This window comes from Mustela lutreola, chromosome 15, assembly GCF_030435805.1.
Source record: "Mustela lutreola isolate mMusLut2 chromosome 15, mMusLut2.pri, whole genome shotgun sequence".
Taxonomy (NCBI): Eukaryota; Metazoa; Chordata; class Mammalia; order Carnivora; family Mustelidae; genus Mustela; species Mustela lutreola.
In genome coordinates this window covers 47325643-47397731 of record NC_081304.1, presented here as the reverse complement: position 1 = coordinate 47397731, position 72089 = coordinate 47325643, and positions in this window count along the sequence as shown.

The window sequence follows — 72089 nt, the reverse complement described above, 5'->3', positions numbered from 1 at the left end:
ATAAACATCCTTTTCTATTATGTATGGCTCCTGCATTTTTGCCTTGAGATGTTTTCCATTCACCCTAGTACTTATCATTCATCCATCTGTACTTTCTATAGAATATCTTATTTTACCATTGAGCAGTTCAAGATAAAGGACTACTTTACTAGAAGGCAAATAAGACTCTTGAATTTTTTTTATATTGAAGAAAGTATTATTTGGTTCAAAACTATTAAAGGTACATGACATTGTAATGCAAGGAAAGAACCTTAGCTATAGCCCCAACTTTCTTTTTTCTTTTTTAAGATTTTATTTATTTATTTGACAGAGATATCACAAGGAGGCAGAGAGGCAGGCAGAGAGAGAGGGAGGAAGCAGGCTTCCTGCTGAGCAGAGAACCCGATGTGGTAGCCCCAACTTTCTATTGATGCTACTCAGTTATTAAATTATTTGATTTGAATATATATATGTATATATATATATATATATATATATATATATATGCTCTGACTCTGATCTCTCTCTATATAGAGAGCAAATATATAGATATAGATATATAGATATAGATATATAATCATGTATTTCAAGGCTATCATGGAAACTGACAGTTTAAATACATACATATGTGTGTGTGTGTGTGTGTGTGTGTGTGTGTGTATGTAAATCATGCATATTTTCTCAGTCTTTCTTCTCAGTCTTGGTTTCAGGCTCTTAAAAGTCCCTTTCGCAGAGCCTGGATTTTATAAGGTTGGTGAATTCCAGCTGATCTGTTCCTTTATATGAATCACACTTTGAGTGTCAAGTCTAAAATCTCTTTGTTTAGCCCCAGAGTCCACATATTTTTTATTAGAATTTTTCCTTTAAAGTTGTATTGTCTTACCTTTTGCCTTTATGTATATGATCTATTTGGAGTTCGTGTTTGTATAAATTATGGGTAGGATGAGTGCTTTTTAAACAGAGACCCTGGATCTAGACTTCATATTATATTAGAAAGCTGTAGTAACCAAGAAAGTTTGGTTTGGGCACAAAAACAGACACATAGACCAATAGAACAGAATAGAAGACCCAGAAATACACCTACAGCTACATGTTCTGTTAATCTTTGACAGAGGAGGAAAGAACGTCCAAGAGGAAAAAGACAGTCTCTTCAACAAATGGTATTGGGAAAACTGGACTGCTACAGGCAGAAGAATGAAACTGGACAATTTCCATACACCATACACAAAAATAAACTCAAAATGGATTAAAGACCAAAATGTGAGACCTGAGACCATAAAAATACTTTAAGAGAGCACAGGCAGTAACTTCTTTGACATCGGCTATAGGAGCTTCTTTCTAGATATGTCTTCTGAAGCAGGAAAAACAAAAACAAAAGTAGAGCATTGGGACATCATCGGATTGAAAAGCTTCTGCACGAGGAAGGAATTATCAAAACTAAAAGGCAACCTACTGAATGTGAGAAGATATTTGTAAATGACAAATTTGATAAAGGGTTAGCATTCCAACTCTATAAATAACTAATACAAGTCAACATCCCCCCCCCAAAAAAAATCCATGAAATGAATTTCTGTTGTTTTAAAGTTACCCAGTCTCTAGTCACTCGTCACAGCTGAATGAGTTGGACTGCTCATAAACCACAACACACACGGATAGTACTGCACTGTATGGACACACCAGAGATTCATCTGGCTCCTCTGAATGGCTATTATTTTTTCCCAACTTTTTGTTCCTGTAACAAGGAATGCTGAAATCAATATTCTTAGTACATCCATATATGCCCGAATGCTTCCCACACCCATTTACTGTCTACTGACTTTCCTTGTAGTTTATGCAAAGGTAAACTGTATTTAGTCATTAGGTGGTTAAGTTGATCAATCATTTTTCCTTTATGGATTCTGGACTTACTTTTTATTCCTAAGACCTTGTCCACTCCAACGTCATACACTGAAATGGATCCATCCACGTTTTCAGCCAGTACTTTCATGGTTTCAGTGTCACAGGGCAGGCCCACCGGAACCCCGTGGAATCTTCTCTGTCCATCCTGGAGATCGAGGAGCACTCCTGTCACTCTGGGAAGCTGGGGTAAGGCACAGGGGCTTTTGGCATCTCCAGGAAACTTTGACATTTTCCGCTGGCACAGGAGTCGCCAAGAGTTGGCCCCCTTCTCCTTGGCTGTCCCGGTCAGGCAAAGGCGGTTTCAGGAGACCTCTTGGATAAAAAAAAGCCCTCTTTCTGCAGTTGGAGTCCCGCGGTGCCAGGCACTGCCCGGATCCTGCTGGCTGTACTCCAAGCGGGGCTATCCTGGTCCATGACCCGTGCCTTCTGCCCTCCTCGCACTGAGAAGTGGGATCCCAGCCAACCTATGGGATCCAACCTGGGGCCTCCACCTGCGCGCCCTGGTGCACCTGTGAGCCTGGAGCAGCGCGCACACTTTTGCGCCTGTCCTGGCGTCGCCCTCATAGTGTTCCTACGGAGGAAGGCATGGGATTCCACTGCAGTCCAAGAAGCAGAGTTCCAGGAGGCCGGCAGCGCTAGCAGGATCTCCTAGCAGGGCCACGGTGTCTGCAGGTCTCCGATCCACTGAGGGTTGTACCAGTAGGTTTGCTGGAGAAGAGGCGGGCCTCGCATTTCCAGCGGGGGCGGGGGGGGGGTGTTGTGGGGCCACGCAGATGGGTGGACCAGCACAGGCTGATGTTGCCTGTCTGCCCACGGGAACCGACTGGACAGCTGCGGGCTTACAGGAGGGGGCGTTTTGGACCCAGAGATGGGGATCTGTCAGTAAGGAAAGGGCGCTGTAGGTTCTCAGTGGTTCCATGTGTATCACTGCGGTTGCATGTATCTGCCAAGGCTGACTCACTTCCTTCCCTGCGTTGCCAGATCTCAACAGGGGCAGGGACAGGTTTGGGGAGTAGTAGGAACGACCAAGAAAGGCGATAGGACGCAGCAACTCGTGCAGGGCCCCCTTCCCGGGGAGACATGGGCAATGGGGCCACGAGCAAGGGGGCGGGGGGCCAAGAGTTGGGGCACCCGCCGAGCATGAGGAAAGAGCAGGTTGGTAGACGTCTTGATGCCTTCTGGAGTCCAGGCTGACCAGCAGGATCTCAGGATTGCTTTTGGATCAATTTGAGGTTTCAGATATGAGAGCCCCCCCCCCCCCATTGATTGGAAAATCGGACTTAAAAAATGGCACCAAGATGCCATGGGAATAAACGGACTTGGTCGCTGGTGACAAAATGAGGGCTGGAACACTTTTGTGTCATGGAGGGTAGATCAGGTAGACAGACTGGAACCCCAAATGAAGAGGTTAATCTGTGTTGTTTGTCAGATGGGATAGGGATACGTGTCCTGAGATTCACAGCAATGATACTTTTTATAGAAACAAAGTATTAGGGACGCCTGGGTGGCTCAGTTGGTTGAGCAGCTGCCTTCGGCTCAGGTCATGATCCCAGCGTCTTGGGATCGAGTCCCACATCGGGCTCCTTGCTCCGCAGGGAGCCTGCTTCTCCCTCTGCCTCTGTCTGCCATTCTGTCTGCCTGTGCTTGCTCTCTCTCTCTCTCTGATAAATAAAATCTTTAAAAAAAAAAAAAAAAAAACAAAGTATTATAAGGACACAGGTGCTAAAATTTTTTTACATACATATAAATTATAATATAAATTTAACTATAGATTTGAGCTACTATAAAGAGTAAGTAATTCTAATTTTGTCATTGCTTTAACCATTATTGTAATAATATGGATAATTTTATTATTTATTTTTCTTTTTAAATTTAAATTCAATTATTTAACATATAGTATTTTATTAGTTTCAGAGGTAAAGTTCAGTGATTCATCCATCTTATATAATAACCAGTGTTCATTGCATCACATGCCTCCTCAATGCCCATCACACAGTTACCCCATCCTATCCCCATCCCCTTCAGCAGCTCTCAGTTTGCTTCCTCCGATTAAGTCTCCTAAGGGTTGTCTCCCTCTGATTTCATCTTGTTTCCTTCTCTTCCCCATGCTCCTCTGTTTTGTTCCTTAAATTCCACATATTAGAGAAATCATATGGTAATTGTCTTTCACTGATTGATTTATTTTGCTTAGCAAAATCCCTCTAGTTCCATTCACATCGTTGCAAATGGCAAGATTTTATTTTTTTAAATATCTGAGCAATAGTCCATTGTGTGTGTGTGTGTGTGTGTGTGTGTGTGTTTCTATCCCATATTTTCTTTATCCATTAAACTATCATTGGACATCTGGTTTCTTTCCATAGTTTGGCTATTGTGGACATTGCTGCTATAAACATTAGAAACATTGGGGTTCAGGTGCCCCTTTGGATCACTACATTTTTATCTTTGGGGTAAATACCCAGTAGTGCAATGGCTGGGTGGTAGGGTAGCTCTATTTTCAATTTTTTGAAGAACCTCCATATGGTTTACCAGAGTGACTGCTCCAGCTTGCATTCCCACCAACAGTGGAGGAAGATTCCCCTTTCTCCCCATCCTCTCCAACATCTGTCCTTTCCTGACTGGTTAATTGTAGCCCTTCTTACTGGTGTGAGGTGGTCAGCTCATTTGATTTTTATTTCCCCAATCCTGAGTGATGTATAGAAATTTTTTTATATGTCTGTTGGCCATCTGGATGTCATATTTGATGAAATGTTTGTTGGTGTCTTCTGCCCATTTTTTGATTGGATTATTCTTTGGGAGTTGAGTTAGATGTGTTCTTTATAAATTTTGGATGCTAGCCCTTTATCTGATTTTTCATTTGCACATATCTTCTCCCATTCTGTCCCATTGTCTTTTGGTTTTGTAAGTGGTTTCTTTTGTTGTGCAAAAGCTTTTTTATCTGGATAAAGTCCCAATGGTTCAGGTTTGCCTTTCCTTCCCTGTGTTTGGAGACGTGTCTAGCAAGAAGTTGCTGCAGCCGAGGTCACCGAGGTTGCTGCCTGTGTTCTGCTCCAGAATTTGGATGGATTCCTGTCTCCCATTTAGGGCTTTCATCCCTTTTGAGTCTATTTTTGTTTCTGCTGAAAGGAAATGGTCCAGTTTCATTCCTCTGCATGTGGCTGTCCAATTTTTCCAACACCATTTGTTAGAGAGACCATCTTTCTTTCCATTCAATAATCTTTCCTGCTTTATTGAAGATTAGTTGACCTATTTATTATTATTATTATTATTTAATATTTTTTTTTTATGTATTAGAGAGAGAGAGAACATGAGTCGTGGGAGGGAGAAGCATACTTCCCGCTGAGAAGGGAGCCCAACTCGGGGCACAATCTGGGATCATGCCTGAGCAGAAGGCAGATGCTTAACAGACTGGGCCACCCAGGTGCCCCACTGTTATATTTTTTGAATAGTTTCTTTATCCACAAAGGGTGTCCAATGGACCAAGGACCACAAAGGAAGGATGGGTTTTGTCCACGGATATTTCTGAATTGTACTCATGAGACCTACAGCACTCACACTGGCTGAGAAGAGCCCAGGCAGGGTACCCCTGGTGAAATTTTCAACTCCACTCTGGAGCCCAGACCTGGCCCAGCATGGGCCTGGAGGTGCCTGGGAGAGCCCATCCTTCACCTGACAGATATCCCTGGCCCAGAGTCCAGTGGACAAATTTTCCAAGGCTCTGTCTATGGCTGGGTTTGTATCTTTATGGCTGGTGTGGGCAGGTAAGCTCATCAATACACATGAGTAGTTAATGGATAAAGATACAGATGATTCTGGCTTTGTTATCTTGTGAAATCCATGTCAGCTTGCATTTAGCTGGTATAAACTATACTACTTTGGCTGGTTGTAAAATTTTGTATCTATTACCAGAGAAATACCTTCTTTTATTCATACACTTAAGACTTTTAGGAAAATATACCTATGTTATGTTGTATCTTGATTTTATACAGTAGTCTTCCATTAAAAATATTTGAAAATGATAGAATGGTAATTAGTGATGCCTGCATTGTGCCTACATTTCATCTAATTCCTCTCAACAACTAAAACAATGTCCTTGCTCTTAAGAGTGAGATGAGGCTTCAGATGTCATCAAAGAAACATACATATCGTTTTTAAGTTTTTAAGGATAATTTTACTATGACAGGTTACTTCTTTCTGTTAAAGAGATTAACAAGTTTTTGGTACTTATTTTTTTCCACAATATATAAGTCCAGTATACAAACACACACACACACACACACACACACACACACACACACCCCACACACAATAAAATAAAGTAAGAAATTTAAAAACAGTAATGGCATAGAAAATAAAAAAACGAGTTTAAAAGAGAAATCATTGAAAGCCAGATAAAATACCAGAATCTTGGTACTTGGCAAGAAAGTTCCAACTCAAATATGGTGTCCACAAATGGGGTTAAGCATAGAAAGCACAGGTGTTTAAGGAGATAAATTTCAAAAAAAAAATGCCATGCAGACTGATCATCTGAGTGATGATAAGGAACAGAAATGTGAGTGGAGTCCACATTTTCTTTTTTTTTAATTAAATTTATTTATTTTCAGCATAACAGTATTCATTATTTTTTCAACACACCCAGTGCTCCATGCAATCCGTGCCCTCTATAATACCCACCACCTGGTACCCCAACCTTCTACCCCCCCCACCACTTCAAACCCCTCAGATTGGTGTTCAGAGTCCATAGTCTCTCATGATTCACCTTCCCTTCCGATTTACCCCAACTCCCTTCTCCTCTCTAACACCCCTTGTCCTCCATGATATTTGTTATGCGCCACAAATAAGTGAAACCATATGATACTTGACTCTCTCTGCTTGACTTATTTCACTCAGCATAATCTCTTCCAGTCCTGTCCACGTTGCTACAAAAGTTGGGTATTCATCCTTTCTGATGGAGGCATAATACTCCATAGTGTATATGAACCACATTTTCCTTATCCATTCGTCCATTGAAGGGCATCTTGGTTCTTCCCATAGTTTGGTGACCATGGCCATTGCTGCTATAAACATTGGAGTACAGATGGTCCTTCTTTTCACTACATCTGTATCTTTGGGGTAAATACCCAGGAGTGCAATTGCAGGGTCATAGGGAAGTTCTATTTTTAATTTCTTGAGGAATCTCCACACTGTTCTTCAAAGAGGCTGCACCAACTTGCATTCCCACCAACAGTGTAAGAGGGTTCCCCTTTCTCCACATCCCCTCCAACACATGTTGTTTCCTGTCTTGCTAATTTTGGCCATTCTAACTGGTTTAAGGTGAGGAGTCCACATTTTCAATGTTATAGGCCTGAATGAAACTGCTACCCTCAGTGATAGAAACAGAGAATAGATAAATATGTGACTATAAGAAAAGAAAGTTTCATCTCACACTATTTGCCTCTACACTGTCACTTGATTTCCAAGTGAAAATACCTTATTGAAAGAATATTATAAGGTTGATCTTAACTAATTATACTTTTATGTAATTTCTACTCATATATTAATTATAATTGCCAGGAAACACCTGAAAATTACTCCCTGGCCAGCAGATAACTACATCTTAAATTCTAAGGAAAATAACCAAAATGACCTTCCAGAGTAGGTTTTGGCAGCAAGTAATTTATTTTTATAAGGTTTTCTTTTTATTATTATAATTAAATTGCCAAGGGGCACCTGGGTGGCTCAGCTGGTCAAGCCTTTGGCTCTTGGTTTAGCCTCAGGTCATGATCTTGGGGTCCTGGGATAGAGGCCAGCATGAGGTCCTGCACACAGCAGGGAGTCTGCTTGAGATTCTCTTTCCCTCTGTTCTTCCCCCTCCCACCACAGCACACACACAGGCGTGTGTTTGTGATTATGCTCTCTTTTCCTCTCTCATAAATAAGTAATGAATAAATAAATAAATACATACATACAGTTAAGTTGCCTGGATGAGTTCTTATTCCTGAATGTTTACAAACATATTTCCCTTCCAACTGATTGATGACTGACTAGAAATCCAAAGAGGTGAATTTTATCACAATTATTTAAATGTATGAATTTTAAACAGACATACTGAGCAATTTTAGAGCCTAATATATATACATATGTATTTAATAAAGCTAATCTGAACAGGTATAAAACAATACATTTAAACATAAGGAAAAATAATATAACTATGGCTTATAAGGTTTATACTTGTCTCTAAATATCTGCACACATGTTATTGATTTTTGATGATGTGTTAGGGTCATACTTTCCAGTCCATTTTTCTTATTTTGTTCCATAAGGGGTTATTGCAAGAGCTTCTCAAGTGGTCCTTCTGCTTCCAAAGATTCATCATACAATCCACATTGCAGATAAAGTATGTCTTCCTAAAACATCAGTACTTTGCTTCCATTGCCCTAAAGAAAACTATAGCATATAATGTATGGTCCACCTTGGTCTTACATTAATATGTTTCCCAATCATCAATTATTCTTTAAATTCTGTGCGTGAGCCACACAGTGTTTTGCTCACCGAGGACACACCTTGCTTACCTCTGTCTTGGGTCATGAGCTAAAACTGTTTTTCTTTGCTGAAACCTCCTCCTCTCTTCTTATTTAAAGAATTCTTATACTTCTTGATGCAACTCATTTTATACTTATCAGAATTATTTATAAGACATGCCAGCACTATAATAATTAATTCCTCTGATTCAGTCTTGAAATCAGTGTAACTAAGTATCACTTTAACTCTTCCATACACTCCTTTATGTTGTTCATAAGAAAAAAACCACGTGTATGTATTCATTAACACACACCAAATACACACACTTGTGTACAACATAAAGAGGTGTACTCAAACTCCTCTGTGAGTAATATGAAATTGTAGGATTTAAAGTACATGGAGTGATTATTTGTATATTTATCATCTATTATTTCTCTGCCCAAAGGCTTAGCATAGTATTCTTTTCCTCATAAGTTATAAATATAAACTTTTAATTGTGATTCTCTTTTGCAATATGAAATATAAAGCATCCCTTTGTATAAATAACTCTTCAAAAAGCATATATAAATTTAAATTGGTATTTCAAGAAAAAACAAATTTTAAAAAGTCGACAGATACATATTTAGAAATCATCCCATTAGACATCAGTTCCATAACCTCAAAGTTTTTAAAAATAGTCTTAGTAACCAGTTAAAAATGAAAAACACATTTTGTAAGAGGCAGTGTCAATATGGAAGATTAGTACTGTGATAGTAGGCGTTTGTAAACTGGAAACTTTAAAGGAAGATAGAAGGAGAGGGGAGGAGGTTACTTTGGAATGAGAGAGAATGTTTGAGTTAAAGCCCCAAGGGAGAAAAGCATTTGAAATTTTAAGAAATGATTCAAGAGGCTCACTTAGGTAGAACAGAGGTTTAATACAAGTTGCAGCAGGAAAAAACTTCAGAGAGAAGCCTTGATTTATTTTATGACAGGAGTATTGAATTACAAATATTATCTTTACAGGTATGAAAGTGCTGAATTTATTATACAAACATGCAAACAAGAAAGTAAAAGCACACTCTTGTTCCTATTTCCTTTCTGAAAAATAAGACTTTACAACCATTATGACTATTCAATAAATTTACCCTAGTTTATTTAATCATAAATATGAAGGAGAAATCATCATTGAAGAGAATCCTATCAAAGGCAAAATGGACATATCATTGACAAATATCAAAATCTCAAATGCTCTAAAGTAAAGAAGCCTGATTATTACTTTAAAAAAAGATTTTATTTATTTGACAGAGAAATATACACTGAACGAGAACAGAAGCAGGGGGAGTGGGAGAGAGAGAAGCAAGTTTCCCACCAAAGCAGGGCTCGATCCCAGGGCCCTGGTATCATGACCCTAGCTGAAGGCAGACACTTAATGACTGAGCTACCCAAGTGCCCAAGAAGCCTGATTATTATGATGTAGATATAGAAATATATGAAAACATAGGCTTTGAAGATATGAAAATAACTATTCAATACAAAGGCTGGTTTGGAGGAATGAAAATTAAACTAAAAGAAAAAATTTATGCATGCATCTTTGAGACTACCTTAATAGGAAAAGTACAGCATAATAGTACTGTTTTCAACAAAAATGGATTTTCAAAAAGAATGAAGCTCCTGCATTGTGGTTTACCACACCCAGAATGAAGGAGTATAAAAGTCCAAGCACAGGTGGTGATACTCATTCTCAAGAAAATCATTTCAACACCAAACCAAATCCTAAAGCCCTGACACCATGAGCTACTACTACGGCAATTACTATGGTGGCCTTGGCTATGGCCTTGGTGGCTTTAGTGGTCTGAGCTGTGATTATGGTTCCATCTGTGGCCTTGGAGGCTATGGTGGTTATGGCTGCAGTTACTTTTGTCCCACTTTCTATAGGACATACTGGTCTTCTGGGTTTTTCTAATATTTTTTATTACCCACTTATCACTTTTTAATAATTTTTAATGAATTAGTTATTTTGTTTCCTTGAAAATCAGCAGTGAAATTGTTGAGCAAACAATGAAGAAGATACTGCAATGAAGACTGATATCTTGAGTGGGTGGAGACATATGTTCCTGAATGGGATCTTCATCAGTCAAGCTGGACATTCTCAATCCTATGACATTACTGACATGTAACCTCTTTCTGTAATTATTCTGTGGTAATTTGGCAGCCTAGTCTCTAATGAACATTTTCCAAAAACATAAAAATGGGATCATTTATTTTCATTCTCTCCAACACAATTGATTTCCAAATTTTTCAGTATCTTAATGTTCATATGCAAATCATCCTGATATCGGAAAATTATTTCTAGAAAGTCGTATCTTTTGTGCCAGTACTCTGGGTGAAGCCACAGAATTTCCATAAATGACAGGAAATGTGTAAAAGTCTTCATTAATCTGGAAATACCATACTTCTCAATCTTCAATCTTTTTTGCAGAAGTTTTCTGTCCTGTCTACAGTCACACCTTGCTTAGTGTTTCCCCTAAGTATTTGTTAAAACCACTGCATTTAATAGAGTCTCCTTCTCTCTTCTCTGTTAAAGTTTTACAAATTGTGATGCAGTCTAATCTAAACCTTCCCTAGAATGGATTTTGCAGGACAACTCAGCCTACTCTAGCTTTGCTTTCTCAAAACAAACAAAAAACTTCTCAAGGAATTTTAACTTCCTCTAATTTAGCTTTGCACCTGCACATGCAACACATATACATGTGGAAATACACACACACACACACACACACACACACACATCCCTCTTGTGACTGTAATGAAAAATGAAAGCATCACTTTAACATACTGTGTAGTGATCGTTTCTTTCTTTTTTATCATCGTGTCTGAAAGTTTGGCAAATTAGCTTTCATATAATAAGGACTCAGTTAGTAGTGTGGTAAGAGTTAGAGTAGTTCAGTAGATGACTATGGCCTGAAATCCTTGAAAGAAACAAAGAAGAATACATTTCACAGGTGTAGGAAATATAAGAACACTCAGTAGAAAGGTGTGAGAATAAACTTAGAATGTAGATACAAATTTTAGAGCAACTGGATGATCTTTCTGATTAGAATAGACGTTTCATGGAAGCTAGTAATGGGAAGTAAGTTGGGTGTGTTGGAACAGGGTCTGAATATAAGCTAACACAATTTTGCCAATACAATTTGGAGGAAGTTAAAATGTTTCACAGAATAGGTGAATGAATGAAAGGTCAAATGTTTGTTGTTTTCTCTAAATAAATTCTGTCTTGTGCTTCAGAATTACATAATCATGCATGACAATTTTATAATTTGTATGCTAGTTCACTGAATTTTAAAAAGAAAGAAAACATGATATCTGGCACAAATTGAACCTTATAGCAGCCAAAGTAAGGAACTATCATTTGACAAACCCAAATTTTCAACCAGTGCCAGGAAGCAACTGCCTGATGCAATGGATTATGATTGTAACATTTATATATAGAAATATGTATAGTCACATTAGCTTTAAACATAAAGCTCATTTTTCCATATAAATACCAACTCTCTAATTCTTAAACATGGCAAATTCAGATGAAAACTTGGCTTCAGGGATGTTTGGAACTACCCTTAAATAATAAAGATATAGCCTAATGGTATTTTTTTTAAACTACAGATTTATTTTCAAAGAGAATGAAGTTCATGGGTTATGGTTTGCCTCATCTTTCACTGTGAATGTAAAAATGTACTAGTTTCTTTGCAATATTCTTTCCTGGAGCATTCATTTTACTATCAGATTGAATCTTCAATACATGACAGATGAATTATTATGGCAACTACTACAGCGTCCTTAGATTTAATCTTAGTGTCCTGTGTATGTCTCTGGTTCCAGCTATGGCTTTGGAGGCTGTGGCTTCTACCTTCTCTCTCTCAATGGAAGATTCTGTGCCTCGAGGCTCTACTTTTTTTTGGGAGGACCTCCTGAACTCCTAGGACCTCAGAAATTGCCCATGGCCATGGTTTGACTCAATGTCTCTGTTCTTCTGCCTGATAAGTGATATTGTCTTTATCTTCTTTGGCTCGTAGCTAGTTATTTGGGATCCAGGGTCAAAGAAAAATAGAGATGGACAGTGGTTAGAGACTTTACTCAGTATACTTCAGTAGGGGAATGAGACTTCACAAAACTGAGCTCAATTTCATTCTGTGCAGAGGTGACTGGGTGGTGCAGAGGGAGAATGAGAGAGGGAGTAGGGACGGTGAGTGAGCAGGGGCTTAAATAGTGTCAGAGTTGTGGAAAATTACCAAAAAGCAGGAAGAGGTGGTTAGGTAATGGGATTAAGCCATCTGGGTTTGCTCATTAGTGCTTTTCCAGAGAAGAAACAAACTTTTCATATTTTAGGACAGAAGGTAATTTTGCAAATTGGAGCAAGACACCCAGTGAAGGTAGGCCCTTACCCTCCCACAGGGACTGGAGGCAACAGAACTTTGGGAGTCTGTGTTTAGAAGAAATGGCTCCCAGATCTTTAAGACAGTCCTAGGTTGTAGAAGGTACATCTCAAAGGGGCAGAGGAGGGATTTACAGTTGCAATTTCTTTAAGTAAATGCTTCTAAGAAAAGTGAGGTTAGAGCCCCAGAGTCAGGTTTGGGCTGGAACAAACAGTAAATTTTCCTGGCATTTTGAGCCTCCTCAGGCAGTCATTTAAGGGGCAAGGCTGAGAGCTGTGGTTTTTGCAGCCAAGGCTGAGGTCAGTTTGCAAGAGAGCCAGAGGAGCCTCAATAAAGTTTGGTCAAGGAAAGAATCTGTCACGAGCAAGTCTAATGATGAAGAATGTGTGTTCTCAAATGAGTGCCAGTGCAGAGACTGTCTTAGCAGGAAATTAAGCCTCAGCCATCTTCATTCATTGTGCTGTCAGGAAAATGCATTGCTATGCCCACATTGCCAAAAGGCTCTTAAACACAGGTATCCAATGTGTAGCTTCTGCTCAGTAATAAATAAAAGTCTTTAGTTCATAAATCAAAAAGAAAAAAAAGTTTTATTTTTATTCCTTCTTCTAGGTGAAGTTCTTATGATACTGGGTTTTGAATACAATACCATTTTAAAACATTTTTATCAGCTTTATTTTCCTGCATTATATCATTTTTTATCACTCTTCAATGAATGTGCTAAGTCTAAAGATTAAGGTTAAAATACACTGGGAAAAAATATATTCTTATCTCACACGCCTATTCCTTGAACGCCTCAGTACTTTTTCCTTACTTCATTTTTTCCCCTTAAATAAATTTTCTTTTTTCCAGTGTCTACTGATCTCTTATACATCTCAAAACATAGGTCAATTTCTGATTCCTCAAATACCTCTATTTACTTTGTTATAAGTGGCACCTTCCTCTAGACGTGGGTATATTTTTATTTATACTTTTATCAATAAACATACACATGCTGCCATCTATTAAAATAAATTTTATACTCTACTTTTAATCTCCTCATTCAGAATGAAATGTGTTGAGACTGGATCACCTGTCAGTCATTTTTGTACTCTGTTCAATTTAGTAAACATATTACTTTCTTCTACAACATTCTAGAGACAATTGTAACCACTGGAACATGAAGACGAACAACCTAAAATCCAATTATTTTTTTTTCTTAACATATAATGTATTATTTGCCCCAGGGGTACAGGTCTGTGAATCATCAGGCTTACACACTAAAATCCATTTCTTTAAGGAGGATTAAATATTATGTCATTTTTGAGGAGAGAAAATACATAGCAGAACTATCAGTTTCAGCATATTAATTTTAAACTGAACATTGGCTAAAAACTTTTCAGAGAAGATGTGAGGCCTCGGTTAAGTATTGAATGATGTATTTTATCCTTGGCAAATAAGAAGATTGAAAAAAAAAAAAGAGATACGCTTATAGGCATGAGAAATGATGTCCAGGCATGAACAATGCAAATTACTGTATAAAGTTGTATTCTAAGGAGTCAGATGACCCTCAAGAAAGCTTATTAGAAAATGTCTTTAGCACAAATTAAGGGTGATATATAGGACTTCTTGTTTCAGCTCTGGCATGTAAAAAGCTTGGAAATCTTCACTATGGTCCTTACGGCCAGAGAAGTCTGGGCAAAACAAAAATCAATACATTCTTTTGGATATGTAAGAGAGCTAAGGTTACTAGGCAGACTGCCATCCCCAAACTAGAAAGACCCATACATTGAAAAATACAGAGCTTCAAAAATTTGCTTATATGGAGCAGAAGCTGCTTGAATCATAAACTGGTAGGGATATTCAATGCTCATTTTTTCCCCTAAGTTTTTAAAGGCTAAATAAAGGTGAGCATAGGAATGAGAACCTATCAGGGAAACAATGTGAGGCTGTTCCCATACTTCAGTGGGCTGATTTTCCCTGTGAACAACCAAAAAATATGTCCACTTGATTCTGGAAGTAAGAGGGGAAGATTAACTACTGTGAGATATGCCCAGAGTCTTTAGGATAAAAGACCTAATCTCTAGGAGAAAACACAATGCTCCCCTTCATCCCCCCCCAAAAAAAAATCCCAAAGAACAAAACAAAACAAACAAACAAACAAACAAACAAAAAAACCCGAAAAACCATATTCCCAGAGTGTAATTTTGAAACCATACCCGAGCTGAGGAAAGAGAAATTCTCACCGTCCAGCCCCTTCCAGTCTTCTTGTCTCACCTAACATGGGAGAGGTGTACTGACCACAGAAGACAGGGACGCGAGGAAATCCATGAATATTGCTCCAGCCAAGAGATAGAAAAAAGGTGGAAAAAGTTTGTGAAAAATTAATATTAGCGACCATCACTAACATGGACTTAGGAAGCTAGAGAGAGAGTCTGATAAGGAAGACTTACCATTCTATGTAAAATATAGCAAGATTTAGAGTTAGAGATCCCTAACCAAAGAATCTCAACAGGAAAGTATCATCAGGTACATGTCCCAAAGGGAAAGATATATATTGCATTTTCTACAAGACATCAGCCACCCCCTCTCCAACTCTGTGAATGAAAAACCCTCATCACCTGAGGGGAACTCTTGTTTTTCTCAATGGAAAATTGTTCAAAACAACCCCTCCCAACTGCCCCCTTCTCCATAAAATAATGTTCTTCTCCTTTATGTGCTGTACTTGCCATGTATGCTACTTGTCATAGCTTATTTGACCCAGATAGCAATGCTCTGTTATGCCCAAATAAACCCATTTTTGCTGGTAAAATAACTGGCAGTTTTATTTTAAGGTTAATGAACTGTATAACTGGAGAAAAACTTATGAAGTTCACATTGCCAAGATGCTCCCCCCAAAATAAAACCTGACACTCTCTCTCTCTCTCTCTCTCTCTCTCAATATATATATATATATATATATATATATATATATATATATCTCCAATATTTAATAAGAAGATTATAGAATGGTCCCTTTCCTCAGATCTTATCATCAAACCAATAGAGCTTCAATATAATAAATTCAAGTGAATTCAAACAAGAGGGACTATAAGACACAGACTGACTCTGAGGGGGTGATACATAGAGAAACCAAAGTTCAGAGAAAACAACAAAAACAAAGGGGACACTAGAGGAATTTGAAGACTTTGGCATTTCTTGTACAGTAAATATTTTAAAAAGCCAAAACCCTAACCAGTTTAACACAAATCCATACACTGAAATCCTCTTTCCTTCAATTCAGTTTTTATTAACCAATACATCATGTCCAACTTTCAAAAAAAATTGCAAGGCATGCTCAAGGCAAGAAAAATCAGATTCTGAAAGAAGCAATGATCTAAACCAGACCCAAAGATGGCATAGCTGTAATTAATAGACATGAAATTTAAAATAACAGTGGTTAATATGTGAAGAGCTCTAATGGTGAAATAAGTGCCTTAAAAAATTGTTACATTGAGGGAAGCAGAAAGATGGATATTTTAAGACAGTATCTAAAAAAAAAAAAATGCTAGAAATAGGAAAGGTAGCCTCAGAAATGAGGGGTTCATCAGTGGACTCACCACAACTCAGGAAGGAATCAATGAGCTTCAAGATAGATCAAAATAAACTGACAAAAATGAAGTGTAAACATGGAAAAAGAAAAACAGTAACACACCCAAGAACCTGTGGGGCAATATTAAAATGTGTATTATACATGTAACTGTAATGTCAAATGAGAAGAGAGAATAAAATGAAAAAAAAAAAGAAATATTTGAAGCAATAATGGCTGAAACGTGCAACATTATTAATATGCCAAATCATAGCTCTAGATTGTTCTAAGAATATCCACCCGAATAAAACAAAACAAAACAAAACAAAGCAATCTGTCAAACACCCATACCTAGACATATTACATTCAAACTAGAGAAAATCTAAGACAGGCAGAAGTTTCATAGGAGGAAAAGAACCTAAATTCTCAAGGAACAATGGTAAGTATTATGTGGATTTCTCATATAAAATTATGCATGCAAGAAGAGGGTAAGATGGAATACTAGTGTATTGTCAGAAAAGTCCACAATCTTGATTTCTACATCAGAAATCCACCTTTGAAGAAGGATAGTAAATTCTTTCTTTCTTTCTTTCTTTTTAAAATTTTATTTAGTTACTTGATGGGGAGAGAGAGAGAGAGATCACAAGCTGGCAGAGTAGCAGGTAGAAGGAGAGGGAGAAGCAAGCTCCCTGTTGAGCAAGGAGTCTGACATGGGGCTTGATCCTAGGACCCTGGGATCATGACCTAAGCTGAAGGCAGTTGCTTAACCAATTGAGTCACTAATTAAGGGAATCCATCACCAGCAACCTGCTCTGTAAAGAAATACTAAAAGAAATATTTTAAGCATGAAGATGATAAAGAAATTTGGATCTACATAAAGAAAATTGAGACATTTCCAAAAATAAAGTAAGCATTGCTAAGAGTCACTCAGAACCATCACAAAGTTTTTGAGGAATTAGGGTTTATGTGAGTCTCCTGTTTCAATTAACAAAACCCCAAGAACTTCCAATTTTTGTCAATTTCAGCTTTACCTAAAACACATCTTCCAATTTTGGGCTGAAATAGATAATGAAACGCCCATTAGATGAATACCCAATCACATATAGTCAGTTTAAAATCTGCCAGCAGCAATCATAATTCTTACAATACAAACTTATGTAACCTTGTGGGATTCTTTTGCCTTTATAAGCCTGCACTTTCCGCTTGCAAATTGGAGCACACTTTTGATTTCAGATGACTGTCTCCTGGTGTACAATCCTTATAGGCCCAAATAAACACTTTCAGTTGCTTTATAGCCTCATTGTCTTCTTGGAGACAGAATGGAATGGAGAAAGAATCAGACAGGATGAGGTAGAATCTTTTTTTATCCTTAACTGATCTAAGGTGTAACTGTGTACTTAAGGTAATAACAGTAACAATGTATTTATTAAAATAGCATAGGGATAAGTAAAGTGTTGTAAGAGGCAGGAGAGCAGAATTTGGAACACTCTGTTACCAGGTATCCACAGTACCTAGAAAGTGGTACTGCTATTTGAAAATGAACTTAGATTAGTTTAAATGGGTGCTGTAAACTCCAGGTTAAACACACACACACACACAAAGTATAATTGAAATGCTTTCTAAGAGAGGAGATAAAGTGTAGTCATATAAAATGCTCATTAATAGCAGAGAAAGAAGAAAAACAAGAGAAGAAACAAAGACCAAATGTCTACTGTATACAAATAAAAACTTTTAATGTGAATGATATAAATACGTCAGGGGATTAAAAACGTCATGGATTAAAAACAAACAAGTAAATAAAAATACCACCTAAGGCTCAACTACCATGTTACTTCCAAAGAAAAAAAACACTTTAAAGACACACTATAGTAAAGGGATGAAGAAAATATACCATGCAATCATGAATGGAAAGAAAACTAGGGTTTTTACTACAGGTAAAAATACTCCAGAAAAGGGAAAATGAACAAGAACAAAGAAGGCAAAATGATGCTAAACTGTATGCACTTGGCAGAAGAATTTAAAGATAAATGAGACAAACCTGATGAAACTTATGGAAGAAATAGACAAATTCAGGGGTGCCTGGGTGGCTCAATTGGTTCAACATCTGCCTCAGGTCATGATCTCGGGGTCCTGAGGTTGAGACCTGCATGGGGATCCCGGCTCAGCAGTGTCTGTTTCCCTCTCCCCTAGCTTGTGTTCTCTCTCTCTCTCAAATAAATAAATAAAATCTTTAAAAATAAATAGACAAATCCAGCCTTGTAGCTGAAGACTTAACATGTTTTGTCAGTAACTGATAGATTAATCAAGCAAAAAATCAAAAGAGATGACATGAAGATGACATGAAGAATGTCATATAGATGATATGATCAGTTCGACAGAATTCATATCTATAAAGTATTTCATTCAATAAGAGTAGAATACACATTCTTCGAAAGCTTGCTAGAAACATCCACGAGACAGACCACATTCAGGACCATCAAACACATTTTAACAAATTTAAAAGGAAATAGAAAACATACAAGTGTGTTCTTAGACCACAATGAAGTTAATTTAGAAATAAATAATGAAAACATAGTTAGAAAATCTCAAATGTTTCAAAAAATAAATAGCACACTCCTAAATGACATATGAATTAAAAATATGTCTCAAAGGAAATTGAAAGGATAATTGAAACTAAATGAAAAAAAAAATGAAACAGTGAAATATGTAGGATTCTGCAAAAACAGTACTTAGAGGGATATTTATAGCATTAAATGTCTACATCAGAAAAGAAACAAAGTGCTCTAAAATTTATAAACTTTCTTCTACCTTAAGAAACTAGGGGGAAAAAATGTTAAGCCAAAGGAAGAAAGGAAGCAAAAGAAAAATATAGAATAACACTAGAGAAGAGACCAATCAGCTTAAAAACAGAAAAATAGGGGAAATCAACAAATCCAAAAGCTAATTCTTTGAAAAGATGCAATACCTGATAGATTTCTATCATTTCTGGCCCTGGAAAAAAAGATGAGGGGCACATTACTCGTATTAGAAATTAAGTAGAGGTCAAGACGACTGATTTCATGGGCCTGAAAAAGATAATAAGAAATGTAATAAGAAATATTTCCACACCCATAATTTCATAACTTAGATAAAATGAACAAATACTTTTAAGATACAACCAAAACTCATTTGTGGATAAGTAGATCATCTAAAAAGGCCTATATCTATTAAATCAATTTTAAAACCAAAATAAAAACCTTCCAAAAGAGAAAGCACCTGGACCAGAACATTTCCAATTTCACTGGGACTTTACCAAACATTTAAGGAAAACCTATGACTTCTCCATGATCACTTTTAGAAATAGAGGCTGAGGGAACACTTACTAACTCATTCTATTAGGTCACTATGCTAATATCAAAATCAGATAAGGGCATTGGTAGAAAAGAAAATGAAAGAATAATGTCTCGGGGCACCCGGGTTGCTCAGTGGGTTAAAGCCTCTGCCTTCAGCTTGGGTCATGGCCCCAAGGTCCTGGGATCAAGCCCCGCATTGGGCTCTCTGCAGAGAGCCGGCTTCCTCCTCTCTCTCTGCCTGCCTCTCTGCCTACTGTGATCTTTGTCTGTCAAATAAATAAATAAAATCTTTTAAAAATAATAAAAAAAGAAGAATGTCTCTCATAAATTTTTTTTTGCAAAAATCTTCAATTATTAGTAAATCTCATCTAACAATCTATAAAAAGAATTATATTATGAGGTAAGATTCATTCTAAATATAGAAAGCTAGTTTAACATTTACAAATCAAGTAATGTAATATACCTTAAAAAAATCATATGATCATATCACTAGATGCAGGAAAAACCTTAAACACCCAACTCCCTATATTATGTTAAAAACTCTCCTCCAACTAAAAGAGAACTTCCTAGCTTGGTAAACAAACAAACAAAAAAAAAAAAACAAAGAACAACAACAACAACAAAATGAGCAAACAAACAAACCAGGCACCAAACAGGTAAGAAAAATCTATTGTTGGGACGCCTGGGTGGCTCAGTTGGTTAAGCAGCTGCCTTCGGCTCAGGTCATGATCCCAGGATCCTGGGATCAAGTCCCACATCAGGCTCCTTGCTCGGCAGGGAGCCTGCTTCTCCCTCTGCCTCTGCCTGCCTCTGTGTCTGCCTGTGCTCGCTCGCTCTCTCTCCCTCTGTCTCTGGCAAATAAATAAATAAAATCTTACAAAAAAAAGAAAAATCTATTGTTAATCATGAGAAACTAGATTCTTTACCCTATGATTGGGTTGTTTTATACAGGTTAACTCAGCTGTTTTCTCTTTGGGGATAAAATGTTTTCCCACACTGGGTTTGTATATACACATGTCTTTTTTCCATAGAAGTTAACTTAGAAAAAACTTTTGATATGCTTTCCTCTCCAAATTGCCTTTTTTTCAAATTAACTTCCTTCATTCTTGATTCTAAATGATAGACTCGTGTTACATTATTAAAGTACTTCTTTTTCCCGTAGGCTTAAGCAAGGAAACATTGTTAGACTTCTTCTAATATCTCAAAAAGACTTATTTCTCCGATTCTCCACCAACTCTCATCTCATTTTTGCACATTTCAAAGGAGTATGGAATAAGTTTAAAAATGGGATGGTGGTTTAGATGGGATAAGTTACTGCTAGGATGGCTCTCAGTCAAAAGAAAAGACAACTAACTAATCCATGTGCTGCTTAAATATCTTGTTAGGTCAATAACCTACTGAAGTATGAGCACCATCTTTGCTAAAATAAAAGGACTGAATAAGATCATTCACATCCCTCCGCTTCCTGGATACCTCTGTGGGCTTTCCCACACCTACAGTAAGAGTCAATGGCAAATAGTAAACATTTTAGGTTTTCTGACCAATTATTCTCTAGTGCAACTACTCAATTCTGTTGTAGTAGTAGTGAAACAGTCACAGACAATACATAAATAAAGACTGTGCTTGTTCAATAAAATTTTATTTACAATCACAAGTACTGGCAGGATTTGACCCCAGGGGCTGCAGTTTGCTGACCTCAGAACTGGAAGATAAAATAAAAACACTTTAATGGGCATATAAGGTTTTTTTAGAACCTTTTTAGAAGTGTGGACTTCTTTTTGCCTCATTTTACACCAATCCCCTCCTTGCTTTTTTTTTTTTTTAAGGGTTGTATATGCTACATACAAGGCCACTTAAAATTCCTTCAGAATAAGAGGTTATTTTCCCCCTTTTCCCAACCTATTAAGTTTTTATTTACATTTCTGAAAGATCTGATTATATATATATATATATATATATATATATATATATGCATTCATGTCTATAGAAAGTTTTCCAGTTTGACCCTTAGATAGGAATTGGATAGGTGACCAACCATCCTAGCTTACTCATGACTGAGAGTTTTCCTAGTACCTGCACATTAATACCCAAACTGACACAGTCCAGGAAAACCAGGCCAGTAGGCCACTCTGCCATTGTACCTTTGGATCTCTTAAATATTTAAATTTAATATTCGAGATTTTACAATTTTAGGTTTTACCACAACTATGATAATATCAAATTATAACACATATACTATTTTCTATATATTTTCTATGATAAGTTCTATAACAGTAAGTTATTATTTGTGTTTTATTATCCTTAAATACTGTATAGTTTCTAAATGTTGAGGGAAAATATGTATGTACATATATGACTATATATATATAGATAATACATACATATATAGCATTATAATGCAGTTAAGAGCAAGAGTGGAAAGCATGAAGGAAGGAGGGAGAAAGAAAGGAAGGGATATCTCATACAATTTCCATTTTAATAATCAAGTAAGATTTATAGTAAAAAATATAAAATTGTTTGACCTTGAAAAATGTAAAGAAAGACTCAGGTAGAACTACTAATTATTTCTTATTACTTTTTGTTATAAGGAATTAAAGTAATATTGACAGAACAATATGAAGATATGTTATTTCTTGCTATTTATTGGAACACAAATTATAAATATTAAATAGTGGTCTCATTGACTGCCTACTAAAATGCCTAGCTGAAAATCTTCACCTCTCAAATACTCTTGTGTTACCCAAAGATTAAAACATGATCAAGAAATAAATGCTAAAATGTAGCAGGAGAGTGTTTACAAAACTTGAATGGGAAAAAGTTTTAAAAATACATATTTGTTGGAGGAGGAGTCAAGATGGCGGAGAAGTAGCAGGCTGAGACTACTTCAGCTAGCCGGAGATCAGCTAGATAGCTTATCTAAAGATTGCAAACACCTGAAAATCCATCCTCAGATTGAAGAGAAGAAGAACAGCAATTCTGGAAACAGAAAAACAACCACTTTCTGAAAGGTAGGACCGGCGGAGAAGTGAATCCAAAGCAACGGGAAGATAGACCCCGGGGGAGGGGCCGGCTCCCGGCAAGCGGCGGAGCAACCGCGCACAAAATCAGGACTTTTAAAAGTCTGTTCGGCTGAGGGACATCGCTCCAGAGGCTACCCGGGGCAAAGCCCACACGGGGTCAGCGTGGCCTCAGGTCCCGCGGGGTCACAGAAGGACCGGGGGTGTCTGAGTGTCACAGAGCTTGCGGGTATTGGAACGTGAAAGCCGGCTACAGAGACAGAGCCGACAGTAAGCTCACAGCTCGGTGTTACCTTGAACCGGTCGCAGGCTCGGTGAACTCAGAGCGCGGCCGGAGGTCAGGCAGACGGGAGTTACTGGGTGCTCTTCTCTGAGGGCATACTGAGGAGGGGGCCCTGGGCTCTCAGCTCCTCTGGGCCGGAGACCAGGAGGCCGCCATTTGTATTCCCTTCCTCTGGAACACTACGGAAAGCGCTCAGGGAACAAAAGCTCCTAAAAGCAAACCCAAGCTGATTACTCACCCCGGCCCCTGGTAAGGGCGGTGCAACTCCCCGTGGGGCAAAGACACTTGAGAATCACTACAACAGGCCCCTCCCCCAGAAGATCAACAAGAAATCCAGCCAAGACCAAGTTCACCTACCAAGGAGTATGGTTTCAATACCAAGGAGAGCAGCAGAATTACAGAGGAGGAGAAAGCAAAGCACGGAACTCATGGCTTTTTCCCTGTGATTTTTTTTAGTCTTGCAGTTAATTTAATTTTTTTCTTTTTCATTTTTTGTTTTTTTTTCTAGCCTTCTGGTAAAATTTTTTTTAACTTTTACCTTTTTCTTTTTTAACGTTTTTTTAACTAGTTTATCTAATATATATATTTTTCTTTTTTATATTTTTCTTATTTGCTTTCTTTTTATTAATTCTTTTCTTTTTTTTCTTTTTTCTTTTATTTTTCTTTCTTCCTTTTTGAACCTCTTTTTATCCCCTTTCTCCCCCCTCACGATTTGGGATCTCTTCTAATTTGGTTAAAGCATATTTTCCTGAGGTTGTTGCAACCCTTTTAGTACTTTACTTGCTCCTTCATATACTCTTATCTGGACAAAAACACAAGGCGGAAAAACTCACCACAAAAAAAAGAACAAGAGGCAGTACCGAAGGCTAGGGACCTAATCAATACAGACATTGGTAATATGTCAGATCTAGAGTTCGGAATGACAATTCTCAAGGTTCTAGCCGGGCTCGAAAAAGGCATGGAAGATATTAGAGACTCCCTCTCGAGAGATATAAAAGCCCTTTCTGAAGAAATAAAAGAACTAAAATCTAACCAAGTTGAAATCAAAAAAGCTATTAATGAGGTGCAATCAAAAATGGAGGCTCTCACGGCTAGGATAAATGAGGCAGAAGAAAGAATTAGTGATATAGAAGACCAAATGACAGAGAATAAAGAAGCTGAGCAAAAGAGGGACAAACAGCTACTGGACCACAAGGGGAGAATTCGAGAGATAAGTGACACCATAAGACGAAACAACATTAGAATAATTGGGATTCCAGAAGAAGAAGAAAGAGAGAAGGGAGCAGAAGGTATACTGGAGAGAATTATTGGGGAGAATTTCCCCAATATGGCAAAGGGAATGAGCATCAAAATTCAGGAGGTTCAGAGAACGCCCCTCAAAATCAATAAGAATAGGCCCACATGCCGTCACCTAATAGTAAAATTTACAAGTTTCAGTGACAAAGAGAGAATCCTGAAAGCAGCCCGGGAAAAGAAGTCTGTAACATACAATGGTAAAAATATTAGATTGGCAGCTAACTTATCTGCAGAGACCTGGCAGGCCAGAAAGAGCTGGCATGATATTTTCAGAGCACTAAACGAGAAAAACATGCAGCCAAGAATACTATATCCAGCTAGGCTATCCTTGAAAATAGAAGGAGAGATTAAAAGCTTCCAGGACAAACAAAAACTGAAAGAATTTGCAAACACCAAACCAGCTCTACAGGAAATCTTGAAAGGGGTCCTCTAAGTAAAGAGAGAGCCTACAAGTGGTAGATCAGAAAGGAACAGAGACCATATACAGTAACAGTCACCTTACAGGCAATACAATGGCCCTAAATTCATATCTCTCAATAGTTACCCTGAATGTTAATGGCTAAATGCAAGCCTTTCTCAAGAAACAAGAAAGGTCTCAGGTACACAACCTAACCCTACACCTAAAGGAGCTGGAGAAAGAACAAGAAAGAAACCCTAAGGCCAGCAGGAGAAGAGAAATCATAAAGATCAGAGCACAAATCAATGAAATAGAAACCAAAAAAACAATAGAACAAATCAACGAAAGTAGGAGCTGGTTCTTTGAAAGAATTAATAAAATTGATAAACCCCTGGCCCGACTTATCAAAAAGAAAAGAGAAAGGACCCAAATAAATAAAATCATGAATGAAAGAGGACAGATCACAACTAACACCAAATACAAACTATTATAAGAACATACTATGAGCAACTCTACGGCAATAAATTTGACAATCTGGAAGAAATGGATGCATTCCTAGAAACATATAAACTACCACAACTGAACCAGGAAGAAATAGAAATCCTGAACAGACCCATAACCAGTAAGGAGATTGAAACAGTCATTAAAAATCTCCAAACAAACAAAAGCCCAGGGCCAGACGGCTTCCCGGGGGAATTCTACCAAACATTTAAAGAAGAACTAATTCCTATTCTCCTGAAACTGTTCCAAAAAATAGAAATGGAAGGAAAACTTCCAAACTCATTTTATGAGGCCAGCATCACCTTGATCCCAAAACCAGACAAGGATCCCACCAAAAAAGAGAGCTATAGACCAATATCCTTGATGAACACAGATGCGAAAATACTCAACAAAATACTAGCCAATAGGATTCAACAGTACATTAAAAAGATTATTCACCACGACCAAGTGGGATTTATTCCAGGGCTGCAAGGTTGGTTCAACATCCGCAAATCAGTCAATGTGATACAACACATCAATAAAAGAAAGAACAAGAACCATATGATACTCTCAGTAGATGCTGAAAAAGCATTTGACAAAGTACAGCATCCCTTCCTGATCAAAACTCTTCAACGTGTGGGGATAGAGGGCACATACCTCCATATCATCAAAGCCATCTATGAAAAACCCACCGCAAATATCATTCTCAATGGAGAAAAACTGAAAGCTTTTCCGCTAAGGTCAGGAACACGGCAGGGATGTCCATTATCACCACTGCTATTCAACATAGTACTAGAGGTCCTAGCCTCAGCAATCAGACAACAAAAGGAAATTAAAGGCATCCAAATCGGCAAAGAAGAAGTCAAATTATCACTCTTCGCAGATGATATGATACTATATGTGGAAAACCCAAAAGACTCCACTCCAAAACTGCTAGAACTTGTAGAGGAATTCAGTAAAGTGTCAGGATATAAAATCAATGCACAGAAATCAGTTGCATTTCTCTACACCAACAGCAAGACAGAAGAAAGAGAAATTAAGGAGTCAATCCCATTTACAATTTCACCCAAAACCATAAGATACCTAGAAATAAACCTAACCAAAGAGGCACAGAATCTATACTCAGAAAACTATAAAGCACTCATGAAAGAAATTGAGGAAGACACAAAGAAATGGAAAAATGTTCCATGCTCCTGGATTGGAAGAATAAATATTGTGAAAATGTCTATGCTACCTAAAGCAATCTACACATGTAATGCAATTCCTATCAATGTACCATCCATCTTTTTCAAAGAAATGGAACAAATAATTCTAAAATTTATATGGAACCAGAAAAGACCTTGAAATGCCAAAGGGATATTAAAAAAGAAAGCCAACGTTGGTGGCATCACAATTCCGGACTTCAAGCTCTATTACAAAGCTGTCATCATCAAGACAGCATGGTACTGGCACAAAAACAGACACATAGATCAAGGAAACAGAATAGAGAGCCCAGAAATAGACCCTCAACTCTATGGTCAACTAATCTTCGACAAAGCAGGAAAGAATGTCCAATGGAAAAAAGACAGCCTCTTCAATAAATGGTGCTGGGAAAATTGGACAGCCACATGCAGAAAAATGAAATTGGACCATTTCCTTACACCACACACAAAAATAGACTCAAAATGGATGAAGGACCTCAATGTGTGAAAGGAATCCATCAAAATCCTTGAGGAGAACACAGGCAGCAACCTCTTCGAACTCAGCCGCAGCAACATCTTCCTAGGAACAACGCCAAAGGCAAGGGAAGCAAGGGCAAAAATGAACTATTGGGATTTCATCAAGATCAAAAGCTTTTGCACAGCAAAGGAAACAGTTAACAAAATCAAAAGACAACTGACACAATGGGAGAAGATATTTGCAAACGACATATCAGATAAAGGACTAGTGTCCAGAATCTACAAAGAACTTAGCACACTCAATACCCAAAGAACAAATAATTCAATCAAGAAATGGGCAGAGGACATGAACAGACATTTCTGCAAAGAAGACATCCAGATGGCCAACAGACACATGAAAAAGTGCTCCATATCACTCGGCATCAGGGAAATACAAATCAAAACCACAATGAGATATCACCTCACACCAGTCAGAATGGCTAAAATCAACAAGTCAGGAAATGACAGATGCTGGCGAGGATGCGGAGAAAGGGGAACCCTCCTACACTGTTGGTGGGAATGCAAGCTGGTGCAGCCACTTTGGAAAACAGCATGGAGGTTCCTCAAAATGTTGAAAATAGAACTGCCCTATGACCCAACAATTGCACTATTGGGTATCTACCCTAAAGATACAAACGTAGTGATCCAAAGGGGCACGTGCACCCGAATGTTTATAGCAGCAATGTCCACAATAGCCAAACTATGGAAAGAACCTAGATGTCCATCAACAGATGAATGGATCAAGAAGATGTGGTATATATACACAATGGAATACTATTCAGCCATCAAAAGAAATGAAATCTTGCCATTTGTGACAACATGGATGGAACTAGAGCATGTCATGCTTAGCGAAATAAGTCAAGCAGAGAAAGACAACTATCATATGATCTCCCTGATATTAGGAAGTGGTGATGCAACATGTGGGCTTAAGTGGGTAGGAGAAGAATCAATGAAACAAGATGGGATTGGGAGGGAGACAAACCATAAGTGACTCTTAATCTCACAAAACAAACTGAGGGTTGCTGGGGGGAGGGGGTATGGGAGAAGGGGGTGGGATTATGGACATTGAGGAGGGTATGTGCTTTGGTGAGTGCTGTGAAGTGTCTAAACCTGGTGATTCACAGACCTGTACCCCTGGGGATAAAAATATAGGTTTATAAAAAATAAAAAATAAAAAAATAAAAAATAAATCTGTTGAAAGCACCTGGCGCTAGGTCTTACCAGAATAACCAAGTTTTATAATCTGACATCAATCACTTCCCTCAACTCAAAAACCTTACATAAAATTAGCAGTTGGGTTTACTCCAAATGATGGGCCTAACCAGCATAATTCTCCCTTTCCCAGCTCTTGTTTCAGCTATCAAGTGGTAAAACCTAACACAAAAAGGGCTCAACCATAAAGGAAAGTGGTAATAAATTTGACTAAATTTAACTTCAAAATTCTGTATAATTAAAGACAGCCACAAACCACATTAAAGTCAACCCACAAACTAAAAGCAGCCATGTAACAAAGAAAAATAGGCATATAGATAATAAATCCACAAAGACCAGTAAGTATATGAAATAAAGCTAATGTTCTTTTTATCCAAGGATATACGAATTAAAACGAAAAGCTATTATCTCACAGCTCTTACTAGAAAGACTTAAAAATTGGAGAAGTCTAAATATTGGTGATGAGGCAAGAAAACCAGAACTCTCTTACCTTACTGTTGGCAGTGCAAACTTGCACACCGCTTTGGAGAGCAACTTGACAAGGTCTAAAATCACAGACTATACATATCAACTACCCAAAAATCCATTTGAGGGCAAATGTCCAAAATATCTAGGATATTTGCGTGAGAAAATATTATCAAGGATTTACTCTTACAGCACTGCTCAAAATAATAAAAAATAATAAGTGAAATGAACTGGCAAGTACTAATATACTAAACAGCAGTTATGTTGAGTGAAAAAGTAGGCCACAAAAGATTACATACAATAGGCTATTACAAATATTTTTTTAAACTGCTATGTATTATTTATGGATAGGAATACATGATGAAATATAAAATCTTATATAGGGAAGAGTTACACTGACTTCAGAACAGTAGGTTGGCTCTAGGGAGGGAAAGAGGAGATGGCATCAGGGAGAAGTACAAAAGAGGAAGATTTTATTTCTTTAAAAATCAGAAGCAAATATGGCAAGATACTTTGTGAGGAGCATAAGGGCATTTATATTATTGTTATTATTACTCTGTATATTTGAAATATTTTATAATTAAAAAGAATCTTAAGGGCGCCTGGGTGGCTCAGTGGGTTAAGCCACTGCCTTCGGCTCAGGTCATGATCTCAGGGTCCTGGGATCGAGTCCCGCATCGGGCTCTCTGCTCCGCAGGGAGTCTGCTTCCTCCTCTCTCTCTCTCTGCCTGCCTCTCTGCCTACTTGTGATCTCTCTCTGTCAAATAAATAAATAAAATCTTAAAAAAAAAAGAATCTTAATGGGCACATATGGTATAACAATCAAATAATAACAATCATCCACACCACAAAAACTTATCAAATAATAACATTATTTAAGCCACAGAAACTTATGTACATACATTAGAACATGTGATAAGTAAGAGTTAAAAATAAATTCTAAAATTTGTAATTTACATTAGGATTTTGAATTAATAATTTTGCTAATGGGCTTTGAATCTCATGCAATTTTTAATGTCCTTATGATAAAGTTTTAAGGGGTGCTCCGCAGTTGTTAAAGCTATATAAATAAAACTTTAATCAATGATATTCTGAATTTCAGTCTTATTCTGGAAAGCTTTTTCTTAGGCATATAAACAGTTACAAGCTTTACACTTATATTTACAAGTCTCAAAGAAATGTGTTAAGAGTCCTAAGTATGAAGAATATGTATTCCACTGAATTACAGTGTTTCACCAAGAACCTGATTCCCTAGATGCTAGCATGGAAAAACAAGGTTCCATTATTCCCTTTTCTGCTCTACTTGAGGTTTGGGTCAGAAGCCAAGAAGTACCTATATTGGAAAAGTTATAAACAAGGTCTTATTATAAAACAATTTTTAAAGGAAACGTGTGCAACTTTCACAGAGGTGTAACACAATCCTTTGGGATTACTATGTCAGAGAGAGACATAGAGAATATTTTAAGAAAGGGGTTAAGAAGAGGTAGTAGAATTTTTCTATATGTTCTCACTGACTCCTTGAGTCTCAAGGCTATAAGATAATAAACATTAGGGAGAAAAATCCAAGAGACAGACAAAACTGGGTAGGACATTGCATCTACATATTCAATTCAAGAGATCTATAATTCATGCATAATACTTCACTCTCAACTATGATACTCTGACCATATTCATCCTATCGCAATAATAACCATTTTACCCAGGTGATGGTAAGCAGTGATTTTATTTAACATGACATCTTTTTCCAACTAAACATTTGCAACAGAGATGATCAGCTGATCTTTCAAGTAAACTTGCTATCAGATATGCTAATATTTCCCATGTAATGGAAGACTGCAATAAAATTATTCCAAGTTCTAAACTGTCATAACTTTATAACTTAGGCACATTTTTTTAAGGGTAACAGTGCTGTAGCAAATGGAACGTATTCACCTATTCCACTTCAGCCCATTACACTGAATTTTACTTAGTAGTAAAATTATTAACTTGTACTTCTAAAGGCTGGAAATAATAATCTCCCCCAAATCTCTAATTTAGTGTAACTTTGGCCAGTGGAATAGCAAAATTTGCTCACAAAATTGAAAGCCCCCTACAACATTTTAAAATTTTTGTTTTTTCCACCAGTCTTAAGTTTCAGAAATACTTATTTCTTCCCTATCAATAGAGGGATAACTACCATTCTGCTTCATGAATGAAGTAATCTAATTCTGTTTCTCTCTACTTCATACCCTCTAGAGACTCACTCAAATGGAGTAATAAGCTCACTGACAAGACTGCAATTCAAATTTCACTAACAAATGGAAATTCTTCCACAGCAAAAGGTCAGTGCCATGAATTTAATTTTCTGAATTTCATAACCCTTGATTAATGGAGACACCTTAAATTTCAGTTTACACTCTTTTATATAGGATTTCAGAGCATGCTTCAAATAGCTTATGATAAGCTATATTAATAGCTTAGCCTCATTTTTATCATTAAAATAATCTACAAATATCAGAATACTAAAAATTTTGTTGTAATAACTAATAAATTAATCTTAAAATACCTGTAGATATAAATCAACCCTCTCATTTCATTTGCCTCATTTGGACTCTTCTAGAACATAGGTCAACAAACCTAATGGGCTTTTTAGTATAATATAGTTGTACAGTGCTTTCACAAATTCCAATTCTGTAATTTAGGGTATTTACATATTTATTTTTTAAATATACAAAAGATTAAACTATTAATATAAATATTTTCTCTCAAATATGTAATATTCTTATGTAAAAGAAACATTTTCCAAACATTTACAAAGCAATCTAAAGATAAGTAAACCTGATTTTAGGATCATTACATTAACCAAAATAATTTTCCAGAGAAGGTGCTATTTAAAATTAATGCTCACTGACCTCCTCCCATCAACACTTGAAGATGGACCCAGATCCACAGTCCTTGTTTGATTTTCTTCAGAGATCACTTCCAATGGAAGGAAAAATTTTCAGAAAAAGGTCTCATGACAGAGTGGACAAGTGGATTCGTTGCTAGACATAAACCATTTGTATGGGGAAAAAAACTTTTTAAAAATGTTTAAAAAAAACCTTTAAAGCTTTCATTTTACATACACATCCAAGGTAAGCTTAATAATGATTATGTGAAAAAGGGAGAATACCAAAATTTTAGCTTCCCCCATTCATCTCCGAAATCAACACAACTCAGTGTTATTTCCAAAGGCTACAGTACGACTCTTTCTCCCTAGGCTCCCACACCACCCAACCACTAAGACATGTCAGAAAGACCTCCTTATGAAGCGATTGTATACTGGGCAGCTTTCTTTTCAATATGATGTTTGAAAAGAGTAAAGAGCTCTAAGGCCAGATGGCCCCTAGTATTTTCAGTCTCCTTTATGGTTTAGATCTTACAGGACCATCTACTGTTTGAAAGAGCTATAATAAAAATACCCATTTATTAAAGTGCTCTGATGCTACCAGTCTCCATAAATGAATAATTATTTTTTGCAGATTTTGAAAAATCATTTTAATATTCCTGTTATTAACCACAATTACAAGTTTAACATCATTTTCTTTTCTAGATATCATACATAAAATATAAATAAGTTAATTTCTCTTTGGGCTTACCAAGCAGGCTGAATGGAATGTTTTCTTGCATGTTCTACAGGCTTTTTTGGGAAGAAAAACCATGAATGACTGAGAAACATATCATCCAATCTTCAACACCCTCAAAACACTTGTCTACATTATTTTTCCATAAAGCTAGGCCTTCCATAATACTTCTATTCTGTTAACAAAAAGGAAAAAATAGAGTAAATATACTCTGAAGACCAAAGTTATTTTTATTTAATTTTATAAACGTTAAAGTTGAATTTTAATTAATTAATTTTAAAAAGATTTTACTTATTTATTTGAGATAGAAGGAGGGAGAGTGAGCACAAGAGAGAGAGTGAGCCCAATGACATAGGGCTCGATCCCAGGGTCCTGAGATCATGACTTGAGCTGAAAGCAGACGCTTAACCAACTGAGCCACTCAGGTGCCCCTAAATTTTAATTTAGAAAGAGAGAATCTGTCTGGCTATATTCACATCTCCTAAGTTTTCTGAATGTTGGTTTTTTAAATGGCCTGCCAAGTTTTAGAAACCAGATACAATTTTTCTCCACTAAAGATAGACCTGAAAGAAAGGTTTTGAACCAATACATCAAGTTTTATAGTTCCAATGTACAAACAACTAGAGTATGTTTAAAAGTCAAAGATCTTGTTAATTTTGGCCATTCTAACTGGTGTAAGGTGATATCTCAATGTGGTTTTAATTTGAATCTCCCTGATGCCTAGTGATGATGAACATTTTTTCATGTGTCTGATAGCCATTTGTATGTCTTCATTGGAGAAGTGTCTGTCCATATCTTCTGCCCATTTTCTGATATGATTGTCTGTTTTGTGTGTGTTGAGTTTGAGGAGTTCTTTATAGATCCTGGATATCAACCTTTGATACAGATATAGTGAAAAGAAGGGCCATCTGTACTCCAATGCTTATAGCAGCAATGGCCACGGTCGCCAAACTGTGGAAAGAACCAAGATGCCCTTCAATGGACGAAAGGATAAGGAAGATATGGTCCATATACACTATGGAGTATTATGCCTCCATCAGAAAAGACGAATACCCAACGTTTGTAGCAACATGGACGGGACTGGAAGAGATTGTGCTGAGTGAAATAAATCAAGCAGAGAGAGAGAGAGAGTCAATTATCATATGGTTTCACTTATTTGTGGAGCATAACAAATAGCATGGAGGACATGGGGAGATAGAGAGGAGAAGGGAGTTGGCCCACAAGCAGTGGGGGGCTGTGCTGATGGGGAGGAGCTGTGGGTGAAGGCTGTGGCCTTTTCCCCCAGCCTACCTGGGGTCACTCCACTTCCATGGGGTCAGGGCGGGAGCCTTACAGCTGGGCCAGCTGGCAGCAGCTACCTGCTCAGTGTCTCCCTCCCTGGGCTCACTGTGGTGCTGTGTGTGTCCTCTGTCATCCCAGAAGGGCCACAGCTCTGGAACAGCCTCATGAAGGGGGTGGTAGAGGAAAGGGCTGAGCAGCCAGCCTGCTGAGAGCAGCAGTGTCTGGGGGTGGGGGTTGTCACACAGCTACTGATGCAGGCACAGAGGAGAAACTGCAGTTAGGGGGTGAGCCCAGGAAATCTTCAGAACACAACCACCATCCTTTCCACCCAGTTCTGCACTTCCCACCATGGGGAACCTGGCCTGCGGGGTCCCTCTGCAGGGGGAGTCAGGATGGAGAAGCACCAGGCACTGTAGAACTTCACCCTGCCCTCAGTCTGGGCTCCAGTTCCAGCCTCTGTGCCAGCCTCTGTGCAGACTTAGGAAGAAAGCAGGGGCAGAAGCAGACCTGGGTATCATGGGCCTTGGACCCCTTCTATCATCAGAACTGACTCTAGCCTGGAGTTTTGTGACACTTCTGAGACCCTGAATCCCAAATCTTCCCTGCTTCTGGCTGTTGCTGATGGGAGTCCCAGGCTGGGGGTAGGGGGAGCTCCAACACCCACAGGGTCTGGGGCCCTGGAGGCCTGGGCTTGGGGCTGTAGGAAAGCAGCTGCCTGAATGTATTTTTTAAAGAAATTCCACTTTAGTGGAATAAAGTAAACTTTATTCTCTTAAAAAAAAAATTGGAAATTGGAAGGGGAGATGAACCATGAGAGACTATGGACTCTGAAAAACAATCTGAGGGGTTTGAAGGGGCGGGGGGTGGGAGGTTGGGGTACTATAGAGGGCACGGTGGTGGGTATTATAGAGGGCACGGATTGCATGGAGCACTGGGTGTGGTGAAAAAACAATGAATACTGTTATGCTGAAAATAAATTAAAAAAAATTTTTTAAAAAGTCAAAGTTCTTTGAGAGTACTGGGATTTCTCCAATCACAAAAGGAGAGTTGAAATGTTAGACTAAAAGCAGCTCCAAAGATATTCATCGATCCAGTATCTTACAAAAAGATTCCCTCTTAAACAATTTCTTTAACACTATGTATATTCTGGGTCATCTACAATGTCAGTGGAGTAAAGTCAACTCCTCTCAAACACCAAAAAAAAAAAAAAAAAAAGAAAGAAAAGAAATTCAGAACTTTAAAAAGGAAAACAGCTCAGTAGGTAGGTTCAGGTCATTCAGGCATACATCTGTGTTGACCCAAGGAAATACAGTATCTCTTTCAACTTCAATCAGAAGTGATATATTTTAAGTCTTACTGCCCTTTCAAAGAGGAGGTTAGTAGGACTATGTGGAAAGCCGAATGTACACGCAGAAACTTACCTTATGGGTGAGGTAAGTGCTTAACTGCAGCATCCAGTTCTGCCACTACAGAACAACCACACCCACTCTTTTCCTACTCTCCAAGGTTATTGAACCCAAGGGGTAATTGGAAGGCAGCTGTATTATAAGTTCAATAACTATGTCCTCAATAGTGTAAGTAGCCATCACTTCTCTAGCAGTAGCTTGAGCTTTAACCTGCAACACAGAAAGGTAATACTTTTTGCAAATTTCTTTCCTTTCATTCAAAACACATTTTGATAGGTTGACTATTAACAGTCAGTCTTCACTCAAAGACAGAGGTAAACACGTTGGTTTACTGGACAAGAGGTATTTAATACACAGGATTATATACCTGACATTTTATAGTGATTCTTATGAAATTCAAAGTTAGTTTCAAAAGAAATCGTCCTCATAAAAAAGTATGTTTCATGTGGCTTATAAGTTTTAAACAGACCAGGACAGAATGAGTTCTTAATTACTGCTTTTCTTCCATACCCAGGGTATCAAATATCATTTATATCTGTAAGTCCCCTAAGTCTTTCTCTGCCACAGGATTCCCTTGAGCTCTAAAGTCAACCATCAACTGTTAGATTTATAATTTTCATATTAGCATTGCAAACAACATAAAACACAAATTATCATGCTTGACCCATGCACTCTTCTTCTGACTGTCCTATTTCCAAGCTAAAAACCATAGCATCATCTTAAATTTTCCCTTCTACCTCCTCCCAGATATTAACTAGCTACAAGTGTGGATAAATCATCACAAAACTTTTAACATACCTCTCCTTTTATGGAACATTCCACCGATACTGCCTCACTCAGGCCCTCCTTGTTATTCACAATGTCTACACCAGTGTATCTCCCCTGACTGTGTATTTGAACCCAAGCTCCATGCCAACAGCCTATACTATTTATTGAAGTCAGAGCAATTTTACCAATTATAACACTGAGAGTGTCACTTGCCTCAAAGGAAAATTACCAGTGGCCAAATACGACCAAATATTTTAGATAATCATTTGAGGCCTTTCCCAACATGGCCCTAATTCATCATGGGAGCAACTGATTATTTACCTTCAGGAATCCTGCTCTGTATGAATGCTGGTTTATTCATCATTTCTTAGGGCAATCCGCAGAAATTAAACTCTCATCTCCAAGATTTTTGCTTTTGCCATACTGTTTTCTCTATATTCAACACCTTTCTGCTCACTGCCCCTAAAACACAACCCTGCCCACTTCAAAGTAATCATCCTCCATAAAGGTGCATCTACTCCCCTCAGTCAGATGAATCTTTCCCATGCTGAGTGCAGAGCACTCTTCTTAATGAGCCACTTTCCAGTTTCCCATGCAAAACACACACACACACACACACACACACACACACACACACACAAAACATATCTGTATCACTCTTTTCCCTTTATTAGATTGTTATTTATTACACACTAGGAATTTGACCCCTAAACTTTCATTTCCCAATTGACTGACACGCAGTGTCTGAGGTTTGCTTGATTGATAATGATATATCCACTCCAGCTTTATTATTATTTAGTCTTTCTTTACATTTAATGTGGGTTTATTATGGATAAGCCACAATAAATAAATATTCTTATTTATAATCAATATATTTTGACTTTCAAGTTCAATGTCCTTTTGACACAATTTTATTTAACTCTATATCATCTCATTATTTGTTTTATATTTCCTAACCTCTCCTTTTCCTCCATATTTTTATTTTTTTACTGGTTTATTTTATTTTTTTAATTCCATTTTATCTTCTCTTTTGGCTTATTAGATATAATGTTATTTATTGGTTGCTACAAATATTACAATCGTAATTTATCAGTTTTTTTTAAATAATATTATACTACTTCACATAAATTCAACTGAGAGCAGCAAACATTTTTCTTTCATCCCTTTCTTAATGCTATTATCAGGCTTTTTAGAGATTTTATGTTTAATTGAGGAATTTAGTTTTCATATTATCTTTTGTTTTGAGACTTACCTTGATATTAATATCACCATTCTACTGAAAGACCGCCCCCCCCCGTCGTTAACTAATTAACTGCTCTTTTGTTGTGTAAAAGTACCCCTCCTCCCCTTGCAATGAAAAGACCCTTCCCCCAGGGTTGAATTCAATGTAACTGCTCTTTTGCCTTTCTGTAACCGCTTGGCTTTTAGGGCATGACACTTGACTCCTATTTGAACAAGATACCCTCTCGTAATAGCCAGGGCATGGTCACGTAGGCAAGGGGGCTGCATGGTCCCGTAGGTCACATAGGCAAGGGGGCTGCATGGTCATGTAGGTCACGTAGATATGGGGCTGCATAGTCAGGTAGGCAGGATGTCTTTCTGCTGAGTAATAAGGTCAAACTTCCCCTCTTTGTTTCCCCTTCCCGTCTTTCTCTTCCCGCGACGGGGTCTTCCAAAGCCAATCCGCTAACACCAAGTATGCCTTTTTTCAAATGTTCAATTGTCAGCCAATCGGCCCCGTCCCATCCGGGACTTGTATGTACCTGTCTATAAAAATCCTGCACCACCCCAGCCAGGGGTGCTCAGCTAGCAGGAGCTGCTGACCACCCGCAGGCGCCTGCATAACAATAAAGAACCTCTTGCTGTTTGCATCCTGTGGCAGTGTTGAATTCTTGGGTAAGGGGATCCGCGGGTCTTTCACTACCTTTATTAAACTAGTGTTTATTATATTAATAATTTGTGTGCATAGTATATATTTATTTATTTATTCTTTTCTTTTTAACTCTTCTGCATTTGTATATTTGTTTTAGGTTTCTTTTAAAGCATAGATGTGGGTCTTATTTTTAATGACAGTGTTCAGACCATTTCTATTAATGTAATTGCTATCATGGTTGTACAAGAGTCAATATCTTGTTATTTGTTTTCTGCTTGCTACAGCTGTTATTTTCTGTTCTTACCTTATTTTCTTGCCTTCTTTTGCCCTTTTTTAGTGTTCCATTTTATTCCTTCATAGATTTACTTGATATATTAATGATCTTAATGGCTGTTCTAAGGATTACAGTATGTATCTTAATTTGCCACACTGTGCTGGTCCCAGAACTAGGTTTACGCTTTTGAAATCTGTTGGTAAACACCTTTTGTGCTTAATTGAATTCTGTTGTAACAGCCGCAGGGCTACTGTTTGAGCTAGATCCTTTCGAAAAGAATGGAAGGGGAGACTGATCACCTCCGATTAGCCAGGGATACCCAAAGGGGAGGGTGTCCAGTCTGTTTGAATCTGAAGAGTGCCTGACTGCGTGAATGTGTCTGTGTGGCTCCAGCAGCACTAGGGCTCGAAAGCCCCCCGCTGAGTTAGTCTGCCCCCCAAGGGAGGTTGCTGGAGTTGAGGAAGTTTGAGTTCATGCGCCCTTCTGTCTACAGGACCTTTCCCAAATTGAGAAACGTTTGGGCTCCTTTTCGGCCAGTTCTGATAACTATATTAAAGAATTCCAGTATCTGGCCCAAGCCTATGACCTCACCTGGCATGATTTACATGTGGTCCAGACCACCACCCTCACCATAGAGGAGAGGGAACGCATCCAGGCTGCTGCCCAGGAGCACGCGGATCAGGTCCAGCTCACTGATGCTGGAGCCCAGGCGGTCCCAGCTGTAGAACCAGGTTGGGATTATCAGGATGGCCAAGATGGCCACTGGTGCCGCGACCCCATGGTCCAGTGTCTCATAGCAGGCATGTGGCCAGCCTCTAATAAGGCCGTTAATTACAACAAGATTAGGGATATTGTCCAGGCCCCTACGACCACCCCACCATGTTTCTTAACCAGTTGACCTAACCTTTAACCCAGTACACTCGCTTGGACCCTGCCTCTCCTGGGGGGGCCACGGTACTGGCTACTCATTTTATCTCTCAATCGGCACCGGATATACAGAGAAAGTTAAAGAAGGCTGAGGAGGACCCTCAGACCCCCATTTCTGACTTGGTGAAAATGGCATTTAAGGTTTTTAATTCCCGTGAGGAGGTGGCTGAGCTTAAACGACAAGCCATATTCCAGCAAAAGGTTCAGTTGCAGACCCAAGCCTTGGTAGCAGCCCTGCGGCTGGCCGGCTCCGGGAGCCAGCAGAGAGGGGAAACCAATCGCACCCCGCCGGGGGGCCTGTTTCAAATGCAGGGCCGAGGGACATTGGGCTCGCCAGTGCCCCAATCCAAAGCTGCCAACTCGGCCTTGCCCTCAACGCCATTTGATGGGCCACTGGAAATCCGACTGCCCTAACCTCGGGGTATCTTCGGCGCCTCAACGTGGGGGACCCCCCGAGACAGTAAGTCTGGCCTTTCAACTGCTTGGATTGGAGGACGACTGACGAAGCCCAGACTCAGCCACCCCTTTCACCCAGGCCGAGCCCAGGGTTATGCTCCAGGTAATGGGTAAGTCCATCTCTTTTTTGCTGGACACAAGGGCTACCTACTCTGTTCTGCCTTCCTACTCGGGACTTACTCGAACCTCACCAATTACTGTTATGGGGATCGATGGGACCTCCTCCAATCCTAGGGTGACCCTTCCCCTTACCTGTAGCCTGGATGGGTTTCCCTTCCCCCACTCGTTCCTATGATTCCTTCCTGCCTGGTCCCTCTACTGGGTAGGGACATTCTCCAGAAACTAAGGGCAACTATCTGCCTCTCCCCTTCCTCCCCTCTATCCACCTCAACCCGTCTCATCCTACACCTCTCCACTCCCTCGACCCCCGCTCCAGATGACCTACCTACTGTAGACCCTCAGGTGTGGGACACCTCAGAACCCATCATTGCTTCCCACCTTACCCCGGTTCAAGTACAGCTTAAGGATAACTCTAAGTTTCCCTCAAGCTCAGTTCCCTATTTCCTTAGCCCACTGCCAGGGCCTGAAACTATCATAGAATGGCTTTAACGTCAGGGACTCCTGATCCCCATCATTTCCCCCTGTAACACCCCATCCTCCCAGTACGCAAGCCCTCAGGGGCTTATCGACTGGTACAAGACCTTAGGCTTATCAACGAGGTCGTGGTCCCCCTCCACCCAGTCGTTCCTAACCCTACTGTCTCGCATTCCCCCAAACACCTCTCACTTTATTGTACTGGAGCTAAAGGACGCTTTTTTCACCGTCCCCTTGCACCCTGATTCCTATTTTCTTTTTGCCTTCACCTGGGAGGATCCTGACACGCATGCTTCTGGACAATTAACTTGGACTGTTCTACCCCAGGGGTTCAGGGATAGCCCTCACATTTTCGGCCAGGCCTACAGACTTAACAGCAGTGCGTCCTTAAGGCCAGGACTCTACTACATATGTGGATGACCTCCTCCTCTGTAGCCCCTCCCTCTCGGTCTCCCAAGACGACACCTCCACCCTACTTAGCTTTCTGGGGGCCAAGGGATATCAAGTACCCCCCTCTAAGGCCCTCAACATGACCTTAGGGCAGCCCATCACGGTCTACTCTCCTGCTGACTCACAGAGCTCCTTAGCCACCGATCCCTGGCCCATCTGACTCCATCTGTCTCCAGCTATTCCATCTGCTATTCCTAGAGAACCCGCATCTCTCTCTCTCTACCTCTCCCCGCTTAAACCCTGCAACTTTACTGCCTATACCCTTGCCAGATAAGGGGTGGATCTACATCCAGGACAGGATTGCCCTGCCAGGCAATCTGGTGCACACCTTGATTACTGACATCCACCAATCCCTCCATAGTGGCCCATAGGCTCTCCACTAATTTCTTCAGCCATTGTTCTATCATCCTTCCTTATCTAAGGTAATCGAAGTTGTCCACAGGGCTTGCAAAACCTGTTTTGCCGTGAATTCACAAGGAGGAATCTGCAGACCAGGGCCTAACCAACAGCTCCGAGGTCATCAGCCGGGGGAAGACTGACACCTGGACTTCACTCCCATGCCTCGCCATAAAATACATTCACAGGCTGGATCGAAGCATACCTCATGGCCCGGGAAACAGCGGACATAGTGGCTACAATACTCATCGAGCGCATCATCCTGAGGTTCGGATTGTCCCGGACCCTCCAGTCGGACAACGGACCTGCCTTCATCTCCAGTGTAACCCAACAGGTAGCTGAGAGCCTCAACCTGGAAACTTCACATCCCATACCACCCACAGTCATCGGTAAGGTAGAAAAGGCCAACAGGCTGCTCAAAGCCCAACTCACCAAATCTACCCTAGAAACCCATCTTTCCTGGCCTACACTTTTGCCTATGGCTCTCACCAGACTCCTGGCTACGCCCCCCGCAGGTCTTCAGGCTTAAGCTCATTTGAATTACTATACGGCCGGCCCTTTCTTAGAAATCACAGCCCTCCAGCCATTTCCCCGCCTCTTTTATCCTATCTACCTTACCTCACTCTATGTCTTAGGGATACCCCTCCCTATTGACTGGCCACTCCCCAACTTCAGGGCCACAAATAATACGGTCCATATGGGCCCCATCGGGGGAAACATACATATTATTAATGTGTCCTCCCTTACCACCGCAGCTGCCATATCACTAATTCCTCCCTCCTGTACTGTACTCCCTCGGGAATATTTCCCTTGTGCCCTCAGGGAATCTATCGCTGCCTGACCACTAATGACTCTCTGGGCTGTATATTCATTCTACTATCTCCTACCACCATCTACTCTGAATCCCAGCTGCTGTCCATCCTATTTCCCCAACACCATGGAGGAAGGGCTGCCCACCTCCCGTTCATAACAGGGGCAGGAATAGCCACAGGGGTGGCAACTGGAACAGCGGGGGGGGGGGGATAGGAACCTCCATAGACTTTTTTCTTACAAACTCTCCCAAGCCCTGAATGATGACACGGAACGGGTTGCTGACTCCCTCACAGCCCTACAGATGCAAGTCACCAGCCTGGCAGCCTTAGCTCTACAGAACCGACGGGCCTTAGACCTTCTGACCGCCGAAAAAGGGGGGACCTGCCTATTATTAAATGAAGAATGTTGTTACTTTGTTAACCAATCATATAGTTACCTCCAGGATCAAAGAACTCAGGGATCGGATCCAAGCACAGTGGCGAGACACATCCTCCTGGGGCCTGGACCCCTACAACTGGGTAACCTGGCTGCTCCCTCTGGCGGGACCTGTAAGCATAATCCTCCTCCTAATCTCAGTTGCTCCCTGTCTTTTCCGGTACTTGCAGGGTCGCCTACAAGAATTTGCCTGAGTATCTGTCAATCAACTCCTCCTCCAGCCCTACTCTCGCCTGCCCACTTTCGACTACCCCCATGACGACGCCCCCTGTCAGCAGGAAGTAGCCAGAACCCAGTCGACGCCCCTGACAACATTATATTAAGCAAAAGGTCGGAATGTTGGGCTGGCAGGAAGGGCTACTAAAGATGGCGAAAGTTCCCTCCACAAGACCTGAGCTCGGACAGGAGAACAAAGGCCCAAGCAGGAATCTGAGACCCCCACCCCGGGCTCCCATGGACCAATGGGATCCTGATGAGCAGGCGGGATATCCAAATAAGGGAAACTTCCAAAAGACCCCTGAGCTTCCTCCGAGACCCCTTAAAAGCCCCCTCCTCCCTGCCTTGGGGGCGACTTCCGCCACTCTGCTTTCCAGAGTGGCGGAACCTCGCCCGAGAGTGCCCACCTCCTCCCGGCGCAACTTTCCTGGCTCCCCTTCTCCTGAGCCCTGAAACTTCGCCGGAGAGCGTTTTTAATAAATCTTGCCTTGCACCCACTTTGCCTGGTGTTGTGTTTATCTCACCGGAAAAAACCTTACAATACCTTTCCTCATTTTCTTTTTGTTCTTATTACTTGATGCTTGTTGAGTTCTTCAGTCTTGTTTTAAATTATCTTTTCTTTTTTTAAAAGATTTTATTTATTTATTTGACAGAGAGAGAGAGATCACAAGTAGGCAGAAAGGTAGGCAGAGAGAGAGGGAGGAATCAGACTCCCTGCTGAGCAGAGATCTTGAATCAGGCTCCATCCCAGGACCCTGAGATCATGACCTGAGCCAAAGGCAGAGGTTTTAACCCACTGAGCCACCCAGGTGCCCCAATTTTAGAAATATTTCATCTGTTCATTATTCAAATACTTCTTCTGAGCCCTCTCTGGATATAGAAGTATCCAGACTGTGCGCATTTCTACATGTGTATGTATATGTATATCAGATCACTCAATACTGTACCACATATAACAAAGCATCTGTTCATCTTCTTTTTTAAGTTTTTTTCCCCTTTGTATTTAGGTTTTAGTAATTGCTATTGTATTATCTTCAAACTCACTGATCTTTTCTTGGAAATATTTGATTTTTTAAGACTTAATTTTTTGGAGAAGTTTTAAGTTCACATAGAAATTTAAAAGGAGTGAATAAAATTTCCCATATACTCTCTGTACCCTGACATACATTGCCTCCCCCATTACCAATACTCTCTACTATTTGTTATAATTAAGGAAGCTACATGGATATGCCATAATCATCCAAAGCCCATAGTTTACATTGGGGTCACGTAAGGGTGCACTCTTGGTATTGTCTACTCTATGGTTTTAGACAGATGTATAATGACATATAGACTTCATTATACTGTTATAATCTCCTCTATGCTTTGCCTATTCATTCCTCCTCCATCCCTTGGCTACCACTAACTCCTGGAAGCCAGTGGTATTTTTACTGTGTTCAGTTTTGCCTTTTTCAGAATGTCATATATTTGGAATCACACAGAATGTGACTTTTTCAGATTGCTTTCTTTCTGCTGCTTCCAGTCGACGACAAGAGAAGAATTAGGCACAAACAAGTCAGCTGCAAAAGACTGGGAGCAGGGGACAACAGTTGAAAAGGACTGCTGCCACGAGCAACTCCACAGTCTCACTTTTATTGGATAGAAAACAATAGCCAACAGAAGGATTGATGAAGGTCAAACATTAATCCTGTCTTGTTGACAAGCAAGAAGGAGGATAAAGTTTATAGTTAACTAAGCACATTCAAAGGACTCATCTAACTAACAACGAGCACTTCTGGGAAGAGAAAGGAGCGATAATGAAAAAGGGAAGCAGGCGGTTTTCGTTCCACCCTGAGCTGACTGGGCATTCCCGGGTGCTCAGCTTCCCTGAAGCAGGCGGCGTTCCACCCTGAGCGAGCCAGGCATCCCCAGCTGCTCAGCTTCTGTGAAGGGGCGACATTCCGCCCTGAGTGAGCCGGGCATCCCCAGCTGCCCAGCTTCATGGTCGTACATTGTCCTTCTCCCCAAAGACCTGTTGTCAGTATATGTATTTCTTAAGGCCATATCTAAATGTGCTTGGCAACTAGTAAAATCCTCCAGGGGTTACAGTTTAAGTAACAAATTGTTCTGAGGGGCAGCAGCACTTTCAATTAGCAATGTGTGTTTTAGGCTCCTCCTTGTCTTCTAGTGGCATGATAGCTCATTTCATTTTTTCATGGAATAATATTGCACTGTCTAGATGCACCACAGTTTATTTATCCATTATTTCACTAAAAAAAGATAATCTTGTTTGCTTCTAAGTTTTGGCAGTTATTAATAAAGCTTCTGTAAAAATCCCTGTGCAGCCTTTTGTGTGTACATAAGTGGATACATTAAATCATGTAAGAGTATGTTTAGCTTTGTAAGAAACCACCAAAATGTCTTCCCCAACTGCCTGTACCATTTATATTTCTACCAGCCATGAATGATCGTTTGTATTGCCTTACATCCTTGTCAGCCATTGGTGTTGCCAGTGTTCCAGATTTTGGCCATTCTAATAGGTGTGTAGTGGTAACACATTGTTATTTGATTTGCATTTCCCTGAGTACATACAATGTGAAGCATCTTTCCTATGCCAATTTGTTATTTATATGTCATCTTTAGTGAGGTTTTTGATAAGATCTTTGGCCCATCTTCAGTTGGGTTATTGTTTTTCTTATCACTGAGTTTTAAGAATTCTTTGTATATTTTGAATAATTGTTCTTTATCAGATATGTCATTTACATATGTTTTCCCAGTTTGTAGCTTGTCCTCTCATTATCTTGACATTGTCTTTCACAGAAAAAAAATTTTTAATATTAATTTTAATATTAATGTAGTCCAGTTTATCAATTCTTCCATGGAGTTTTCCTTTATTGTTATATCTAAGTCATGACCATATGAAGTTTATCTAGGTTTTCTCCTATGTTATCTTTTATAAGTTTCATATTCTTGCATTTTATGCTTAGTTTTATGATGCATTTTAAGTTAATTATTTTGAATAGTACAAGGTCTTTTTTTAGATTTTCTTTCTTTTTTTTTTTTTTTTGCTTCTGATGGTTGTTCCACTAATACTTGTTGAAAAGACTATCTTTTCTTTATTCTATTTCCTCTGTTCCTTTTCTCAAAGACCAGTTGACTATATTTATGTGAGCCTATTTATAGTCTCTCTATTCTGTTTCATTGATCTATTTCATTTGTCTATTATTTCACCAATACTGCACTGTTTTGATGAAGCTTTACAGTAAGCCTCAAAGTTAGAGAGTGTCCATCCTTTAACTTTGTTCTTTTCCTTCAATAATGTGTTGGCTCTCCTGGGTCTTTTGCCTCTCCATATAAACTTTATAATCAGTTTGTTGATATCCACAAAAGAACATGCTGGGATCTTGACTGAGGTTCCACTGAATCTGTAGATCAAGTTGGGAAGAACTGACATCTTGACAATGGCAACATTTTATCCATGAACATGGAATATCACTTCTTTTAATTTAGTTGCACCTTGATTTCTTTCATCAGAGTTTTGTACATATATATAAACTGCTAATGTCAGTGGTATTACATTTTTAATTTCAAATTTCACTTGTTCATTGTTGATCTGTAAAAAAAAAATTGACTTTTGTATGTTAACATTTTATACTGCAAGCTTACTATAAATTAGCTCCAGGAGGTTTTTCTTTTTTTTAATGATTTCGTTCAGATTTTCTACATTATTTCTAAACAAATATGTCATCTGTGGAAAAAACACTTTTATATTTTTCTTTCTTTATCAATGTAAATCTTCTTTTCTTGCTTATTGCATATACATATATATTTTCAGACATTCTTTATCAAGTCAAGGCAGTTCTCCTCTATCCCTGGTTACTAAAAATAAATGGTTATTAGATTTTGTCACATGTTTTTTCCTAAATCTTTTGAGGTAATCATGTGATTTCACTTCTCTAGGCTGTTAATGTGGTAAGTTATATTAATTCATTTCTGAGTATTGAAACTGTCTTGCATAATTGAGATAGTCCAACTTGGTCATGGGGTATAATTCTTTTTATACAATGCTAGATTCATAAACTAATATTTCATTGAAAATCTTTGCATCTATGTTCATTTAGGTGTTGATCTGTAGTTTTCTTATAATGTGTTTATTCGGTTTTGATATTAAGGTAATAATATTGGCCCCATAGAATGAGTTATCACCTATTCCCTCTGTATCTTCTGGAAGTAATTGTAGAGAACTGGTATATATTATTCTCTGAATGTTTTGTAGAATTTTCCAGTTACCCATTTGGGTCAAGTGTTTCTCTTTTAGAAGATTGATAATTATTGACTCAATTTCTTTCATAGATATAGGCCTATTAAGATTGTCTATTTCTTCTTGTATGAGTTTTGGCAGGCCATATGATACTTTTTATAGCAAGTCACTATTTATTTTACTAATTGCTATAAAGACTGTTATAATTCTGAATTTAATCATTTTATTCAGTCATTTAGATGGCTAGGTGCTCTTTAAATTTTTGTCTATATTACTAGAATATGCCCTCTGTGATACAAAGGTAATAGTTATCATTCACCACAAAAGAAATCAAACAAGACCTAAATAAATGCAGTGATATACCATGTTCATGAATTGGAAGGCTCATATTGTTACAATTCCCATCCTCTCAAAATTAATGTATAGATCTAACTCAATCTCAATAAAAATATCAGTGGAATATATTTATAGATATTGACAAGCTTATTCCAACATTTATATCTGTATTTTTTCAAGAATAACGATCTACCCATTCATCATTTTTTGCCTTTCCTCTGCTTAAGCCTGCAATTTCTTTTAGGGTTTAAGGGATACTAGGAATACAGAATTTAATTAATATGGGTAGTTGAGTTTACTTAACAGGACTCCCATTCTGAGTCCCGTCAGACTCCCATTCTGACGGTCTTTCTACATCCCAAATAAAGATAGGATTTGTAAAGCCAAACTGTATTATAATTGGCTTCTCCTTTTATATATGGTGACATAAAGGGTTTTATTTTTGTATTTTCTAGGTATCAGCATCACTATTTTCATAATTAGTCTTCAAATTTCAAATTCACTCCTAATTTATAGTATCGTAGAGTAGAATGAGGATAGAAAATGGATATGTAAGATCAGTTAATTCCATCCTTCTTCCTGAATTTATAATTTTATCCTGAATTAACTGTCATAATGACTGATCCTGCCTGGGTTTAGACCTGTCCAGGGATAGAGCTCCTAATGAGAATTCACTCTTGTTTCAGATGGTGTCACATATTAGAAAAAAACTCATGTGTCAAGAAATTTGTATGTCATGATCATCATTATCATCACCTTAGCCAGTTTAGTGTCTCTAGGAAGACACAGAGCACATATGTAATAATGGTTCTAATAATTTTGCAATACCAGTCTTTCAGTATGTATCTGTGCAAACCACCCTAAATGCCCCACAATTCTAAGTGCTAAGAAAAATATATGCTTTTTTACTACTTAACTTTTCTAGGTTTTTCTTCCTTCTCCTTCATTGTTGATGCTTGAAATCATATATGTTCTACCTTCAGAGAGTTCCTGATGCTCATCTATTCCCTTTTACTATCTATGCCACCATCCAAATCCAGCCAGTTTCTAGGTCATTTATATACCAATTATTGAGCCTTGTGTCTCTTCTTCCAACTTGCTTTTCATCATTAGCATTTTCCAAAATAGATTTTTCTGTGGCCCTTGTTCATGCGTGTGTATATGTGTGCATGTGTTGATGAGTGGATAAGTGTTTATTAATATGGAAATAAAGAAATGGAGAGACGTAGGATCACAAAACACAAACATTTAAGACAAAACCTTGAGTACAATAAATTGAGAACACAAGACTCAGCCAATAAAAAGTTTTTTTTTTTTTCAGGGACAAAATTCAAGATACATGACGTTAATATGATATGGATATTGTTCTATTAGCATGAAAGCTAGACATACACAATTAAAATAAACAGCTGAGCATTAGCCCTGCCTATTTCTGAAGTCAATGACATGTCAGGCATAAATAGGCACACAAGTTTTTTAGGGCCAATAAAACAGTTATTTGGAAACTCTCACAACATAGAAAAACAGAATAAGAGGGTAGAAGGTTTATACTTGGAGTATGATGAAAATAAGGTTTTCTGCCTGTCAGCCCCATCAATAGCAAATGGGACTTTTAAGATGATGCTGGTTCTGACTACTATTTCTTCAGTATGCTCTAATGTGATTATGAGATATTGAAACAGAAATGATCTTGGAATAATCACTTTAGAGGAAATGGTGCACTGTGGTAAAATTCTTTCACCCAGGAGTATAATATCCTCTATAGAAAAATGGCTGACAAGGGCACCTGGGTGGCTCAGTGGGTTAAAGCCTCTGCCATCAGTTCAGGTCATGATCTCAGGGTCCTTGTATTGAGCCCCACATTGGGCTCTCTGCTCAGTGGGGAGCCTGCTTCCTCCTCTCTCTCTCTGCCTGCCTCTCTGCAAACTTGTGATCTCTGTCTGATAAATAAATAAAACCTTAAAAAAAAGAAAGAAAAGAAAAATGGATGACAGCCATGACAGATAGCCATAGCAAGAACTATATCCATAACCACAAACACAGTGATATCCAGAACTGTATTCAGAGCCATATCTATAGCCATATCTAGAACCATAGCCACAGTCATAGCCACAGCCATTGCAACAGTTACACATTATTTTCTGTTGTAGTTGTAACACAGGTGTCTAGAAATCAGGGTACAATATTTCAGTAGTGAAGCAGGTAAAGTTTTTTGAAGTCTGTCATGTCCCATCCTGAGATCTTTATATACTACCAATGTGGGTGAAACACACAGCATAGACTCATTGGTCTCATTACCACAGCAATTTTCATTAAAACAAAACAAAACAGAAAACCCTCAACATTCTAAAGACAATAATTTTTTTCAGGTGGCCATGTCCAAGATTTTCCCCTGGCTACTCCAGAGAATTATAAGGAAACAGACATAAACTATACGTTGAACTTGTCTTATAGGATGTAATTAAACATAATTTAGGTTTTCATTCCAGGGAGCATTAATTCTCATGTACATCAGGCATACCTGTGTGGGCAAGGAGTTTCAATATCAACAAGAAAGCACCTGGGCTGGTAGGGGGAAGCAAATAGCAGGAACATAAGGTGAAGCTTTTTTATATTATAATGCAAGATGGTGGGTGGACTGGATGAATTCCAGGTAGAATGGCCACAGTAGTGGTGGCTGAAGCAAGAATCAGGTGAGGCAAAGAAGATCTGATTTAGTGCATCAAGTATGTCTTTTGCTAATATCATCTCCCAGTAATGGCTTTTCCCCCTCATTCTTATGATTAGATTTATTTTTTTAATATTTTTTTTATTTTCAGCATAACAGTATTCAGTATTTTTGCACCACACCCAGTGCTCCATGCAATCTGTGCCCTCTATAATACCCACCACCTGGTTCCCCGACCTTCCACCCCACACCCCTTCAAAACCCTCAGATTGTTTTTCAGAGTCCATAGTCTCTCATGGATCTCCTCCCCTTCCAATTTCCCCCAACTCCCTTCTCCTCTCTAACTCCCCATGTCCTCCATGCTATTTGTTATGCTCCACAAATAAGTGAAGCCATATGATAATTGAATCTCTCTGCTTGACTGATTTCACTCAGCATAATCTCTTCCAGTCCCATCCATGTTGATACAAAAGTTGGGTATTCGTCCTTTCTGATGGAGGCATAATACTCCATAGTGTATATGGACCACATCTTCCTTATCCATTTGTCCGTTGAAGGGCATCTTGGTTCTTTCCACAGTTTGGCGACCGTGGCCATTGCTGCTATAAACTTTGGGGTACAGATGGCCCTTCTTTTCACGACATCTGTATCCTTGGGGTAAATACCCAGGAGTGCAATGGCAGGGTCATAAGGAAGTTCTATTTTTAATTTCTTGAGGAATCTCCACACTGTTCTCCAAAGAGGCTGCACCAACTTGCATTCCCACCAACAGTGGAAGAGAGTTCCCCTTTCTCCACATCCCTTCCAACACATGTTGTTTCCTGTCTTGCTAATTTTGGCCATTCTAACTGGTGTAAGGTGATATCTCAATGTGGTTTTAATTTGAATCTCCCTGATGGCTAGTGATGATGAGCATTTTTTCATGTGTCTGATAGCCATTTGTATGTCTTCATTGGAGAAGTCCCTGTTCATATATTCTGCCCATTTTTTATATGATTGTCTGTTTTGTGTGTGTTGAGTTTGAGGAGTTCCTTATAGATTCTGGATATCAACCTTTTGTCTGTACTGTCATTTGCAAATATCTTCTCCCATTCTGTGGGTTACCTCTCTGTTTTCTTGACTGATTCCTGAGTTGTGCAGAATTTTTTGATCTTGATGAAGTCCCAAAAGTTCCTCTTCACTTTTGTTTCCTTTGCCTTTGGAGACATATCTTGAAAGAAGTTGCTGTGTCTGATATCAAAGAGGTTACTGCCTATGTTCTCCTCTAGGATTTTGATGGATTCCTGTCTCACATTAAGGTCTTTTATCCATTTATCTTTGTGTACGGTGTAAGAGAATGGGGTCGAGTTTCATTCTTCTACATATAGCTGCCCAGTTTTCCCAGCACCATTTATTGAAGAGACTGTCTTTTTTTCACTGTATATTTTTTTCTGTTTTGTAGAAGATTAATTGACCATAGAGTTGAGGGTCCATATATGGGCTCTCTACTCTGTTCCACTGGTCTATGTGTCTGTTTTTATGCCAGTACCATGCTGTCTTGGTGATCACAGCTTTGTAATAAAGCTTGATATCAGGTAACATGATGCCCCCCATTTTATCTTTGTTTTTCAACATTTCCTTAGCAATTTGGGGTCTCTTCTGAGACCCCGAAATTTTTGGATTATTTGCTCCAGCTCTTTGAAGAATACCGGTGGAATTTTGATCAGAATGGCATTAAAAGTATAGATTGCTCTAGGCAGTAGAGACATTTTAACAATGTTTATTCTTCTGATCCAAGAGCATGGAATGGTCTTCCATCTTTTTGTGTCTTCTTCAATTTCTTTCATGAGTGTTCTTATTTTTTGTCTACTTCAAAGGATTAATTAATTCATTAATAAATTCATTCATTAATTCACAAACATAATGTAAACTGAACACCTATCATGAAAAGAGAGATAAGACATACTACCTTAGGAGCTTACAACCAAGTGAGTTAAACAGACAGGTGAGTGCACTACAGGGAAGTGCTCGAAGAGTGGTAGCCATGAGGGTTATCATGGGGCATTAAAAAAAAAAGATATTAGACTGATGGGCAGGTGAACCATCTAAGAAGTAGGAACACATAGACTGAGTTTTCTATGACAGTGATGGTCATCAGATAACAAGGCAGGAGGTTATTCCAGGTAGAGGGCATAGCATATAGAAAGGCATATATTTAATAAAGAACACTGTTTTTCAAGAGATACAGAGTAATTATAAATTATTTAATTTGTCTTGCCTTCTTGATTTCTGTGTTCTCAGCACTAAGCTGAATTTCTGTAAAAGAAATTTGACTTCCAGATGAATAAGTGAATTAACAAGTCAATGAAAATAATATATTATATATATAGCCCCTATATATAATATTTTAAAATACAAAATACAATTTTTATTTTTATATATGTAAATGATGATGATGATGCAGCTAAAAATACCAAGGAATGTGCAAAAGTTGCTTTCCACAGAGGATGCATTAAGAACCAGGTTCTGCATGGCACTGCAATAATTGACATTAATTTCTAATCATGATGAGCTTTCAATCTCATCTAGTCATAGCAAAACCAATGCTATTGTCCAAAACAGAAGTTCTGTTCTCCCTCATACACCTGGGTTCTTGGCCTTTGGATCTTTTCTATAGTCTGCAGTTCTGCTGCACTTCTTAATGTTGAGCTTTGTGATGACCATAATCTGCATTTTCTACTTCGATTTCTTTGGTTATTGTTCCTCAGCTCATTTGGAGGAGATTTGAAAAATCAAGCAGTGAGTCTCATGGTTTTATGGCTGGTCAGCTTGCTTGTTTATTCATGCTTAGAGTGGTACTGCCTTTTTTAAAGGTGACTTTTAGTGTGCCTTCACATGTTGACTTTATTTTTATTTTTTAAGATTTATTTACTTATTTACTTGACAGAGTGAGAGGCACAGTGAGAGCGCGAACACAAACAGGGGAGTGAGAGAGGGAGAACTAGGCTTCCTGGTGAGCAGGGAGCCTTATAGGGAGCTTGAGCCCAGAACCCTGAGATCCTGACCTGAGCTGAAGGCAGAGGCTTAATCACTGAGCCACCCAGGCACTCCCACATAATGACTTTAGAAAAAGAGCTGGAAGTTGCTCCAATTTCAGTCTTTGTACCTGGTGAGTGGAATAAGTTTCCAGATGAGTTACAGTCATGTCTGGTCCAAAGAAGTGTGCTGTGGAGGGAAAAAATATATATTTCATCTCAGTCCTTCTGAGAAAGAGGAAGTGATATTGATGGTAGTAGGAAAGTAGGAACACAAAAGAGAACAAGAGAGTGCAAAGCCAGAATCATGGAGCTGGGCAGATTTGAGTTTGGTCCATCACTCTTGTATTTGTCACTTGCATGATTTTTGGACAATTACTCCACCTCTTGGTGGTGCCTCAATTGTTGATATGCCAAATTGGGGGTATGTCTATGCCTATTTCTTAAGACTCTGTGACATTTAATGAGATAAGATGCAAAGCAGTGCCCCAAAAATGTTAGTTCTCCAATAGTCTGGACATTGAGAAAGGTTTTTTAATAGTTCAAAACTAACAGAGGAGTGAGATTTACTGCACCTGATGTGTGGACTCTACCACCATCACTTCTATGCCAACTGATAGATGAGTTTGGATTTGATACATCAACAGTGGGGGAATGTGATAGAACTATAATTTTGTGGGATGCATGAAAAACTATGCTACAGATTTCATATTTGTAAACAATATAGTGCACATATGTGTCTGATGCCTCACACATCCTACTTCTTAAATTAAAACATTTTTCTTTTTGCCAGAAGGAGTTGCCTTGTCAGTGAGACTGTGGAAGACAATGACAGACTGTAACAGCTCTATGAATAAATTCCAGTAAAACATTATAGTGTGAATGCTTCAGGAGGGGAAGTTGTTTGCCAGAAAGAACTATTCTTAGCCAAATTTGGGGATGTAAATGTAGTAGCTAAGTTGGAAAGGAATCTGTGGTCTAATCAGAATTCAGAGTCTGAAGGAATATTTCTTTAAGAAATTAATAGAATGAAGACTAGAATAAAATGATTGGATGAAATGAGACAATAGTTCTATTTATCTTGATTCTGGGCACTTTTTTGGGGGGTATCTGTTATTAGTCACATTAAGGTACTTAGCAATATATATATATATATGTATATATATATATATACACACACATATACATATATGTATATATATGTATTTAATTTTTAAAGAAATTTGTCTTATTTTGTATAAAACTTTAAACTTTTAAACAATCTTTCTCTGATACTTACTTTTTTTTTTTATTTTCAGCATAACAGTATTCATTATTTTTGCACCACACCCAGTGCTCCATGCAATCCGTGCCCTCTGTAATACCCACTACCTGGTACCCCAACCTCCCACCCCCCACTGCTTCAAACCCCTCAAATTGTTTTTCAGAGTCCATAGTCTCTCATGATTCACCTCCCCTTTCAATTTCCCCCAACTTATTTGTGGAGCATAACAAATAGCATGGAGGGCATGGGGAGTTAGAGAGGAGAAAGGAGTTGGGGGAAATTAATAATTACTTTAATGTAAATATATGTAAAGCTTACTGAGGTGCCTAAGCTGTTTAATTATAGCTGTTAAATACTTGCCTTTTGGTTTCCTTTTGGTACTAAGATCCAGGAGCACAAGGTCATATTGTTATCTAAATTTGTTATTATCCAGATACAAAATTGCTGTAACACACTCATAACAATAGCATTGATGTCTTTGAGTGACATGGTATTGTCCGCATTCCTCCATTCCTAAATATAAAATATATGTATATCCCTATCTCATAAAGGATGCTGGCTGCCTAAATTCTCAATCAATCCATAAGTGTCTGGAAAGATTAAGGTCTCATAGGTGGTGTTCATGCCAGCTAATCAATATCTGCTAAATATATAATAAGAGTGAATGGTCTTTTGGGTGTAGAACAATTTTGGACCTATGACAATAAAATGGTTTGTCACACTATGCCTTACACGCTTCTCCTCATACCTCCAATAAAATAGGCGTTGTAAGCTGTAAACTGATTCTGTAATCTCAGATGTTATTAAGAAACTGCTCAAAATGGGGTGAGCAGGATACAAGTGATGCTTTGAGAACTGGTGATGGATTTAACCGAGGGGGAAAAAAATCTCATTGTGGGCAAACAATTTAATTGGCAGAATTTTACTATAAAAAGTAGTTAATATGAGTTACCTCATATAAAGAATTTTCTTTCTCTAACAATATTCAGAGCAACTAAAGCATTTCTCATGAAATTTCATCCATCCAACCATCCATTCATTAATTCATTCAACAAATACTGAAGTACTTACCATATGTCAGACACTTTGTGTTTAGGAATGGGTAACACAGGGCCTGTGTTCTGAAGAAGCTCATAGTTTCTTATGTGAGACGAGAATATAAGCAAAGAGTCATAATAGATTTGTCATTCTAGGGTGTCAGGATGATGCAATGTAGACCTGCTGAACTAGTTGAAGAAGGGAAACAGACAAATTTTTAAATGATGGATCATTCAGGCCATACCATTAGGAAACCATGAGTATCAGTGGATACTCTTTTATCTGAGCAGATAAAAGGTCATATGTAGATAAGAACACTCAAATTCAGGTGACTAACTCTGTTCTTTGTGTTAACCCTCTGCTTTTGATACCATGTGTTATTAAAGCAGCTACTATAGGTTTGGCTCTGTCTGTCATGGCTAAGGGGGCTACTGATGTAAGTCTGGGAGGTATTTTTATAAATGCTGCCAGCCTTCTTGTGGTGGCAGATGCTGGTGACAGTTTTATTGGGGAGCCTCCAAAACCGCTCAGCCTATCGAATTCATCTTCCTGAGATGTGCTAGCTTTTTTTCTAGTGTTCATCATTCCATTTGTAAGGGCCTACTTAATCAAAGGGAGCCATTTTGTTGTTTATGCAGTAAACTTAGATTGACCCTATGCAGTAAACTTATATTGACCCTATGCAGTAAACTTAGATTGACTCTGCCCCTCCCAGAGGAACTCACTTGCAAAGCCCAGATACAAGGGTGGGTCAGGCCAGGTAGAGACATCCAATCAGTGGGGCATGCATATATCTATAGGGTGAATTGCAATTCAATTGGCCGCCTGTGTGTGACCTAACATGACTGTGCAGTTTTCTCTGTGTTTTTGCAAACTTATTGGCCACCTGTGTATAGTCCGGCTAAACTACCTCTATAAAAGTTAGTCTGCGAGGCAGGGAGGGGTCGCCTCTTTGCAAGAGACAGCCCTGACTGATCAGTTTGATTCTCGATGCTTGGCATGAAATAAAGCTTTGCTTGACCTTCACTTTGTATCAGTCTCAATCCTTTGATCACAGACCCTAACACATTAATGTTATCAAAAGACAAATAACTAATCTAGACCTACACTTGAATTACCTTGGGACAAATTTGTAGAATATGGTTTGAGCAATAAGTGTAAGGTTTTTTTCATTTTTTTTTTGAAATTGCATTATTTTAATAATCCCACACATTTCCAATTAAAATTATTTGTGTGATAAATCTTTTTCTTAATTAAATATCATATGATCTTACAAGGATGGTTTTATTTTTGTTTGTTGCAACAATCTTACATCAGTTGTTTTTGTTTGTTTGGTGCTTTTTTGTTTGATTTTTTGATATTTTATTTATTTGAGAAAGAGAGAGACAAGCAGTGCGAGTTGGGAGGAGGGGCAGATGGAGAGGGAAAAGTAGATTCCTCACTATGGGGAGTCAGTGTGGAGCTTGATCCCAGGATGCTGGGATCATGACCTGAGCTGAAGGCAGGTGCTTAATGGAATGAACCACCCAGGAGCCCCTTTTGGGTGTTTTTTTTTTTTTTTTTTAAATTAAGAACTTATTTATTAAATAAATTTTTTTTAAAAAAGCCATCAAAACCATGGATTGTCTCTCCTTCACACCAAATACTCTGTCTCCGTCTCTTACTATTTTCCTCCTCACTCCCTTCACACTGGCTGCCTTGTTTTTCTTGAACAGAGCAGCCATGCACCAACCATTTCTTCTTCCTGGAACACCTTCTACCTAGATATTTGCCTGGCTAACTTCCCTATCTCCTTCAAGTCTTAGTTCAAATGATACCTTATCAATTCTCTCTACTCTGACCACTTTACTGGGCAACACCCTCTCCTGATCTCTGTACCCCTTATCCTCCTTTCCCTACTCTGTAATTCTTATTCCTACTTTCCATACTTGCTTTCTTCTATCTTGCCATACTGGCTATTTTTCATTTGCTCCCTCAGAGCCATTCTCTATGCTGCTCTGTGCCCTGGGATGATTAAATGTATGAACTGCTTCAACAGGCTTCTGGTCCTTTGGGATTCAGTGGTGTGTAATCAACAGGAGGCAGAAGCACTAGGTCAGATGGCAAAAGGGCCATGAGGCTGGAGTATTTATTTCCCGAGATCCCTTCCTGCTGTGTCTCTATCTATTGACAGGTGTGCTCTACTGAAATCTGTAATTCCTGTCATATGGCCCTTTATGAGTTTTGATAACTCTGACCTTTATTTGTTCCCTCAGTCCTACTGGTATAACCCCTCCCTGAAGTTGTTACCCCTGAGATTATGCACTAGCCATTATTGGTCTCCTTAAACCTTGACCTTACATTTTTTTTTTTTGAAGTTTGAGGGTATTTTTTTTTCTATTTTAATTTTTTATTTTTTATAAACATATATTTTTATCCCCAGGGGTACAGGTCTGTGAATCACCAGGTTTACACACTTCACAGCACTCACCAAATCACATACCCTCCCCAATGTCCATAATCCCACCCCCTTCTCCCATACCCCCTCCCCCTGGCAACCCTCAGTTTGTTTTGTGAGATTAAGAGTCACTTATGGTTTGTCTCCCTCCCAATCCCATCTTGTTTCATTTATTCTTCTTCTACCCACTTAAGCCTCCATGTTGCATCACCACTTCCTCATATCAGGGAGATCATATGATAGTTGTCTTTCTCTGCTTGACTTATTTCGCTAAGCATGATACGCTCTAGTTCCATCCATGTTGTTGCAAATGGCAAGATTTCATTTCTTTTGATGGCTGCATAGTATTCCATTGGGTATATTTGACCTTACATTTTTTTTTTTTAAGATTTTATTTATTTGTCAGAGACAGAGAGAGCGAGCGAGCACAGGCAGACAGAGAGGCAGGCAGAGGCAGAGGGAGAAGCAGGCTCTCTGCCGAGCAAGGAGCCTGATGTGGGACTCGATCCCAGGACCCTGGGATCATGACCTGAGCCGAAGGCAGCTGCTTAACCAACTGAGCCACCCAGGCGTCCCATTGACCTTACATTTTTAAAGTAGTCTTTTTTATTAAACTTTTTACTAAGAAAAAAAAAAAAGAACTTATTTATTTATTCTAGAGAGAGAGTGGGGGAACGGCCAGAGAGATAGAGGGAGAGAAAATCCTTACCCCTTGCTGAACATGGAGTCTGATGCAGGGCTCTATCTCAGGATCCTAAGATCATGACCTGATCGGAAATCCAGAGTAGGACACTTAACTGACTGAGCCACACAGACACCCCTTGCATCAGTTTTGCATTTTCATGACCAATAATACTATTGGTGATTTCAAGTCAATTTGGCTTAATTAGATAGGTATTTTGTAAAATGGTTGCCTGCTGTGTACAACTAATCATCCAGACCCCATAGATACAGAGATGTAAAAGATGGATAGGATCTCTCTTCTCTTGGATGTACCTTCTACATGGGAAGGTACTGGTATCTATTAGGCAATGATATTACAATTTGATACTTGTAATTCTTAGAATAGCATAAAATATACTGGGATCATAGATGGTGGGGAATTTGAAGCCTTCCCAGAAGAAAGTTAAGTAGGTGAGTGGGAAGAGTGGTGGATAAAGAAGGTGGGTCTTCTGCATGTGTATGTATGCATATGCATTCAAAAGAAATGCTGGCAAGAAAGTTGTGGGATCTAGAAGGAGGTAACAGGATAGAAACAGAAAACATCACAAATTAAAATAACTGGAAGATATTTAATGTGAATGGACTCTAAAAGACTCAGAGAGAATGAGAGAAAGAGAAAATTTTAATATTGACATGACCATATTTTAAATCTTTGGATTACTCTGAAACTAAACTGTAATGTGTTTTCAGCCATTTTTTCCAAGAGTGTGAATACAAACATCACTCTTGATGCAAACAGGGCTACAGTTATTAACCACAGGTGAATAGATTAAATCATCGACTTCCCAGACTCACTTTGGGGTGAATGTTACTGCCATGGAATAGGACATCTTTTCTTATGGTCACATTTAATTAGTTCTGCTATTAATTTGTCAGACTTTTATTGAATATGAGCTCTTTGTCAGGGATTGCACAGAACCTTGGGAAACTGAATAATGGACTGTCTCATCTAACAGGATTCTTATAGTCTTGTAGGTGTTCTATACTTACCCCTTTTCCAAAGAGAATACCTTCTTAAACTTACTAGAACCTAATCTTTCCACCATCACTTCCTACCTCACTATGAACTGTGCTATTCTTATGGCTTTAATATTAAATTTACAGTACCTTCACATTCTCTACCTTCTGTTTCCTCCTGTAATTCAAATGTTATCCAGATATGTGGAGTATGTGACATACAAACACACCAATAATAAAGAAACACAAAATTATAACCTAACAAAATCCCAAAAGAAAAGAATAAGTAATACCTACTATAGATACTGCATTTCCTAGAGTCTCATTTCTTTACTTTCTATCAGAGGCAAGTTTCTCAAAATAATCATGTGCACATATTGTTGCCAGTTCTATCTACCCAGATCAGTTCATTCTAGTCTTCCTTTTTCTTTGTCCCAACCACCACTGAAACATCACTAAATGGTGCAAAATTTAATTCACCTACCGTTCCCTTCACTCATCTATATTATTTACTGGCTCCCTATGGATATTTTCTTGTGCAGTCTCTCCTTTGTACTTTCTTCATAGTTGTCTTAGAATAGGTTCTGCCAAAGTGGAACTTGAGAATGGGATTTGTAGACAAATGCTTTATTGGGGTACTTTCTAAGGAAAATTCTCTAGGACAGACATTCTCTAAGACCCAAGGAAACAGGATAGCACATGGAAGAAGCTAAGCAAATATGTTCTTGAAGTTGGAGTATAGCCTCTGCCTGAAACCACAGGAATTGATAAAATATGAGGGGGTAACCCAGAATTGTCTTCCTTTGAGACATGAGGGCTGGGATTTGTACTCCCATATCAATTAGCCACAGGCAATGGGCTACTTTTCATTGAGGAATGGATGCATCTCAAGGATGAGTAGTTCTTATCAGCTGAGAGTAATTCTCTGGGAAGAGGACGGTTATGGACCTTCAGTATCCAACACAGTGATCATCGAAGTTTACCCCAACTGGTAAGGGGGAAACTGGATGATGCACCAGCGGCATCTTCTCCATTAAGTAATCTTGACCACCCTGAGTATTTTACATATGGACTACGATGGGACCCATTCCCCTTGTTAGTTGCTACTCCAGACCTTTCAACAGGACTTGCATATCTAATTACCACCTTATCAAAACTACATTTATACATTTCAAACATAATCCTTTTCTTTTTTTTTAAGATTTTATTTATTTGACAGAGAGAGATCACAAGTAGGCAGAGAGGCAGGCAGAGAGAGAGAGAGGAGGAAGCAGGCTCACCGCTGAGCAGAGAGCCTGATGCGGGACTCGATCCCGGAACCCCAAGATCATGACCTGAGCTGAAGGTAGCGGCTTAACCCACTGAGCCACCCAGGTGCCCCAAACATAATCATTTTCTAATATCTTTAATCTTCCTCTAATATTTAAGATCTCAGAAAATGGAACTATATCCTCCAAATTTATCATTCCCAACCCAGGAGTTTGTTAAATACATGTTTTTCTGACCCCTAAATTGAATCCAAAGTCAATATTTAATGACCGCATTTTGAAAATCTATCTTAAATGTATCTCTATCTTCACTGTCATGTTCCTAGTCCAAAAATGCATAATTTCCCACATGGACGATTGCCACAGACCCTTCTCTATCTCTTCACATTATTCCTGCTCCCTCTCTACAGAATATTTTCTAAAGCCCATCTTGCCCCTCACCCATAGCTTTTCAAACTCCCTTTCACAAGGGAGTTTCTAAGGACAGAGTATGTAAATTCATGATAACAAGGTGTTTATTTTGTTTTTGCTATATCACCAACTCTAAAATAATACTGTTTCAGTATAATGGGGCCTCAACAAGTAATTTTTGAGTGAATTACTTAAATAGGGTTTGAAATCACAACAGCAGTGCCAGGGGTCATCTCCTAAGCAACCCATGCCAGGCATGATATTTATAGTTATTTTTGAGATTTTATATTCATCTTTTTATTTTTCAGATTTTTTGCATTATATTTGTATATGATAATGTACAATCTTAAAATACATAAATATCTTGAATTAATTAGGATTTTAAAAGTTTATTCAAATATCTTAGTAAAAGTTGTGTTTAGGTAGATGCTCCTTTTGTTGTTGTTGTTGTTGTTGTTGTTGTGTGTCTAGGGTAACCCAGACACAATGAATTAACTCTTCAGTGTGGACAAGAAAGATTTACTGGTAGGACATTGCTTAAATGCCCCAGCAGGACATACAAACTCACCCACCCTTTTCCTTTTGCCTGATTTTTCTAGCCTCATCTCCTCCTATTTCTGTCATAGAATTTGCTCTTTAATCATACACATATGAGTTTTAGTAGAATGAAATTCAGTCACAGGAAATTTATAAATTAAAACTACTGGAATGTCAAGCAACACAGTTTAACAGAGTAAAGGTATAAAGGTTGTAATAATGGTATGCCATTGTTAGAGTCAGTGCCTCTTTATTGGATTAATTTCTCTCGATCTTATTAGGTGATAGAGTAGAGTGATGGAGAGGGAATCCAGAACCAGGATCTTAAGGTTCATATGCTCTAATACAACTGCTTGTGCACATTGGGGAAAATTACTATCAATATTATCTTCCATAAAATGAAAAAGATACACATCCTGAGTTTTGTTTTGAGAATTAAATGCAATTATGTGTCTAAAAGACATAGCAGTGCCTGGAATGTAATAAGTGTTCAAGATATATTAGCATTTATCACCAATACTAGCTCCATACTCCAAGTTAATGTCCGCATATTGTTTTTAGGAACTTGTTTTCTGCAAACTATAAATAGAATACATTTTTTTATTTTATAACACTTCTATTTCATGAAGAGTTTGACCTATTTTTATATATGTAGATCATTGTTGCATTGGACCTTCTATGACATCTGACTATGAGATTGGTTATAGAAAACATAGCCCCAGAATATAGCAAGTTCTTGGTAGCTTAGACAAAGAAAATTGAAGTCATTTAAAAATTTCCTGGTGTTAAGGTATTTTATTACCTGGGACCTTGTAAGAAAGCATTTTTGTTTCCTTGTATTTCCTATGTAACGGATGTTGATTTTGTCATTCATATTATTTATCTATTTGTGTAATATCTCAGCCCCTGAACACAGAAAGAGTATAGGAGAGGATTTAGGCAGCAATAATGTTAGAGGGCACCGATGACTGCTTCTTCTATGAAATTTCCAATGGTGCCATCAATGGTAAATGAGGTTGTTTCTGTTTTTTGACCTTGGATTATGAACAGAAGTAAAAATGAAGCAGATTACCCTCATAACCAACCAACTAGTTATCAGAGCTCTATCTCATATCCATTAAATTGTAAGGAAGAAGGTTGCTTTGATTACAATGATTTTAGCTACTTTGTAAAAGTGATAGAAGTTTTAATGCTAATAGCCTTAAGTTTTGTTGTGCATAAGGTCAAATAATAAGCATTATATAATGTTTTACACTTGCCACTCCATCCACTGTACATTGTGTAGTCCTTGAGAATTATACAGGTGAAGGAGGAACCAGAAGGTAATATGTGGAAGTGATTAAAAAATGTAAAATAATCTGGGGTCACAAAGATTCACAGTTTCCCTGAGGATTAAAACTAGAAATAGATTTACAGTTCTGTTTCAAAGATTGTGAAAATTTAGATACAAGGGAGTCTCATAGCAAACCCACGATAAAACAAGAACAATATGACAAACAATTTAAGGAACGAAGTTCAAACAAACATTTAAATACATCTGGACGATGTCACATGTAGTTATTTTGGGAGTCAAGTGAGGATAGTGATTTTAAAAATGTTATTAAAGTAACTTACACTGAAATAATTTGGGTCAGCCAAGAGTTGACTCTATTTTTGATGTTCTTCTGTCTTTGAATCTCCCAGTGAGATGCAAACTTCTATTTTTATTACATAGCCAGGCAGGGTATAGCTTTTATTATATACATGAGGTAATTGTATTTGAAGACAACTTGTCAGGAACTTTATCTTGCATCTCCCTTGCCCTAATCCTTAGCACAGTGTCCTGCACATGAAAAGGGTTATATATTTGGTATTGATGAATAAGAGGTGTCGTGTTATGAACTGGGGTATGGAAAAAGTGAAAGCTTTGCAACAACATAATCATTCTTCAAATAAAAGTATCTGATATGAGAGAAAAATAACCTTGATTCTAATGAGCATGCAAGCCTTATTTTGTCTGAAGAAATATATTCATGACATTTCCATCCCCCATACAATTAGTCTCTAGACTGCGAAGAGTGCTTGCTTTATATCCCCTCTACTGAATGACTGTAAGAGGACTTGTGTAGGTGGTTCTCAGGGGACACATATGCTGCTATGGTGGCCTGAGGTGTGGCGCTGGATGTAGATGTGACTTCAGCTGTGGTGGGTTATAGGAGCACCTGCTGACAGCCATGCTATTTGGACCATGCTGGTCCTGTGGATTCTACTTAAAATCTTTTAGTGTAGCTTAAACCTCTGGATTCAGGGGCACGTGGGTGGCTCATGACCTTTGGCTCAGGTCATGATCTCAGAGTCTTGGGATCGAGTCCCACATCGGGCTCTCTTCTCAGCATGGAGCCTGCTCTCCCCACCCCTCCTGCCTCTCTAACTACATGTGATCTCTGTCAAATAAATAAATAAAATCTTTAAAAAAAATCTCTGGATTCATTTATCTCTGAACCTATGATTTTACTTCTATGTTGTTTTATGCCTTCTGATTTATGTTCATTTTGGTAATAAATCCTCACCTACACACAAAAAACTTTAGGATTTCAACCTCATCCCTCAGATGGAGCAAATTATTCTTTGAAAATTGGAAAAATAGGTAGCTTCCATTTTATTTAGAATTTAGCTTTCTACTTTTATGTAACTGTCATACAGTGAAATAATTGTATTTTAATGTCTAATTTAGAAAAAAATTTTGTCTTCTATTTCATTAAGTGTTACCTGATTTGGGCATCAAGATAAAACTTTACTTTTGTTTATTAATCGCATTGATATTTATTTACATCTGTGGTGTTGTGATTATGTGAGTGAAATTTTTCTCTTAATAGTAAGAGATACACATGAAGAAGATGGTTTATTTTTTTTAGAGATTGATTTTTTTATTTGAGGAAGATATATAGAGCATGTGTGAGGAGAGGGGCAGCGGGAGAAAATCTTTCAATCAGATTGTCTCCTGATCAGGGAGCCTGACAATGTAGGGCTTGATCTTACAATCCTGAGATCATGACATGAGGAGAAACCAAGAGTCCAAATCTTAACCAGCTGAGACACTCAGGCATCACAAAGAAGGTAGTTTAAATGATGCTGTTGTTTTCGTTTTTTTGTAATTTTTAATTTTTTATAAACATATATTTTTATCCCCAAGGGTACAGGTCTGTGAATCACCAGGTTTAACACTTCACAGCACTCACCAAAGCACATACCCTCCCCAATGTTCATAATCCCACCCCCTTCTCCCAACCCCCCTTCCCCCAGCAACCCTCAGTTTGTTTTGTGAGATTAAGAATCACTTATGGTTGATCTCCCTCCCAATTCCATCTTGTTTCATTGATTCTTCTTCTACCCACTTAAGCCCCCATGTTGCATCACCACTTCCTCATATCAGGAAGATCATATGATAGTTGTCTTTCTCCGTTTGACTTATTTCGCTAAGCATGATACGCTCTAGTTCCATCCACATCGTCGCAAATGGCAAGATTTCATTTCTTTTGATGGCTGCATAGTATTTCATTGTGTATATATAACAAATCTTCTTGATCCATTCATCTGTTGATAGATATCTAGATTCTATCCATAGTTTGGCTATTGTGGACATTGCTGCTATAAACATTCGGGTGCACGTGCCCCTTTGGATCACTACGTTTGTATCTTTAGGGTAAATACCCAGTAGTGGAATTGCTGGGTCATAGGGCAGTTCTATTTTCAACATTTTGAGGAACCTCCATGCTGTTTTCCAGAGTGGCTGGACCAGCATGCATTCCCACCAACAGTGTAGGAGGGTTCCCCTTTCTCCGCATCCTCGCCAGCATCTCTCATTTCCTGACTTATTGATTTTAGCCATTCTGACTGGTGAGAGGTGATATCTCATTGTGGTTTTTATTTGTATTTTCCTGATGCTGAGTGATATGGAGCACTTTTTCATGTGTCTGTTGGCCATCTGGATGTCTTCTTTGCAGAAATGTCTGTTCATGTCCTCTGCCCATTTCTTGATCGGATTATTTGTTCTTTGGGTGTTGAGTTTGCTAAGTTCTTTGTAGATTCTGGACACTAGTCCTTTATCTGATATGTCGTTTGCAAATATCTTCTCCCATTGTGTCAGTTGTCTTTTGATTTTGTTAACTGTTTCCTTTGCTGTGCAAAAGCTTTTGATCTTGATGAAATTCCAATAGTTCATTTTTGCCCTTGCTTCCCTTGCCTTTGGCGTTGTTCCTAGGAAGATGTTGCTGTGGCTGAGGTCGAAAGGTTGCTGCCTGTGTTCTCCTCAAGGATTTTGATGGATTCCTTTCGTACATTGAGGTCCTTCATCCATTTTGAGTCTATTTTTGTGTGTGGTGTAAGGAAATGGTCCAATTTCATTTTTCTGCATGTGGCTGTCCAATTTTCCCAGCACCATTTATTGAAGAGGCTGTCTTTTTTCCATTGGACATTCTTTCCTGCTCTGTCGAAGATTACTTGACCATAGAGTTGAGGGTCTATTTCTGGGCTCTCTATTCTGTTCCACTGATCTATGTGTCTGTTTTTGTGCCAGTACCATGTTGTCTTGATGATGACAGCTTTGTAATAGAGCTTGAAGTCTGGAATTGTGATGCCACCAACGTTGGCTTTCTTTTTCAATATCCCTTTGGCTATTCAAGGTCTTTTCTGGTTCCATATAAATTTTAGCATTATTTGTTCCATTTCTTTGAAAAAGATGGATGGTACTTTGATAGGAATTGCATTAAATGTGTAGATTGCTTTAGGTAGCATAGACATTTTCACAATATTTATTCTTCCAATCCAGGAGCATGGAACATTTTTCCATTTCTTTGTGTCTTCCTCAATTTCTTTCATGAGTACTTTATAGTTTTCTGAGTATAGATTCTGTGCCTCTTTGGTTAGGTTTATTCCTAGGTATCTTATGGTTTTGGGTGCAATTGTAAATGGAATTGACTCCTTAATTTCTCTTTCTTCTGTCTTGCTGTTGGTGTAGAGAAATGCAACTGATTTCTGTGCATTGATTTTATATCCTGACACTTTACTGAATTCCTGTATAAGTTCTAGCAGTTTGGAGTGGAGTCTTTTGGGTTTTCCACATATAGTATCATATCATCTGCGAAGAGTGATAATTTGACTTCTTCTTTGCCGATTTGGATGCCTTTAATTTCCTTTTGTTGTCTGATTGCTGAGGCTAGGACCTCTAGTACTATGTTGAATAGCAGTGGTGATAATGGACATCCCTGCCGTGTTCCTGACCTTAGCGGAAAAGCTTTCAGTTTTTCTCCATTGAGAATGATATTTGCGGTGGGTTTTTCATAGATGGCTTTGATGATATTAAGGTATGTGCCCTCTATCCCTACACGTTGAAGAGTTTTGATCAGGAAGGGATGCTGTACTTTGTCAAATGCTTTTTCAGCATCTATTGAGAGTATCATATGGTTCTTGTTCTTTCTTTTATTGATGTGTTCTATCACATTGACTGATTTGCGGATGTTGAACCAACCTTGCAGCCCTGGAATAAATCCCACTTGGTCGTGGTGAATAATCCTTTTAATGTACTGTTGAATCCTATTGGCTAGTATTTTGTTGAGTATTTTCGCATCTGTGTTTATCAAGGATATTGGTCTATAGCTCTCTTTTTTGATGGGATCCTTGTTTGGTTTTGGGATCAAGGTGATGCTGGCCTGATAAAATGAGTTTGGAAGTTTTCCTTCCATTTCTATTTTTTGGATCAGTTTCAGGAGAATAGGAATTAGTTCTTCTTTAAATGTTTGGTAGAATTCCCCCAGGAAGCCATCTGGCCCTGGGCTTTTGTTTGTTTGGAGATTTTTAATGACTGTTTCAATCTCCTTACTGGTTATGGGTCTGTTCAGGCTTTCTATTTCTTCCTGGTTCAGTTGTGGTAGTTTATATGTTTCTAGGAATGCATCCATTTATTCCAGATTGTCAAATTTGTTGGCGTAGAGTTGCTCATAGTATGTTCTTATAATAGTTTGTATTTCTGGGCGCCTGGGTGGCTCAGTGGGTTAAGCTGCTGCCTTCAACTCAGGTCATGATCTCAGGGTCCTGGGATCGAGTCCCACATTGGGCTCTCTGCTCAGCAGGGAGCCTGCTTCTCTCACTCTCTCTCTGCCTGCCTCTCTGCCTACTTGTTATCTCTCTCTTCAAATAAATAAATAAAATCTTTAAAAAAAATAGTTTGTATTTCTTTGGTGTTAGTTGTGATCTCTCCTCTTTCATTCATGATTTTATTTATTTGGGTCCTTTCTCTTTTCTTTTTGATAAGTCGGGCCAGGGGTTAATCAATTTTATTAATTCTTTCAAAGAACCAGCTCCTAGTTTCGTTGATTTGTTCTATTGTTTTTTTGGTTTCTATTTCATTGATTTCTGCTCTGATCTTTATGATTTCTCTTCTCCTGCTGGGCTAAGGGTTTCTTTCTTGTTCTTTCTCCAGCTCCTTTAGGTGTAGGGTTAGGTTTTGTACCTGAGACCTTTCTTGTTTCTTAAGAAAGGCTTGTACTGCTATATATTTTCCTCTCAGGACTGCCTTTGTTGTGTCCCACAGATTTTGAACCGTTGTATTTTCATTATCATTTGTTTCCATGATTTTTTTCAATTCTTCTTTAATTTCCCGGTTGACCCATTCATTCTTTAGAAGGATGCTGTTTAGTCTCCATGTATTTGGGTTCTTTTCAAACTTCCTTTTGTGGTTGAGTTCTAGCTTCAGAGCATTGTGGTCTGAACATATACAGGGAATGATTCCAATCTTTTGATACCGATTGAGTCCTGATTTAGGACCGAGGATATGATCTATTCTGGAGAATGTTCCATGTGCACTAGAGAAGAATGTGTATTCTGTTGCTTATTGTATTATTGTTGATGTGTTTCTTTGATTTTGTTATTTAATTGGTTTATATAGTTGGCTGCTCCCACGTTGGGGGCATAGATATTTAAAATTGTTAAATCTTCTTGTTGGACAGACCCTTTGAGTATGATATAGTGTCCTTCCGCATCTCTTATTATCGTCTTTGTCTTAAAATCTAATTGATCTGATATAAGGATTGCCACTCCTGCTTTCTTCTGATGTCCATTAGCATGGTAAATTCTTTTCCACCCCCTCACTTTAAATCTGGAGGTGTCTTCGGGCTTAAAATGAGTTTCTTGGAGGCAACATATAGATGGGTTTTGCATTTTTATCCATTCTGATACCCTGTGTCTTTTGACAGGGGCATTAGGCCATTAACATTCAGGGTAACTATTGAGAGATATGAATTTAGTGGCATTGTATTGCCTGTAAGGTGACTGTTATTGTATATGGTCTCTGTTCCTTTCTGATCTACCACTTGTAGGCTCTCTCTTTGCTTAGAGGACCCCTTTCAAGATTTCCTATAGAGCTGGTTTGGTGTTTTCAAATTCTTTCAGTTTTTGTTTGTCCTGGAAGCTTTTAATCTCTCCTTCTATTTTCAATGATAGCTTAGCTGGATATAGTATTCTTGGCTGCATGTTTTTCTCGTTTAGTGCTCTGAAAATATCATGCCAGCTCTTTCTGGCCTGCCAGGTCTCTGTGGAAAAGTCAGCTGCCAATCTCATATTTTTACCATTGTATGTTACAGACTTCTTTTCCTGGGCTGCTTTCAGGATTCTCTCTTTGTCACTGAGACTTGTAAATTTTACTATTAGGTGACGGGGTGTGGGCCTATTCTTATTGATTTTGAGGGGCGTTCTCTGAACCTCCTGAATTTTGATGCTCGTTCCCTTTGCCATATTGGGGAAATTCTCCCCAATAATTCTCTTCAGTATACCTTCTGCTCCCCTCTCTCTTTCTTCTTCTTCTGGAATCCCAATTATTCTAATGTTGTTTCGTCTTATGGTGTCACTTATCTCTCGAATTCTCCCCTCGTGGTCCAGTAGCTGTTTGTCCCTCTTTTGCTCAGCTTCTTTATTCTCTGTCATTTGGTCTTCTATATCACTAATTCTTTCTTCTGCCTCATTTATCCTAGCAGTGAGAGCCTCCATTTTTGATTGCACCTCATTAATAGCTTTTTTGATTTCAACTTGGTTAGATATTAGTTTTTTTATTTCTCCAGAAAGGGCTTTTATATCTCCCGAGAGGGTTTCTCTAATATCTTCCATGCCTTTTTTGAGCCCGGCTAGAACCTTGAGAATTGTCATTCTGAACTCTAGATCTGACATATTACCAATGTCTGTATTGATTAGGTCCCTAGCCTTTGGTACTGCTTCTTGTTCTTTTTTTTGTGGTGAATTTTTCCGTCTTGTCATTTTGTCCAGATAAGAGTATATGATGGAGCAAGTAAAATACTAAAAGGGTGGCAACAACCCCAGGAAAATATGCTTTAACCAAATCAGAAGAGATCCCAAATCATGAGGGGGGAGAAAGGGAATAAAAAGAGGTTCAAAAAGGGAGAAAGAAAAAAAAAAGAAAAAGAAAAAAAAGAAAAGAATTTTAAAAAGTGAATACGAATAAAGAAAAATATAAAAAAGAAAAAATATATATATTAGATAAACTAGTTAAAAAACGTTACAAAAGAAAATGGTAAAAGTTAAAAAAAAATTTTACCAGAAGGCGAGAAAAAAAACAAAAAATGAAAAAGAAAAAAAATTAAATTAACTGCAAGAGTAAAAAAAATCACAGGGAGAAAGCCATGTGTTCCGTGCTTGGCTTTCTCCTCCTCTGAAATTCTGCTGCTCTCCTTGGTATTGAAATCGCACTCCTTGGTAGGTGAACTTGGTCTCGGCTGGATTTCTTGTTGATCTGGGGAAGGGGCCTGGTGTATTGATTCTCAAGTGTCTTTGCCCCAGGCGGAATTACACCGCCCTTACCAGGGGCCTGGGTGAGTAATCCGCTTGGGTTTGCTTTCAGGAGCTTTTGTTCCCTGAGCGCTTTCTGTAGAGTTCCGGAGGACAGGAATACAAATGGCGGCCTCCTGGTCTCCGGCCCGGAGGAGCCGAGAGCCCAGGGCCCCACTCCTCAGTGCGCCCTCAGAGAACAGCGCCCAGTAACTCCGGTCTGCTTGACCTCCGGCCGCGCTCCGAGCTCACCGAGCCTGGAACCGGTTCAGGGTAACACCGAGCTGTGATTTTACTGTAGGCTCTGTCTCTGTAGCCGGCTTTCACGTTCCAGTACCCGCAAGCTCTGCGACACTCAGACACCCCCGATTTTTCTGTGACCCTGCGGGACCTGAGGCCACACTGACCCCGTGTGGGCTTCGCCCCAGTTTAACCTCTGGAGTGATGTCCCTCAGCGGAGCAGACTTTTAAAAGTCCTGATTTTGTGCTCCATTGCTCCGCCGCTTGCTGGGAGCCGGCCCCTTCCCCCGGGGTCTATCTTCCCGTCGCTTTGGATTCACTTCTCCACCAGTCCTACCTTTCAGAAAGTGGTTGTTTTTTTGTTTCCAGAATTGCTGTTCTTCTTCTCTTCGATCTGCCGATGGATTTGCAGGTGTTTGCAATTTTTAGATAAGCTATCTAGCTGATATCCTGGTAGCTGAAGTAGTCTCAGCCTGCTACTTCTCCGCCATATTGAGTCCTCCTGATGCTGTTGTTTTCTTTTGCAAAAATAAAACTTGGTTTTTACTGTAAATAGTTTAATCATTCTTTAATGGGGATCTTGGGGCATATAATCTTCACTCACCTCAGAAAGTCAAATATAAATTACTTATTGATTGATAAATAGACACAAGGAAACCAATGTAGTAAATCAAAAGGTTATTAGTGAGAAAGGTGGTTTTACATGACAAGTTAGCTAGAAATTCCTCCCTCTCTTTCTTCACCAAATCCTACAGAACTACAAGATTTATAATTATTTACTAAGTTGAAGGAATAGAATTGGAAAGAAAAGACAATGGCCTGCCATTACAGAGAATTTATTAGATAAGTGTTCCCAGGAACCTGAGCAAAAGCAGGTCTGAGAGGAAAAGCAGGAGTTAGGACTTTCTTTTAATTTTCATAAACCAATCAGAACAACTTTTCCTTAATCTCATCAAACAGAATTCACTTCCCCTCCTTTGGGGAACTTATTAATCTAAATCATCTTACTGATTTTTCAAAGCATTCTATTGCAGTGATCTCATTTACCTTAAGAGAGCTAAACATCATCTACATAGTGATGACATCTTTCTTTCTTTCCAGCCCAGATCCCTCACTTAAAAACCAGACTCATATAGCTAACTGTTTATATAAATTTTACATATTTCACATTTATCTTAAGTTGATCATGTCTAAAAATAGAGTTTTCATCTTCCTTCACTCCAAAGAAAATTTGATGTAACTTTCCTATATATGTTAATGACATATTCATATTTTCAGACCAAATGTTTTGGAGCTCCCTGATTGCTCTCTTTCTCTTGAAGTCTATATAGAATCTCTCAAAAGGTTATATCAGGGACGCCTGGGTGGCTCAGTTGGTTGGACGACTGCCTTCGGCTCAGGTCATGATCCTGGAGTCCCGGGATCGAGTCCCGCATTGGACTCCCAGCTCCATGGGGAGTCTGCTTCTCTCTCTGACCTTCTCCTCATTCATGCTCTCTCTCACTGTCTCTCTCTCCAGTAAATAAATAAAATCTTAAAAAAAAAAGTTATATCAGTGTTATTTTATAACCTATCCAGGATCTAACCATTTCTGGCAACCCCCACGCTATCACCAGTCATTGTCCAAGCTACACAGAGTGGATGCTTCTAGTGTTCCTCACATATCTCCCTGGATCCCTTTGTCATTTGCTGTGAACCATGCCTCATTGATTGCTTCTACCTCTCCACAATCTCTTCGTTAGAGGCTGCTGCTGCTGCCTTCCCTCAGGGAGAGCTGGACCTGCCTGGAAAGTTATGCACTCTTTTTACCCCTACAGGCAGACTTGAGAAAGGAAAATGGAGGAAGGGATATAAATCATCTAAGAACGTGGTATTCCTTTCTAAATACTCCACTGGCTGCTCATCCCATTCAGATTAAAAGCCAGAATCCCCCATGGCCTCTAAAGGCACCTCTCCCTCTCCTCCAGTGGTTTCCCTCACTGTGGTGCTCTCTAAATATGCCAGTCACACTCTCTCCATCAGTGCCCTAATGCTCAACGCCCCTTTCATCTAGTGCCTTTCTTCCAAACACCAGAACAGTGTCCTCCCCCATTTTCTCCAACAATTGTCTCAAAATGTCCTTCTCTGTGGGCCTTCCCTGTCCACT